This window comes from Lactuca serriola, chromosome 9 (genome assembly GCF_051521515.1).
Source record: "Lactuca serriola cultivar US96UC23 chromosome 9, Lser_US96UC23_V15, whole genome shotgun sequence".
In the NCBI taxonomy this organism is placed as follows: Eukaryota; Viridiplantae; Streptophyta; class Magnoliopsida; order Asterales; family Asteraceae; genus Lactuca; species Lactuca serriola.
This window is the reverse complement of record NC_136416.1, coordinates 172,159,503-172,231,591: the sequence shown is the minus strand read 5'-3', so window position 1 is coordinate 172,231,591 and position 72,089 is coordinate 172,159,503. Positions and strand designations below refer to the sequence as shown.

Here is a 72,089-nt window from a genome sequence, read left to right as displayed (position 1 = left end):
CTTACACTTATGTGTGAGAATTGTTTGCAAATTGGCCCATAATGGCATTTTCATAATTTCTGGGCGGAGCATGCATACGTGGAAAAATCCCAAACCCTAATTTTTAGGGTTTGGACCTTTTTAAAACATCCTTAACTCTCAAATGAAAAGGCACAAGTTGTTCGGTCCACCAAAAGAACATCGGCCTGACCACAACAGATCGGTTTATAAACGACAAGACACAAGTTGTTCGGCCCACCAAACCAACAACGACCCAGCCACATCAGATCAGTTTATTAACAAAAATGTGCAATTGTTCAAAGTATTCTACCCATAAGGCAACACCAATACACAACAAGCAAAAGATGGGAAACAGGACATATCCCAGAAGTCATGCAAGTACAAGATTATGGCAATAGTAAAATATAAAGTAGTACACATAACCTAGCTGTCTTTACTCGGGTAATGCAAGTTACCAGGTAAAACCATGTGCCAAGGAATGTAGAGATGCCTATAAAATCCCTAGAAGACACAAGAATAAGGTAATGTTTTTTCAGGACAATGAACTCTTGTAATTTTTGTTTATAGCTTCAAATGGCATCTAATTTAGTCATCGGAGAGCAATACTAGGGTCCAACCCTCGGTATGTCTTTCTAACTTAGCATTTGTCTTCCTGAATGCTCATTACGAAAGGTTGACGATTGTGACATCCCAAAATAGGTCAAAGACTGTGAACGATCAAGTTCACAGTAAGCTTCTTGGTAAATTGACTCATTGAGTTTTAATGCATCTAATGTAAAATAAATGAGTTATTTCAACTATTATAAGATACCAGATGGTATCTTACTTCCAAGAATGTAATCAGACAAACAAATCAAATAGCTCAAACTACAACCTTAGGAATGCGTCTAAAAAACTAAAATTTTGTATTAAGTAGTAGTTGTGAGCAATACAAACACTTTGATCTCATAGCACATGTTTCCCTGATTCCAAAAATATAAAGAACATCCAAAACAGATTTTGTATGCAAAAGATACGACCATTTAAGAACCCAAAACAAGTATAATAATGTTTTTCTTAAAACCACTAAAACCGTTTCTAACTGTTGAGGGACTTGCATAGCACAAATGGAAATTCCAAAAGCATTTTTGAACTCAGGCTATAGCCTAATATTTAATTTCATAGAAATATTTTTATAAAAATATTTATAAAAGTAAAAAATCGGTCGGTTTTCAGATTTATTAATCACGAAACTTTAAACTATTTATTTTGACATAATTTCTATTATTGATAATGTATCCCGGAATAATATGTATATCCAAATCCTGTTGATGTGGACTTTAATAATAGAATTAGCCCTATTTTTCTAAATGTGTGTAAAAGAATATATATATATATATATATATATATATATATATATATATATATATATATATATATACTTGTACACACATTTAGAAAAGTGTGTGTGTGTGTATGGAACACAAGTTATAATCAATTATAAAGTGTTGTGGTATAGTTTCTTTTATAATATATATACTTGTACAACTATGAACGAATATGGACATTTAGAATAAACTACTTATTCAAGGATTTAAACATTAATATAGAACACAACAATTATTTAATGAAAGTCTCATATCCAATATATCATTCATTACAATATATGTTTCTTTATTGTTCCAATATCCAAATACTAAATTTCAATCAAATACATCTATTTATATCAACAAGGCCCTATAGCACCAGCTTGACTTTCATGCTTTAGCTAATGAAGCAGCTTTCTTAAGTAGATTTGACGAACTTGATTTGTGTAAACTTTGCGAATACAATCATTTTCAATTTTATATATATTACTCATATATAAAGAAAAACTATTGAGAATGAATTAGATGCTTGAATATGACTTAGATACCAATACTTGCGTAATGGGATTACTAATAGTCATATTGAACTATACATTAAGCATATTTGTATGTGGTTCTCCAAACCACGAGGTACTCTAACTCTGATGTGTAACTGTAATTAAAATCTACATGGAACCACTATCCATGTAACTATATCTTCATTCATAATGAGGACACGCCCAATTGTGACTAAGAGTCATCTCAATCTATTTGAAAATTTAGCACATGTGTAAGAACTTTAAACATAGCTTTCTTTCAAATACGCCATAGACTTGGAATATTTCTCTAGTTCTCGCAAGTACTTTGGAATATTCCTATAAATCATATAATGACTTGTTCTCGAATTATACTGGTATCATTCGTCATGCTCTAAGCATACGACTTATTTGGCCTTTATGCATAATCATGACATATATGATTAATCCAATTACATCAGCATACAGAATACAATCATATTAGGTAGTTCAAAAACATTTTCACTAGGATTTTGCTCAAAATTATGTCATGTGGTTCTTGACAAGATGACTCTCTCATAGTCATTTATCTTAAGCTCCTTTAAGATCCTTGACAATTAATGCAATTTTACTTAATCATATAAGTTGACATGATCTATCTAGATCTTTATTCCATGAATTAATATGTCGACTACATATAACATTAGGAATGTTACTACGCTCCCACTAGCTTTGTAGAAAGCACAAGAATCATCTAGATTAAATCACACTGTGTAATTAACTTATAAGAAATAAGATTATTACTTTGAGATGTTAGCTCAAATCTTGGAAAGATTTTTATTCATGTATATTTTCTCCTTTGAAAACTCACTTACTCTTTATAGTCAAACTATATAGAGAAATATTAATCAATCCCATACTTGATAATCATACATGAATGTATCTCTATGTGTTTTATTATTTTCTGATCAACCATTGAGCAGATTCAACAACAGTTGAAAACTTGCTAGTTCCAAACTATGATGCATTTAGCTTATGGATCTTTAGCTCTTAAATCTCCAAATTGCTCCCACTTATAAAAAAACACTTTCTAATCACTTGTCTTATGGAATGATAATTAGTGGGATTAGTAAAAACTTCATCCTAAACAATCATTTAGGATAGTCTATATAAATCCAATTAGTAGATACTAGAGTGGTTAAGCTTATTGTCTAACATGAGCACAATGACTTCATATCTTTTAGATAAGGATAAACCATTTCATCCTTAGTCTAATATAAGTATCTAATCCACTTGTTTTGTTGGAAATATATATTTGTTGCAGTGAGCATAAATACAAAAATTTATAAAGTAAATAGTTCTTTTAAAACATTATATAACAGACTGCAAGGTCTATTTTTATACTCTTCAAAACTTGTACTATTGACATTCAGCTAGTGGATAGGTGACCCTATCCCACTAGAGAATACAAATGTAACTCGAATATCAAAATATAGATTCAAGTGACCAGGTGATCCTGTGCCACAAGAAACATACTAATGACAAGTGAGTGTTTTTGTCGGAATGAGTTGTGAATCAGTTCCACAACTCCTAAGATGTTCTAAGAAGACTTGGTTTACAAAACTCATTTTCTTTATCACAAAGAAAGGTTAATGATGATCTATTTAATTTGTATTTCAATCTTCACTAAGAAAAATTTGATCAAATCAAAAGGTTTCATCAACGACGAATAAAAGTCGTCAGTGAAATTGATTAAGTATCTATCACCGATTTTATTCATGGATTGAAAAAGATTACATAAATCACTTATGTATAACTCTTTGTCAAGCTTTTTGTTTTTTAACTACTAATAGACAAAAACACTTGTGAATCATCTTCCCATATAAATAAGATTCACATATATCAAATGAATCAAACTCATTTACCTTCAAAAATTCCATCATTTTGAAGTTGGTATATGTATTTATTATTTATATTGTCATAATGATTATGACATAGATAAGTTTCATTCAAATATCATTTGATTATATAGGTGTTATGATTAGAACTATCAATTTAATGAAAGATTATAGATTTACTTCATAAATAACATTATGAGAAAATATTCTTTAACACAGAATACATCGTTTCAGAACATGAATGTGAACATCCATTAAACGATAAGTAAATCTAGATTTATTCATAAATAACAACTATTACATGTCCCTATAAGAATAGGTACAAAACATCTATTGTTTAAATAAAAGACTATAACAACACTTGTTATATCTTCAACACGAAATACCATTCGTTTGTAATCAGTTGATTATTTCTTCCAGTCATCACTACATAATATCAATTATTAGTGTCACATGAAGTATTACATACTCAAGTGAATGATCGAAAAATAAATAGTTCTATCATATAGATATCTAAAGTCTTGTCCAAGTCAGACTTCTTCAGCTTGATGAGATGAGAGGAGTAATTCCTCCTTTAGTGTTTAGTTTCTTCCACAATAGAAACAACACTAATAATTTGGTCCTTTCTTGATTTATGGGTTTATGTTGTATTTTCCTTAACTGAACTATAAGTCTATATGAGTGCACAATCTGTTAGACTTCCTTTTATTCAATGCTTGAACAGACATGAAGCTATTTCTAGCGTTCTGATTGAATATCTACTTTACTTGATGAGACATCTGATATGTTTCTAAATTATCCAAGACTTTCTGCAAGTCATGGTTAATTTCTTCAGTATGATGTGAGACACATCAATATCATCACAATAATACTTGCATCAAAGTATATGATCAGACTAATTGGTTGCAGAGGTTACTCAGGTATAGGATCTTTCAGTATATATAACTTTTATTTATCTTAAAGGTAGAACTTCAAGATATTATACCATTTATAGAAATTGTAACCATCAAATGTTACTGTCTCTTGAAACTCAACAAGAGAGGGATTTTGCAGGGCGTAAAATTATTAACAGTTATCAACAAAATTTAAAAACGTTTCATTTAGTATTTTCAATATTCAGTCTTTAAAAATTAATACCTTATATTGTTTCTTAAAACATTAATTTATTAAAGTCTAGGATCCAAGTAACAAAACAAATAAATGGTTAGGCGACCTTTATCCCATAAACTTAATCAAACTCGGTAGGTAGGGATTACCAATTGGATACGATATGTAACTCCTAGATTATGGGATCCTAAACAATTTTTGTTTAGTTTGACATGTTTATCTCATCTATGCCTCAAAACTCTTATGCTTATGCGACCTTCTTCACATAACAAAATTAATCAAATCATCTATTTAAAAAAACATGTGAGTTTTATTTCATAAATGGTTAGGTGACCTTTTTCCCACAAGAAAATACGAAAACACCTTGCTATTTTTGACTACCCAAATGAATATGGTGACCCAAAAATCCATATGAACTGCACAAAAATTCAAGAGAATTTTAAATGGATTACATAGATTTGAAGTTTTGTAAATAAGGGTTTACATATGTTTTACAATTATAGTTTATAAAAACATGGTTTCATGAATATTGCATGCATCCAACAATTAATGTATTTTTTGTAAAAATCATATCACTTGTTATGAGGTTCGTCTATTGCCAAATAAAACTTGATTTATTTGCTATTAACCACGATCAATTATAAACTAAAATCTAGTATTTTAAAGTTTAGCCGTAGGTCGGTTTTAAGAACCGGTAACAGTCTTAATAAAACTTTATTTTATACTTAAGACTTGGAGTTTTGGATGAGTTATAAAATCACTATTTTAAATCTCTTTTTAACAATCAAAAACTTATGACTTCATGAATTTATAGAATAAACTCATTTTATTTTATAAATTCAATTTTATGCATCTTATGATAAAAGTTGTATTTTGATAAACCAAAACTTGGGTGATGATACTTATGTTTTAAATCTCATTTAGCATGCATAAAACATAATATCAACATGTTGCGTTATGTTTACAACACCAATATCATATATTAAGTTTCGACGCAAAAAATAATCACTAGTTTTATTATTTGCCGTTATAACGCTATAAACCGGTTTTAGTCTTTTTAATAAAAACTCCTTATTAATTATAAAGACATGGAGTTTATATAAAGTTTAAACGTCTTTTTTTCAAATATTTTAAAATTGAGTATTTATAAGTTTTACAATAAAACTATTTTCAACAAAATTGAGTTTTAACCGGTTTACCGGTAACCGGTAAAACATTTTTATAAATATTCATTTATAAACATCTTATGTTATCTTTTAAATATTTTTTACTCAAACTCCAATTGATATTATCTTATGAAAAAATGTTATTTGACATGTAAAAACTATTTTCATACATAAAACATAACATACATTTAACATAAAATAAACATCACAAACATGCATTATAATGTGTATAAACCAAGCACAACATAAAGGTCCAAATGGATTGTTTATACACAACAACATATCAAATATTACAACAAATAACTTTTTTTTTCTAAGGCAACTTTTATATAACCAAAATACATGAAAAATGGTTATATATAAAAATAAACAATTTCAATCAAAAAGTTGCCAAAAAAGACAAATATGGATTTTTTTAACCAAAAGAAATTTATGCTTGTTTTCCAAAAACCAAAGATTATCACACATAAAAAAAATCATTCCAACATATAAAAAGATGGCTCTGATACCACTGTTGGGTTTTGATACGAAATAAAAATTTGTTTTTCATAAAAGCCGGCAACGGAAGACTTTAAAAATAAGAAGTTTATTTTTGCTCATAACAAAACCACACCATCATGGATCCATTTATAGAGGTTATAATAAAATAAAAACAACCATAGGATGTTTTAGAGACAATCTTTGAAGCCTTTGAACCCACTTGGTTTTGGGGTGTTGATGAAGATAACAAAAGATCAAAGTGTATGATCTTCTCTACAAGTATCCACCACCAAGAGTAAGACACTTGAAATGCTAGTTCCTTCTTGTATTCTTGAGTGTATAAAGCCTTTAAGTGCTTAACTCAATTAAGCACTAAAGGGAACAACTCAAGAGGTCTTCTAAACACCAAAGTAAAGCACCAAACTTCAAAGGTTTGGTGCTTCTTCATAGTCGCGATTTTAGAGAGAAGAAGAAGGGAAGAAGAAGAGTTTAACACTTTAAAAAATTCAAGCCTCTAAAGTAATGGCTAGCCTTTAGAAGCATGGGAGACAAAGCATGGAGGTTGAAAAGCAACCTCCATATTTTAATATTTTAGGCCATAACTTTTAAAAAGGAAAAATTCTTTATTTTTTATAAACTCCAAGTTTATAAAATATAAACTTTGTCTTTAGGTAAAAGAAAAAAGAAACCAACTAGTCTAAAATATTGTGCATGACTTATTAATTCATACCATATAAAATAATAATTAGTTATATTCTCTTATAATTATTATTTTCATAAAACAATAATTATTCCCTAATTAAAATACAAGAATTGATATTATTTATTAATAATCATATTAATAATAAATATACAAAATGTGCCAACTTGATACAAGTGTGACTCTATAGGATGATATATTATTAACAATATCATTCAATAATGATTCTTGGGCATATAGATCCAACAATTGCAAATGTGTGTGTATAGTCGAATTGTAACATCCAGATTTCAGGGATATTATTGTAAAGGTTAATCTTGGGTTTCAAGGGGGGACTCGACGAGTTTATGGTCCAACTCGCCGAGTCGAGTCAGGATCCTTCGGGGGATTTAATGAGTGGACTCGACAAGTCAGAAGAAGGACTCGCCGAGTAGATATTGGTTTGAGAAAACCCTAAGTTTCGGGTTAGAAGCGTATTTAAAGGAACTTATGACCTTGGGTGCGCCTCATATCCTCTGTGAGAAACCCTAAATCACCATGGGAGCTTGGGGTGAGTTCTTATGATGAAATCAAGTGATTTAGTGAGTTATGTGGAAGGAAAGGTGCATAAATTAAGCAAGGAACGAGATGGAGGCTGTGGATCTAGCTTATCTTCTCATGGAGCTGCTGTGGAAGGTATGACCTTGCATCCTTTTCATCTAATTGTGATTAGACCTCTAGATCTTGGGAGTTTTAGGGCTTAACTCTAAGTGAGACATGCTCTGAGGTGGGAAACCTCCGATCTGAGCCATGAGAGGTCCTTAGAGGCTAGATGCCTCGGCTTTAGCGGCCCAAATGAAGGTTGTTGAGCAAAAACCTTCATGAAGAGTGTGTTTTGATGTTTTGGAGCTATAACACCGTGCATTAGCGTAAAGATCGAAACTTTATGAAAGTATTAAGCTTTGGAATGATAGATCTACAGATTAGAGTGTTAGATCTGGTTGAAATCGTCTGGATAAGGAAACGTCTGAATGGACTCGCCGAGTCAATGAGCCGACTCGACTAGTCGGCTAGGGTTTCATGTCTGGACTGAATTACGATATAGCCCGGCGAGTTGTGGGGTCGACTCGACGAGTTAAGCTGGATCTTCAAGAGACTTCGGGAAGGTGAGTGAACTCGACGAGTCAAAAAGGTGTACTCGCCGAGTCGGGCCAAGTGGGACTGCTGACTTGATTTGACTTCTGTTTACTGTGGGGTCTTAGTCAACATAAGTAATAGAGACCATGGAGGGGTAAAATGGTCTTTTATCCACTTCCCAATTAGAGAGGGAAAGAGTAATCGTCGGTTTAATTAGAGATATTTGCCTTATGTGTTAGGTGGTGGCGAGTTCGAGATGCGAGTGTGAGGATAGCTGTTTTCTGCTTACCAGGTGAGTCTTCTCACTATATCTTACCTAGAGTGGTAATTAGAGTTATGTGACAGTATTTTGTATGCTATTTATGTGATGTGATGCATTGCATTATTTCTATGTGATGTATGTTGTGTGTGTGTGTTCCAGAGTATACAGAGTTATAACCGAAAGGTCCACGAGTTAGGACCAGAGGGTCCACAGAGTTAGGACCAGAGGGTCCATAGAGTTATAGCCTCGAGTGGCTAATATCTGTTTTATGTGGTATTTTGGGGAACTCACTAAGCTTCGTGCTTACCGTGTTATGTGTTATGTGTTTCAGGTTTTCCTCTCGGAATCGCGGGACGACACCGGCTTGATTGTACACACCAGAGAAAGAGTTAAGAGGATCCTGGATTATTAATGAAGTTGTGCTTTGTAATTGAATAAAAGAGATTTTTATATGAGATCTTATGAAGAGTATGCATTTTAAAAATGAAAAATTGTTTTAAATTTTCACGTCGTTACACGAATTTGCTCTTCTTATGAACCAATGAAGTGCCTAAAAAATATTTATCAATAACTCACTTGGACAGTTACTCTGAAGATTAACAGTTATCCGGATGATCCCGTTGACGAGTAACGAGCGTAACAAGTATTAGCCTATAGTACTATAACTTATTTGATCCTAAGGGAATATGGTAACGTAGTTAGACCTATCACTAATAAAAAATCCCAATGAATGTCAGATCAGCCAGTCCGGACAGTTGGGACACAAGACCATTTCGGCGTATAGTCTTTCTAAAATCCAACAACCAAGCCAACGTGACCATTCTAGAAACCACTCTCGTAAGTAGATCAATCAGTATAACGAATTGGAATCACTGATAAATCTGAATAATATGTTCATAATAACGGCTATGACTATAATTATGAGTTACACTTTAAGTATAGTAAGTGTAGCCTAACTTATAGAGAGTTTCTAGCGAAAACCGGGAAATTGCACTGACAGAACTCCGACCTAATAGCTACTAATTATGGGCACTCAGGGACCTTCGGGCTTCATTAAAATACCCTAACTATTAAGAATTTTCGAGACTCTAACTCAGAAAATTAGAAGGAGGGTTTTGGAAAGGAGTGAAGAACAAATGGGGGCTTATAAAGGCATTTATAGCCATTTTTCGGGATGCACATTGTGCTCACCTACCAGGCGTGCTGCACACTTGGGTGGTTCCAAGGATGCCATGTGTCACTTTTCTGGTGGTGACACGTGTCGGCAAGATGGTGGTGTGTTAGAGCATGCCACGCCTCTTTTCGGGGCGTGTCGTGCACGCGTGTATTTTCTGTTTTTTTTAAAAAAAATCATATCTTCTACATACGAGCAACATTTTCGACGTTCTTTATATCCACACGTAACTATTAACGAGATCTAAAACTTTTCACTTAGACTTCGATGACTAATTCTCACTTTATTTTTAAATCTATATTTTTAACAGGCTTAGACTGTTAAAACTTGTATAAAAATCATAACCCACTCATACGAGATCCGTTTTTGGCTGTCTTTATATCGATGGACTCCTATTAACGATATCTTCAACTCTTATTTAGATTGTTTTTCTAACAATCAACCAATCTTGATTTCGGTTTCTATGTCGCATACTACTAAGTTGAAACTTATAAGAATCATAACTTCCTCATGTGAAGTTAGATTTGGATGTTCACTATATGCATGCTCTCGGTTTAACAAGTACTACAACTTTAGTTTAGATCACTAAGGCTAATAAGAAACCTATCCAAAATTCACTTTTTACGATACGCTGAGTTGTTAGGGTGCAAAGTCATGTTTGGATGTAGTTTAGGCTTTCCTCTTTGTATGTGTAAATGGGTTAAGTCTTTCCTATAAATAGGAAGTGAGTGACTCCCATTATGTAAGTGGAGCCATTTTGGAGTGTTAGACTAGAGAGAGAAAATTTGTACAAACCCATTTGTATATTCTTTCTAGATCTAATAAGAGCTTACAAAGATTTATTTATTCCTTGTGTTCTTGATTTTATATGATGATTCACTAGATCTTTCATATTCCGCACATGTCATCATAATCAACACCACTACAATTGGTATCAGAGTGGGTGTTCTTGATTTGATCAAGAATTGATCCTTGATGGCTTTCTTGATTTGGTGATTCATTTTATGATCTTGGATCTTCGTGTTTTAGAGACTTTTTGGATTCTAGAAATCGAATTCATCTTTGATTCTATTCATAATTCGATTTTCTTCACTAGAATTCAAGTGATTTTTACTTTCTCTCTCTAGAAAACCCATTCAAAATCACTTTCTCTCTCTATAAATCTTCAAGTTTTTGTAATCATGGTGAATTTTCCTTACAATTCTTGGATTTTGATCGTTGAAGGTATCAAATACAAAGTCAATAAAGATCAATATTATGGGTTGATGTTAAACCAGAAGATATATTGGGGAACTATGGTTTCTTATGGAGGATTGAAGGATGATCATGGAAGCTTGATATTTCAACCACTTTGTGAGATCAAATGGTTGGCTGATATTACATGTTCCATAATATCACGTAGTAGTGATAAGATTAGAGAAGAAAAATATTTGTTTGATAAGAAATATGTTTCTCTTGTTGAAGACCCAAATGATCTTCGTGCTCTTAAGGTTGTTGAAGTTCTTGACAATGGATTTCAATGTGATGTTCTTGATGTTCAAGAAAAAGGAGTTCAAGTTGATTCTCATGATGAAAAAGTTTTTTGCTCGATTGGAGTTCAAACCGATGATATTTTGTGTTCTTGTGATTCGTTTGAAGGAATGATTCCTTATCGGAAGCCGGTGATCCAAGAAAATCACAAGTATCAAACTCCAAAAGATTTGATTCAAACTCAAAATGTTCATGTTGTTGAAAGTGGGTTTGTTAATGAAATCAAGTCTTTAAGATGCAAAAGGATGAGAAAGAAAAAGAAGAAGAAGATCAATCGCAAAAACAAGCGGGTTTACTCACAAAAATCGTTAAATGGTATGAAGCCGAAATCCGTGAAACAAATTTGGGTTCCAAAGCAACAATATCCAAGTGTTGCATTGAATTTGAAGTCAAACCCCAAATGTGTTGGTGGTTCTTTTGAAGATGTTCTTGGATCGTTGAAGAACACGAAGAACACAAAGAACGAGTTGTACATCTCGCATGGTGGGTGGTACAATGTTCGATTTGGAGATTTTCTCATTCCAACAAAAGAACTAAGATCTTCCAAATTTGATTCGTTCGTTGAAAATGGATCTCGATTCGTCAAAAAGGTATCTCAAATTCTCAAATGGATTCCAAAACGTCCATGATTTCGATTCGAATTTTTCGTTTTTCATTTTTGATCGATTTGCCTCATTGGATCTAATCTGTTTCAACCTCATTGTTGATCCAATTATTCTTGTTAAGATCCAATTCAAACCAAAAACAAAATAAAATTTACTGTTCATCTTCCGTGATCCAAAGTCTCAATATTACTGTTCATGATTTGTTGAAGCCCAATCAATGATCGATATATGATTCATAACTTTGAGCCCAAAAATCTCGATCCATTACTGTTCATTCAAACATATTGAGCCCAAACTTGTAATCCAACTGATATGTTCGATGTATCTGATTCTTTTCATATGTCCGATATCTATTCTCTTGTTCTTGCAAATCGATAATCACGATCTTGTATGTTGAATCGAAAGTCGGTTGTATCAAATTAGTTTCGTTGATGGATATTAATCATTGTTCTTCTATTGATTCATCTAGTCTTGAATCGATCTGATTGCGTTTGATATTAATATCCGATTGCGTTTTATTGATCCTTCATAATCAATTGTTCTTCAGTTCTTAATCCCGACTTCTCATTATTTTTTTCGTTTCCGATCGATGTTGAATAAATATCTGAAAATGAGTGTCGATTTTTTATGATTTGGAATATGATGAACTCGATTTTATACAAGTTCCAGTGAAGAAGTCGGAGATTGATTTTTTGATTTTGATCAAATTGGTCAAGAACACTTGAAATCGATGAAGAAAAGTTGTTTGAACACCTTTTGATCTGAAATCGGACCTCAAAACCATTGATTTCATGTTTATGATTCGTTGACTTTAAAAAGTCAAACTGTGAAATATTCAAAATCGATTTTGGAGGTTGTTATAATCGATTGATAATGTGGAATCAAAATTGGATCGATGGTTGTAATAACGATTTTCGAAGATTTGATTGGAAAGAAATGATTTTGTGTCGACTGATTTTGGTAAATCGATTTATTTGGAGTCGATTTTGGAAAGAAATGGATTTTATCGTTAAAAATTTGAGATTGATGGATTATGTTTCAGGAAGATTTCGAACGGATGGTCACAGATTGTGGTTATTGGAGTCGATATCTCAAAGTCGATGGCATCACTTAATGAATGGATTCGCTTTTGGATGTCGAGTTGGAATGATCGAGATTGAAGAACTGATCAGAAAACTCGATTTTGGAATCAATATAAGAAGGGTTGATTTCAGCTTGTGTTGATTGGTATCGACTGCGAATTCGATTTTGAGTTTGATTTACTGGAAAGATTTTGGAGTTGTTGACGTTGATTTTGCGAAAATATAACAATCGAGTGTTCGCATCTATGGATTGTGTTTGATGTGTGCTGATTTTTTTTTGGGATCACATTTGAAATCAATTTGTGTTCGCATCTGGGTTTCTAACTTCACTTCGCATTTGAGTGTATAAAAATCGGTTTCGCATTTGGGTCTCAATCAATTTCGTATATTTGGTTACTTGGAATAAAGATGCGAAGTTTTCTTAAACATGGTTCGCATTCATGTTTCAGTCACATGCGAATGAAAATGTGAAGTAATTGACTGTATAAGTGAATTGGGGAAGAAGAAAGCAAATAGTTTCAAAATTGGTCCCTGATCTTTTCACGAAATGACAGTTTATACCCAACTTCACGAAATGGGTAATAAAAGCTGAGAAATTGCAGAATTTTCAGTTCTGGTCCTTGCAGTTTGTGTGAATTTACGCTTTATGCCTGGTTTCGCAAATGGGCTAGAGTTTCGCATATTAAGCTGTTTTTGGCGCAACGGGTCCCTGCAAGTTTCAGAAAGTGACAATATCTACCCGGTTTTTGAAAAATCTTGCAACTTTCACCCAAAAAGTCAAAAAATTTCATAAATTGGAAAAAAAAATTGTGGCTTTTTTGTGATTGTTTTTCCGTGCAAGATTTTTGGTGATTCATTTTTGGTACACATCAAGGGGGAGTATCGTGAAGACTATTCCTCGGGCGCTTCTCATCCTTAGTGGGTTTTATAATCATTTTTTGATTATAAAAATGGGGAGAATGATGGGTATTCGAAGCTTCTCGGGTTTGTCGAATATTCATTTGCGGATTTGAAGACCGGTGTTACTTCGAGGGGGAGTTTGGTCTTAATCGCGCTGGCTCGTTGGAGATTAAAGCCGGACATCTAATCCTAACTTTGAGGGGGAGAATGTTAGGGTGCAAAGTCATGCTTGGATGTAGTGTTTAGGCTTCCTCTTTGTATGTGTAAATGGGTTGAGTCTTTCCTATAAATAAGAAGTGAGTGACTCCCATTATGTAAGTGGAACCATTTTGGAGTGTTAGACTAGAGAGAGAAAATTTGTACAAACCCATTTGTATATTCTTTCTAGATCTAATAAGAGCTTACAAAGATTTATTTACTCCTTGTGTTCTTGATTTTACATGATGATTCACTAGATCTTTCATATTCCGCACATGCCATCATAATCAACACCACTATATGAGCCGTGTCAGTTTAATCGCAAAACTTCGAAGAAGCATAACTTCTTCATACGAAGTCTGATTTAAGCGTTCTACATATCTACGAAAATCATATTGACGTTTCCTACATGTTAATAACGATTACTTAATATATCTATACCTCTACTTTTATAAATGATGGTTTGTATTGAATTATATTGCAAATGCGAAAATGGGGTGTTACAAATGTTGTGTTTGAAAGTTAGCCAGGGTAATGACTAGGTACGATGGTATCCTATAAATTTGATCAGTGTAACAACTTGATATGATGTTGTGTTTGAAAGTTAACCAGGGTAAAAGCTAGGTATAATGTCTTCCTATAAAGTTTACCAACGTAATGACTAGGCATAATGTTATCTATAAAGATTTTGGCAGAGTATCTACCATGCATAATATTATCCTAACGTTATAGGCTAGTGTAGTATTATAACATATATCCACCCCCCCCCTAAAACATTTGAAATTTGTAAAAAAGGGACCGTGAACTCACCCTTCAAATGTGCTTTACTAGACCCTAGGACCGTGGCTGGTGGCGTCAGGGGCTCGAGGGTATAGCTTACTAATAGATAAAATATATAAATAAAGAAATTTCTTAATGTTTTATAAGAAATTTTGAAGGAGGAACGAGAGAAAAGCATAAAATTTTGGTGTGTCATGTGAGAGGGGTTTGCAGCCCTTTTATAGGTTGAAAATGGGAAGGCACGTCGCGCTTTCCTAAGGGCGTGTTGCGCCCTACTAACATCGCCTTAATAGCCTTTAGACTCGTGTCTACAAGTTTGTGGTCCGCGATGCCCCCTTCTAGAAACCTTGTGCGTCATGTCCTACATGCGCTGTAAATGCTAATTTTTGTAAATTACGTAACTTCTTCATACGAGTTCCATTTTTCAACGTTCTATATATCCCAAGGTTGTAGAACTCGCTACTCGGTACTTGCCCGACTGACTACCGAGTAGCGAGTACTCAGGGAGTACTCGGATTTGGTAATTCATGTAGAAATATTTTTAGGAAAATTATATATGTCAAAATCATAAGTTAAAATCATAATTTGATAGAAATATATAACAAAATTAGATACATGTGAATACATAAAAACTAAAATACACAATTATCTCATTTCGTAAATAATTACTGAAAACTTAAGATATATATATATATATATATATATATATATATATATATATATATAGAGAGAGAGAGAGAGAGAGAGAGAGAGTTAAGATCAAATAAGAAGGAAAATTTTGGTAGTAAGATAAGAAGTTTTTTTTCTACATATTTTTTTAGAGAACATACAAAATGAACCATTAAATGATTCAAAGGTAAGATGATTCACAAGAAAAAAATTCCCAAAAAAATATCTTCATGATTCGTTTTTAAGTAAATTAAGAAAAAATTCACTTTTATGACAATTTTGGTGAATAACAACGAAATCATTGTATAAATGAATCATCGGTGTGTTTTTTTGAGATTTTTTTTGATGAATCATGTAATTTTTGATTCATCTAGTGATTCATTTCTTTTGTTCGTCAGAAAAGTATGTAGAAAAAAAAAACTTCTTACCTTCCTATCAAAAAAATTTCTTACCGGATCTATATATATATATATATATATATATATATATATATATATATATATAGAGAGAGAGAGAGAGAGAGCTAGATTCAAGTATTTAAAGTAATTACTGTGTTATTGTATGCATAAATGTGGGCCAATCAAAAATTAAACTAAAAATAAATAATTAAATAAATAAATAAGGGTAAATAAGTAATTTGATAATTAGTTTCCACAAATAATATTCTATAATTATGGTAACTGTTGACTTCAGCTACTTAGGGTTTCTCTATCCATCAACTTTTTAAAACCACCATCTACCTAGGTCTGCCAAGTGCTGAAGCAAGAAGCGGGAAGGTGTTGTTGGAATAGTGTCTAAGGCTGCAACTATATTAGGCAAGTATTTGACCCGGTTGTGCATGGTCCTTTTGGGTTGCCTTCACCATAGCAACTTGATGGGATGATTTATTAAGAGAGAGTAAATATTATAAAGAATAACATATAGTTATTTGATTAATATAAGTTATAGAATTAATTGGAATTAATTTGGTGACTTAAAGAGATTAATTAAATAAAGGGGTATAAACTGTCAATTGTTTGAAAGTTAAGCTTTAGACTATAAATCCTTATAGATATACAAGGGACGGATTCTAGAAGCTAGGATAGCTTCAAAATCGTCCAGGACCTATCTAAGGAAAGGATTTGGATAGCCTTAAGAGAAGATTATCCAATTAGGGTTTAGACTGTAACCCTTAATGAGTCTACAAGTATAAATAGACCCCATGGGTAAGGGAAATCGGCATCTCACCAAAAGTAAGAGAACTCTGGCCGATTTCCTCCCCTCTCCTCTCTCCTAAATCATCTTCCTTGCTGTTGGTGTTTGTAAGCCATTAGAGGAGTGACATTTGTGACTCTAGAAGCTCCAAGACAACAAGATCAACAAGGAATTCAAAGGTATGGTTCTAGATCTGTTTCAATGTTGTTATTTAACCTAATTAGTCATTAGAAGTCTTGGATTCAAAGCATGTTTAATTAGAAAGCCTAGATCCAAGTATTAGGGTTTTGCATGCGCACATAGGAAAGTTCTTATGGCTAAAACCCATCAGTGGTATCAGAGACTAGCTTGGTTTTCTTTAAATTGTTGCTTGATTAACTGAAACAAACCTGCAAAATTCGATTTTTTGGTTTCTGAGTCATGGACTCGGCGAGTTCCAAAGTGGACTCGGCGAGTCCCTTTGTGCACTCGGCGAGTCCAGGCGTCAGGAATGGCCAGATTCGGGATTTTTCATAATTATCTTATGGAAACTTTCCTTAAACTAATTAGATCAACCCTAATCCGATTTTTTGATATATATGACTATAATCTTGATCTAATTAAAGATATTTATCATCTAATAAAATATTTATTTTCCTTATATGATAATTAATTAATTATTTTGATTATTTTGGTAATTATCTTTAAAGAAATCTTGAATAAATCAAATATAGTTAATTAGGATATTAATTGTTAATTGAAATTATTTGTTATTTGATCCTCCATGTTTTTAAATGTTTAAAACTTGTCCTCAAGTTTTGAAATTTATATTTGTGATTAAAAGTTTTAATTTAGACAACTTAAATTTCAAACCCTAGATTTTAAAAGTTTAAAATACAACCCTATACTAATATGATATTACTAGAATTATATATATATATATATATATATATATATATATATATATATATATATATATATATATATATATGTATGTATAACTAAATGCTAGTCTTACCGTTAGTAGGCCTCATTCATGAAGCCGATCTATAAGGTGGGTATAAGGTTGCGGCCTATAAAAAGGCGCTTAATGGGTGTACACTCACATCCACTGCTTGCTTGATTGGTGGAGGGTCGTTAGCCGAACGGGTAGGATAGGGCAACCTCATCCTCTCATTAAAAGTATAATAAGTAATACAAAGTAACTACACATTTTTTAAAATTTCCCAATCTTAGTTACTTTAGGAAAAGTGAATTGATGCAATCCCATGAAATTACACTTTGCACCCTTGCTAAGAAGTTAGTGGAGCGTGTGTGGTTTACCGGCACACTAATTGGTTCTAAGCATAGGTGGCAAAGGGTGATTCATTGTTTATCATAGTTCGATGGAGCATGTGTGGTTTACCGGCACATCGAATAGGCGATCGTTAAAATGAAGGCACCATGTGAATTTGCATGGTAATTCACACCCGCTTTGTGATCCTCGGTATCCCAATCACAAACAAGAGGGGCATTTCGAGATTTAAACATGTCATTGAATAGTTTCAATGAATCTCATCCGAACCTAGGAATTCTCAATACACTTTGGACTAATAGTTTAAGTTTTGTGATGGAGAATTAGTGAATCGTCATTCACTTACCTTCAATTTATTTGCATGTTAGATTACGGCATCCCTTTTCTAGTATGTAAATGTTATTGTTGGATCCTAGCCCTAATTTTTCTTATTGGGTGATAATTAGGGATTCTTATTCTAATCTATCTTTGTCCTTTCTATTTGAAGATGTCGAACGCTAACAACGCTGCTGCTAGTTCTTTCACGTTGATGAGCCTTTGCCAAAAGGTCACCTTCGATGGAACGAACTTTAGCGAATGGATAAGATACATTCGCACCATTGCTCGCTATGAGGATAAGGAGTATGTCCTCGATGAGAAGCTCGAGAAAATCAACCCCGAAATCGCTACTCCGGCCGAAATCACCGCTTTCGAAACTCACGAGCGTGATGCAACGAAAGTGCATTGCATCATGATCGCGACAATGAACTCCGAATTCCAAAAGTCCTACGAGGACATGTACCCGTACGAGATGCACCAAGACTTATTGGAGAGATACCACCAAAACGCGAGACAAGAGCGTTATGAGATTTTCACTAACATGATTTCCGCTAAGATGGGTCATGGAGAATCTCTTACCGTGCACCTGCAAAAGATGCAAAGGTATGTCGACCGCCTTCGCAAGTTAAATGTTGACTTTGGGGAAGACTTGGCGATTGACATGGTGCTTCACTCTTTGCCTCCGATGTACAACCAATTTAGGATGACCTACCACATGAACAAAGAGGAGGTCACCCTAAGCAAACTCCAAGGTCTCTTGAGGGTCGCTAAGAGCAACTTCAAAGACAAGTCTGTTGCACCTACTCCCAATCCGCCTGCTGCTCCTATCTTGGCAATTGGTCAAGGAAAGGGAAAGAAGAGGAAGGCCTCGTCCAAGAACCATCGCAAGGTTAAAGCCCGAGATGGTGCCTCTTCTAGTGGGACCAAAGTTGATCCCGCTAAGCCCTCCCCTAACCCGAAGGAGGCAGAGTGCCACCACTGCCACAAGATAGGACATTGGAAGAGAAGCTGCCCAGATTACCTACAAGCAATCAAAGAAGGAAAGATCAAGCCATCTTTCGCAGGTATATACACAATCAAATCTAACGATTCTAATCATGCTATTTCTTGGGTTCTTGATACCGGTTGTGGTTATCACATTTGTTCTAATGTGTAGAGACTAAGAAGAAGTAGGGATGTGGAGCAAGGAAGGATCAATCTAATCATGGGGAACAGAAGATCGTCGCTTGTGACCAAGATTGGAGTGTATTCTTTAGTGATTAGGAATAATTTAGTTTTAGATTTGAACAATTGTTGCTATTCGCCAGAAATGGCTAGAAACATCATTTCATTTCATGGTTTATATAGACAAGGATTTAGATTTTCTTTTAATAATGAGAATGGTTCTATTTTGGCTTATCTAAATGGTGTCTTTTACTTTGAAGCTATACCATGTAATGGAATATATGAAACTGTTATGATTGTTGATAACTTAGGAAATGATGTTTTGAATATTGATTCTTCCACTAGTATGGATAAAGCATCCTTGTGGCATTGTCGTCTTGGAGATGTCAACAAGAAACGCATAGCCCAACTCCAAAAGGATAGAGTGTTGGAGTCATTCGACCTTAGGGAAGATGACACATGCGAGTCTTGTCTACTTGGAAAGATGACTAAATCACCCTTCACGAGTACATGTGAAAGGAGTGAGGGTCTATTGGACCTAATACATACCGATGTATGTGGACCATTTAGATCAACCACGAAGGATGGGAACCGCTTCTACGTGACTTTTACCGATGATCATAGTAGATATGGGTATATCTACTTAATCAAGCAAAAGTCAGAAACCTTTGAAAAGTTCAAAGAGTTCAAGAATGAAGTGGAGAATCAATTGGGCAGGAAAATCAAGATGCTTCGATCCGATCGAGGAGGAGAGTACCTAAGTCTTGAATTCCACGATTATCTCAAGGAGTGTGGAATAGTTTCGCAATTGACGCCTCCTAGGACACTGCAGGTGAATGGTGTGGCAGAAAGGCGTAATCGAACCTTATTGGATATGGTTCGCTCTATGATGAGTCGTGATTCACTACCTATCTCTTTTTGGGGGTATGCCTTAGAGACTGCCGCCCATATCCTTAACCGAGTCCCTACTAAGAAGGTTGCCAAAACACCTCACGAAATGTGGACAGGGAAAGCTCCCTCGTTGGCACATATCAAGGTTTGGGGTTGCGAGGCTTTCGTAAGACGAGATACTCACGACAAGCTTGAACCTCGAAGTGAGCGATGTATTTTCATCGGCTACCCGCAGACATCCTTTGGATATCTCTTCTATAGACCGAAGGACAACGTTGTCTTCGTTGCGAGGAGAGGAGTTTTCCGAGAGCGACAACTCATAGGCCAAGGAGACAGTGGGAGGCAAATCGAACTTGAAGAGATTCAAGAGTCGATAGATGAAGGAACCTCTACCGCTGGCACTCAACCCGGGGAGGAAACTCCGGTTGAACCGATTGACGAGTCCTTACCTCTTAGACGATCCTAGAGAGTTAGAGTTCATCCCCAGTTTTATGGTTTTCATATTACTACCGAAGGGGACACGTATATTAGTGATGGTACACTAGTAAATCTTGATGAACCTAAGAGCTATAAGGAAGCCATGGCAGGCCCGGAGTCTGCGAAATGGAAAGAGGCAATGGATAGCGAGATACAATCCATGTATGATAACCAAGTTTGGAATTTGGTTGATTATGTGCCCGGACGTAAGACCGTTGGGTGCAAATGGATCTTCAAGAAGAAGACCGACGTGGATGGTAAAGTACACACATATAAAGCGCGATTGGTTGCGAAGGGCTTTACTCAAACTCCCGGAGTTGACTATGATGAGACCTTCTCACCAGTTGCGAAGATTAAATCTATTAGAGTGATGCTAGCTATTGCCGCGTTTTATGATTATGAGATTTGGCAAATGGATGTCAAGACCGCTTTCCTTAATGGAAAGTTGGCTGAGGATGTTTACATGGCTCAGCCAGAGGGGTTTGTGGATCCGAAACATCCGAATAGAGTGTGTAAGCTTGAGAAGTCCATTTATGGACTTAAGCAAGCGTCTCGCAGATGGAATCTTTGCTTCGATGAGAAAGTCAAAGAGTTTGGATTTGTACGAAGCGAAGACGAATCTTGTGTATATGTCAAAGCCAGTGGGAGTATAGTAAGCTTTCTCGTTCTATATGTCGATGACATATTACTCATAGGAAACGACATCCCGACTCTGCAGGAGGTTAAGTCCTAGCTCGGGAAGTGCTTCGCTATGAAGGACCTCGGGGAGGCTTCTTACATTTTGGGAATAAGGATAGTAAGAGAAAGAAGTAAGAGACTAATTGGACTTAGTCAGAATACTTACTTAGAGAAGGTACTAAAACGTTTTAGTATGGAAAACTCAAAGAAGGGAGAACTACCGATACAAAGTAATGCCAAGTTGAGTAAGACTCAAAGTCCGAGTACCGAAGCTGAAATAGCAGAAATGAGCCGAGTACCATACGCTTCCGCAGTTGGCTCAATCATGTACGCTATGACTTATACTCGCCCTGATGTAGCCTTCGCTTTGAGCATGGTTAGCAGATATCAAGGGAACCCTGGCAAAGCACATTGGATTGCAGTGAAGAACATCCTTAAGTACCTTCGGAGGACGAAGGAATGGTTCTTAGTCCTCGGAGGGAGTGATGACTTAAAGGTGCGAGGGTATAGTGACGCCAGTTTTCAGACCGACAGGGACAACTACCATTCGCATTCGGGCTGGGTCTTTACCCTAAATGGAGGAGCAGTGACATGGAAGAGTTCCAAGTAGGAGACTGTAGCTGATTCAACGTGCGAATCAGAGTACATTGCAGCGAGCGAAGCGTCAAAGGAGGCAATATGGCTGAAGAATTTCATCGGTGATCTTGGAGTTGTACCTGCCATAAAGGAGCCCATGGAGATTTTCTGTGATAACGAAGGTGCGGTTGCCTTGACCAAGGAACCGAGGGATCATGGTAGATCAAGACATATCGACAGAAAATATCATTTCATTAGACATCGTGTAGAAGAAGGACAACTCATAGTTAAGAGGATATCATCAGAAGATAACCCAACAGATCCGCTTACGAAGGGACTGAGTAGGGTTAAGCACTTGCAGCATGCTAGGAGCATTGGGCTAAAGGATGATATTAGCATAGATTAGATAGTATTAGAAACGTGTAATAGATAAATGTAATTAACATTTGATGATTAAATAAAGGAGTTTTATTTATGAGTAATGTTACTATCTTATGTTAATTGTTTAACTATTGTTTCACTTTGCATGTTTTGACTTCCAGAATAATTGAGTTTATTAGGAATAATCGAATTGTTCAAATTGTCCACAATCGTTCATATGTTGGAAGTAGATATGAATGAAGATTGTCATGAATTGGTGTGTAGATTGTCTAAATGGTGTTAGACATAGCAAAGGGTTGTTGCAACGTTCATGAGTGCTTATGAACTAGTTTTGAGCATTGGAACAAACCCGCGCTTGCTGGAATCACTTTATGGAATACGATATAAAAGGTGATCGCAAGACGATAATATCATATAGTCTTAAAACCTATATATATGGTTTGTTATCTATTAATTGATTGTACATTGATAATGCGAAAACGCATCAGTAACTCGGTGTTATAAAACGCATTGTTGTGTATAGTTGGTTAATGAATAAGTAAATGCATATAAGTCGAAGTTTATCTATAACTTTTATCAAAGAAGGTAAAAGCGATATTTCGGCCGCTCGATGATTTGATTTGACTTATGTGCCGGGCCCGGTCAGAACTGAATTGATGTGTTCGATTAAGTTCTATGTCAAATAAATCAGAGATCGAGAAACCTAAATGTTTGACTAACCATTCCATAGGATTGTCAGCATGATATCTAACAGAGGACTGTACGATCCCTTATCTAAAGGACAAGATTGATTAGATCAGAGTTTGACAGCGTCTTTGAGAGCTACGATTGCAAACCGAATTATACTTGTATAGTTACTAGACTTATCCGAGTGGGAGACTGTTGGAATAGTGTCTAAGGCTGCAACTATATTAGGCAAGTATTTGACCCGGTTGTGCATGGTCCTTTTGGGTTGCCTTCACCATAGCAACTTGATGGGATGATTTATTAAGAGAGAGTAAATATTATAAAGAATAATATATAGTTATTTGATTAATATAAGTTATAGAATTAATTGGAATTAATTTGGTGACTTAAAGAGATTAATTAAATAAAGGGGTATAAACTGTCAATTGTTTGAAAGTTAAGCTTTAGACTATAAATCCTTATAGATATACAAGGGACGGATTCTAGAAGCTAGGATAGCTTCAAAATCGTCCATGACCTATCTAAGGAAAGGATTTGGATAGCCTTAAGAGAAGATTATCCAATTAGGGTTTAGACTGTAACCCTTAACGAGTCTACAAGTATAGATAGACCCCATAGGTAAGGGAAATCGGCATCTCACCTAAAGTAAGAGAACTCTGGCCGATTTCCTCCCCTCTCCTCTCTCCTAAATCATCTTCCTTGCTGTTGGTGTTTGTAAGCCATTAGAGGAGTGACATTTGTGACTCTAGAAGCTCCAAGACAACAAAATCAACAAGGAATTCAAAGGTATGGTTCTAGATCTGTTTCAATGTTGTTATTTAACCTAATTAGTCATTAGAAGTCTTGGATTCAAAGCATGTTTAATTAGAAAGCCTAGATCCAAGCATTAGGGTTTTGCATGCGCACATAGGAAAGTTCTTATGGCTAAAACCCATCAGGTGTATCAATTGCATGTCACCGGCGGATCTTGTCGACACCAAAATCACGTCCCTTCTCTTCCAACCGTCATTGACTCATTCCTTCCATAATCAATAGAAAGCAACGACCAGCAAGGCAACAACCACCGTTTGGCCCGTCGCATATTCGCAAGTGCAGGTCAAAATCGACGAGAATAGGCACGCCTTCCTTCACCTCTTGCAAAATTGTCGACATGAGCCAAGGAAATAAGAAAAAAAATTACAGATCTCCTTGTGTTCCTTTTTCAGTTCTTCCTGTTCTTGTTTCAACAATCACGTCCCCAAAAATCGATATGGATCTTGTTCTCTCTCCACCTTTTATCGATGCCACACACACAAGAGTAAATCGTAGGTATCAATATTAAACTCGAAATTGGATCTCTTCTCTTCTTTAATCGATCACACCCTTCTTTCTCTTCTTGCTTTCTTGAAACCGATCGCAGGTTCCTGTTCATCTAGAGTGAAATAACAAGCCACTTGTTGACTCTTCACCCTTCAAATGCACTGTTGAAAACTGATTTTCTTATTTTCTGTTTTCTTATTGATCCATCCCAAACGAAATCCCCAATAAAAATGTACGAAATTAGGAATCTTCTGTTGGATGATTCAAAAATACAGTCTTGAATGATGACATTGAACGAAACCTGTGCAAAATTACTTACATTTACAAGCTACAAGGCATAGATTAACGATAATTTGATAGAAACGACTGTAAGGTACAATGGTTTTCTGATAGACTCGATGTGTTTAGGTTTATTGGGAATTTGTTCTGATTGTCTAATTTTTACAGGAAATTGAAAGTTGTTTTGATGCACACCAAGTGCTCGCTAAAATACTTCAACTGAATGGTATTTCTATAGTATTCTATCAAAAAAGAATGTTTTTTTATGATAATCATGAACATATTCTGTTAGAATGTCGCGAATTAATATAATTATTGGTAAATGAATTTCAATTCTATCAGAATGGAATCACGAATTCCAATTATGCTGGAATGGAATATGGATATTTTCTCACTAATTTATTCATTGGATTTGTTTCCACAGAAGGTGATGTTTGAAGAACGGACCACAAAATTTGAACGACGCCTCTTAGCAACATTATTCTTTTAGAATAAATTAGTGTATTTGTTAGATTTTTGATGTTTTTTTTCCCGAATTGAAAGTTTTTTAGTTTTATTCTTTAACAATAAATGTAATTCTTAGCAATTGTTACATGTATTCTATAAGAATTAATATAATTTTTGTTTTAATTCTTCAATTGCTAGTTCGAGAAATTGTTATTCTACAAAAAATATGTTCAAGAATATTTTTATTATTTTATGGTTCTAGAATATTTTTATTTTTGAACATACTCAAACATATTCTGTCAGAATGTCCGAATTAAAAATATTATAATTTGTAAAATCGGATTTTTAAAATCCTCTTTAATAAATGAAGATCTTATTGTCACATGTCCTCTTCTCCTTTAATTTGTCACATGTATTTTTCTCATAATTTTTGATTTATTTGTTTTCTACATGTAATTTGCTTATTGGTTCCATTTTATTTTTAATGAAAATCATTGATTTAGTTAATTCAATTCATTCTTAAAATAAATTATAATAAATTTGGGATATATACAGTAAAGTCCCAATTTTTTCATCGATTTGACAAGAAAGTCCTAAACTTTATTTTTTTGACAGTAAAGTCCAAATTACCGGCAATTTTTGACATTTTTACCCTTTTTTCCCGGTTAGCCGGTAATTAGGATTTTTTTGTCAAAAAAATAAAATTTAGGACTTTCTTGTCAAATCGTCAATTAGGACTTTATTGTCAAAAAAAATAAAGTTTTGGACTTTTTTGTCAAATCATTCAAAATATTGGGACTTTAGTGTATATATAATTTTTTGGGTTAGAAATTTAATGGTATGATACTCTTTAAGCATAAGAGTTATTGAAACCTTCACTAATCTGCTAGATCGTATTAAAATCCTTAACGTTTGCTTCTTGTTAAATCGTTTTTTTAATCTCAACAAACCGACATTGAAAAAAATTGAGATAATCAAGAAAGAAAGAAAGAAAAAACCAGGGTTGTGTTGACTTTTTGCAGGCCCAAAAATGGAGAAATAAGAAACAAAAAAAAAAAAAAAAAAAAAAAAACGAAATTGCCCTTCTTTCCACTCTCCACATTCACACCCTTTTGACTAGACATGTGTTGTTTGTATTTGTATAAAGCCAGGGCAATTTCGTTTTTTTAGGTTTCTAATTTCTCCATTTTTGAGACTGCAAAAAGCCAACACAACCCTGATTCTTTCTTTCTTGATTATCTCAATTTTTTTCAATGTCTGTTTGTTAAGATTAAAAAAACGATTTAACAATAAGCAAACGCAAAGGATTTCAATAGAATCTAGCTGATTAGAGAAGGTTTCAATAACTCTTATGCTTAAAGAGTATCATACCATTAAATTTCTAACCAAAAAAATTATGTATACACTAAAGTCTCAATATTTTCAACGATTTGACAAAAAAGTCCTAAACTTTATTTTTTTGACAGTAAAGTCCTAATTGACGATTTGACAAGAAAGTCCTAAACTTTATTTTGTTGACAAAAAAGTCCTAATTACCGGCTAACCGGGAAAAAAGGGTAAAAGTGTCAAAAACTGTCGGTAATTTGGATTTTTCTGTCAAAAAAATAAAGTTTAGGACTTTCTTGTCAAATCGATGAAAATATTGGGACTTTACTGTATATATCCCTAATAAATTCTACCAAATTTACGTCTCATCATATTTGTTTTCCTTTTTTATTTTCATTATTTACATAACAGTAAATTTTTTCAATTTGAACTTATTTTCACATAAATTTGTATTATTTTGCATTCATTTATATACTTATTCATCAAAGATTTTTTTATATATAAAATTATTACTTTTTAAATTGACTAAAGTTTATAAGTTTATATTTTTTTAATAAACCCGTGTAATACACGGGTCTCACACCTAGTTAATAGAATCAATGATCCCTTAAAATATGCAAATTTCCTTTACTAAATCTATATTAATTGACTAAAATATCATTCTAGTTAAATTAGACAGTATTTTTCGATTATTTTTAATTCAATAATATGTATTAATTACCTTCTTAAAATACGTAAAATGATTGACTCATATTTATGCATACAATAACACAATAATTACTTTGAATACAATAACCTAAGCCTATATATATATATATATATATATATATATATATATATATATATATATATATATATAGTAATAATCACATGTGTGTGTTAAATACTAACTTATTAAGTGTATTATACATATTAATCTTGAAATTCTTGATTATTTTTCTCTTTTTATGACAATTTTGACTATTTGATCTAGTTTAACTATGTTGAGCGAGTAGGCCCGAGTAAGACCAAGTAATACTTAGTAGGCTTGAGTTAGAGAGATGTGACCGAGGTTGACCGATTTTTGACTGAGTTTGACTTAATTCGAGTTTTTTTACGAGTTCACATAACTCGCCTTGGTGGAGGGCCGATTCCGAGTACTCGACCAAGTAGGCCGAGTTTTGCAACACTTGTATATCCACATGTAGCTATCGATGAGTACTATAATTTTCCTTTAGGTTGCATTGGCTGAATTTTGACTTTATATTCAACCTTTATTTTTATACGTTGAAATGATTTTGCGAAAATCATATCTCTCTCGTACGGAGTTCGTTTTTTGGCGTTCTTTGGTTCGTCGGTTTTATGTCGAGGAGTACTTCGATTCTCATTTTGGTGACTTTAGCTAAAGTCAACCGTTCTTTTCGTACCTTTTTGACGTTGTAACTTTTTGTTTGCGGTAGATTTTTATATTTTATTAAAATCATAATTAATTCATATAAAGTCGGATATTTACGAAATTTATATTTCTGGGATCGGGAAGATGTGTACTTTCGGAATATGTAACTATCTAGATGTGATGACACAATTTTTTATGCACCTTATTTTTAGTTTACGGAAGATTTCGCTAATAACAGAATGTGAAATCTTATATTTTCATCATAGATTGAATAATATTTAGTCTATTACATTTTGTCATGTTAACGATCGGTGACAATTTTCGGAATTGTCACACAAGATAAGTGAATGGGAAGATGTTGGGCTCACAACAAAGAATATTGGCAAGGCAGGAAAGCTCCGAATATTTTACTCCAACACCAAGGACCTTACTTTTATGAAGATTAATAAAGTTTGACTCCGACCAATCACCGATGAAAGCCACATCATCCGAATAAAAACATCTAAACTGAAGGCAATATAAAAACATCTAAGGATTCTATTAAGATTAATAAAGTTTGAATCCGACCAATCACCGGTGAAAGCCACATCATCCGAATAAAAAAGATGAGATACCATAGGCTACCCATTAGGAAGTGAAACACCTTGAAAGATATGTTGCTCACACGCCACTTTCAACATTACAAAATGCTAAGACTCTTCATGGTAATCACAAAAAAAAGGATAGGAGATCACTTTGTCTAAGCCCACGCTTGACTTCAACCTCTTTTGTGGCAGATCCGTTGATAAAAATGGGAACTTTACCAGGAAGATTGTTCCGGGCTAATCACCTTTCCAATAAATCTTTTAAGTCTAATGGAGAGAGTTTTTTGAAAGTATCTTATACATGCATCCAATTAAATTTAATGGCTTATAGTCTTTTAAACAAATATTATCTTTGCATTTTGGAATAAGATATATGAAGGAGACGCTACAAACTGCTGCTAACTGCCTAATCACCTCAAAGTTTTTGATAAAGGAAAATATATCAAGTTTAATAGCTTTCCAATAATACTTTAAGATTTTAAACATGAATCCATCTTGTCCGGTGCTTTTTCACTACCACTGAGTCCACAACTCCAAATAAGACTCTCTCTCTCTCTCTCTCTCTCTCTCTCTCTCTCTCTCTCTCTCTCTCTCTCTCTCTCTCTCTCTCTCTCTCTCTCTCTCTCTCTCTCTCTCTCTCTCTCTCTCTCTCTCTCTCTCTCTCTCTCTCTCTCTCTCTCTCTCTCTCTCTCTCTCTTCTCTCTCTCTCTCTCTCTCTCTCTCTCTCTCTCTCTCTCTCTCTCTCTCTCTCTCTCTCTCTCTCTCTCTCTCTCTCTCTCTCTCTCTCTCTCTCTCTCTCTCTCTCTCTCTCTCTCTCTCTCTCTCTCTCTCTCTCTCTCTCTCTCTCTCGTTAAGTAATCAAATCAATCTATTTTTGTTTAAACAAAGACCAAATAAAAAACAAAATTCAAAATGAAGCATCGAATAAGAATAAGGCTTTCATTATATTAAAGTTCATTAAAAAAAATCAAAATAAAGCATCGAATAAGGCTTTCATTAAATTAAAGTCCATCAAATTTAAACAGCATCAAAAAGTGACAAAGGCCTTCAAAATTTATAGATAAAATTATAAAATTCGTCCTTATAGTTTGTTATTTTCTTTAGTTAAAGTCCAAACTTTAAAAATTTGTGCATTGGATATTTTTTTGGTCTAGTTTAGCTGCGAAATAAATCAAAAAGACTAATTTATTTTATTTCTTTTCTTTTAATTATATTATCATTATATATAGAATGGCCCACAACCCCACCCCACAATATACATCTCTCTCTCTCATCTTTTTTAACTCCACTTTCTTTCAAGATTTTCCCATAAAAAGTTTTATTTTCTCGAGCTTCAACAAGGTACGGCAACATAAGGTTTTCCAAACACAAGTTGATGGTTGAAGTTTTAAGAAGACGAATCTTATCACAAATCCAGTTCTACAAATCCCTTTAGTATTTAGGGAGGGGGAGTCATTCTTTCCTAACACACTGAATTCACTGTCATATCAATTTTTTTTATTTTTTCCAACCCACAACACACAGAAATTCTATCTTTATCAACCTACTCAACTCACTCAATTAAAAAATATATACAAAACAACTAAGGTACAAGTTTTAAAACACATGGTATAAGAGAAAATGAGAGAGAAAAAGTAGAGAGAGGATGAAGTGGGTTAGTAAAATCAATTAAACAACCCGCTGAAAAAGGAGTGGTACCGGCGGTAACTCTATTGCTAATTAAGATCTTACCTTGATTGTTTTGTAATTTTTTTAATTGAATGGGTTGAGTGAGTTAAAAAAGATAGGGTTTTTGTGTGTAGTGGGTTGGGAAAGATGAAGAAAAATGAAAGAAAAAAAAATTGATGTGGCAGTGGGTTCAATGGGTTGGGAGGGAATGACTATCTCCTCCTTTAGAAGGCACATATGCATATCAATATCACTGGAACATTTTGCTTTGTTAGAAAAGAAAAGAACATAAAAACTAATATATTTCAAATTGGATAAGAGAGAGGGACATGGAGAAAGTAGAGGGATATATTTAGCTTTTAAGAAAACGTTAGTAAAAAAGAAAAAGTCTCGTTCGGCGCCAACAATGTTTAGCTTTTAACCTAAACAAAACGCTCCAAAATCAAACGCTACCCGCTACCTGCTAGGCGCTAGCAGCTACCCGCTACCTGCTAGTTTTGTCAAACACGCCCTAATAGTATTAAGGTAAATTACATCATTCGTCCTTCGTGCAGGTGCTAAAAGACACGTTTAGCCCTATTTTAAAAAAGTTAACTTATATCGTCCCTCGTTAGTTTAAAATTTACACGCTTCATCTCTCCGGACATAAAAATACCATTTTACCCTTATTTATTTCCCTTTTGATTTATTTGTTGATTATTAATTATTAATCCATTAAAAATTGTTTAATTTAATATATGGTCCCTTCACCATTTTCACCATTGCCATTGACCAACACCACCACCACTATCGTCAACCACTAGCTCCATTACTCCGGTGACCCCGAAACATCTCCAACGACTTTGGACGGAAAAAGGAAGAACACCATTTTTTCTCTAAGAACTTCACCATTATATCCCTTGTTCCCCTTTCTCTCTTTAAGAACTCCATTTTTCCAATGAATCTAGACGGAAAAGAAAGGACATATCGACGAAAACTGGTCGGAAATGGGATAAGGATCTTTTAGCTCTTACCATTCGTATCATGTTCGAATGGTCAGAGAAGAAGAAGAGACGGGTAGACCCAAACCCTAAATCATCGTCACCATATGAAGTGTCAAAACCCAAACCCAAGATTGTCGTAGTATCCCTTCCTTTTTCTGATGTGTATCTGGAAGAGTCACAATCACCACCATTGTAGATATAACATAACCATCAGCTTAAATCTAAAGTTTCGAATGAAGGTGACGATAGTTAGGGTTTCAGGCGACATTAGGTTTTAGCGGGATTGATGATGACGATGACGGATCACAACACAAATGGTTTAAGCATACATGTAGCGATGACGACTCTACGAGGTCACTTTCTTTAGTGAGACGTCGACTTCAAATGTCGATGGAAGTGGCTTCAACGTTGATGGTTGGGATGTGAGCGGGGGTGACAAAGTTTGCTCGAGATGGTGATAAATGAAGAGAAAATGTTTGTTAGAGGTGGAGACGATGGTGGTGGTCAGTGACTAGCTGGCGATTGGGGCCTCTTCTTTGTGTTTGTTTATGATTCAGGTCTTATCGAGTCTGTGTGTTTGTCTCTGATTATTGACAAATGGGAGGGTGGTGAAAGTGAAGGGCTTCTATTTTTTTAAATTGATAATAATAATAAATGCCTTAAATTAATTGAAAAATTAAAACACAAGGGTATTATCATCATTTCAGTTTTGGAATGGACTCGATAAAATCATGTTTGAGGGATGAAGCATGCAGGATTAAACCAAACGAGGGACGGTTCGAGTTAATTTTTGAAAATTGAGACTAAACGTGTATTTTGGCACGTACTCGAATAACGAATGGTGTGATTTACTCATAATACTAAAATATTAAAAGAAAATTTTGGAAATAAAATATATAAAAGGGTAAGACAAACTTTTTAATTTTGATATGTTCGGCAAGTAAACTAGGGCAAGGACCAAACTTACAACTATTCCAAAGTTCGGACCTTAGCAAAAAGAAATGATAAACCATAAAAACCATTTTTGCAATTTTGACAAATTCAAATTATATATGATGATATTTTTGCAATTTCGTCATATTTAAGTTAAATATGATAAGACACTCTTTTTTGAGTTTTCTCGCAGTTATAAAAAGGAACAGAGATGATCATTGCAATGTTGACTTATCTGGAATTGATTTTCCAATAAAGATTTTATTTACCATAACTTTAATTTTAATGGTGCCTCTTTTCCTTTATTGTTTATTAAATAAAAAAGCAATTATTCCAAAATATAATAAAAAATCAAACTGCTTTAGAATATATTACAAAGTAAAATAATTTGATAATGTCAAAGCGCATGTCATTTTCCTTTTATGGAAACGCTAATTTTTTGTTTACAATGTTTTATTTTCCTTTTTATTAATTCAGTACGATTTCAATCTCTAGCTTTATGACCCAGTCATATACTTTCGATCCTAAAACTGTATGACTTTTCGTAAATTGTAGACTAAATTACAGATTTGATCCCTATGATATACGACAACCGGCAAGTTTGACCACAGTTTTGGAAATTTGATAGCAGTGATTCTAATGCTTTATAAATCACTCAGCTTTGTCTCTATCATAGCTACTACTGTCAATGTCTTATTGTTAAGTGCATATGAAGTGATTAAAATACTTCTATATTGATTTTATTTTTTCTTGTTTTTAATAATTAGTATTAAAATAAATTACAGTATATAACCGTCATCACGTATACTACTAACACCATTGTATACCACCACCAACACCATCATCATTTTCACTGCCATCACTTAAGTGTGAGCTCGGTTTCGGAACCGATAAAACAAAAATCGAATTTATGGATATGGTAGAACCAAGAACTAAGTTGAATTACATTTTTGGTTCCTAATCGGTTCCGGTTTAGGTCAGGTTTGAATCCAACAAGTATTTTGCTTATTCCTAGTTGTCAGGGTTCGCAATCGGACTGAGCTAAACAAAATTGAAAAACTAAAAACCAAATTTATGAATATAAATGAAATGTAAACCGAACGGAATTATATATTCGACTCTCAATTGATTTCTGTTCCATTTTGGTTCAGTTCCAGTGGGTATTTTGCTCACCGTACGACCGCCATCATTTATAACCACATGCAACCCAAATTTGAAATAAACAAATTGAAATCATGAATTTATCCTAAAACAAGCAAATCAAACATGTGAAATTAAACACAAATCTGAATTTGATCCTAAATTGAACCTGAATCGAAACCCTTGATGGTTACCAGCTAGTCCAGCCGTGATCGTTTCCATCTTCCACCACCCTACTTTTGAGAGAGAGAGATCCATGTAGCGACCGATGTTGCATCAATGGCGGTTTTGTTTGGTGTCCCGATGTGGCACCGGAAACACCTATTTTTCCTATACGCAGTCGAAAAACTTTCGTTTTTCTTTTACCTATTTTTCCTACACTAGCAACACCGACTTCAACATCGACAACACATAGTATGTATTCCTACGTCCACCCCTGTGTTGCATGCGACAGAGAAAGAGAGATCAGTGATGTCGGCTGGCTGAGGTATGAACGATGTATAAACATATATGTCGACCGATAATGTGGGTGGCGATGAAGCTGCCAACGACATTATTTTACATTAAAGTTAATATAAAAGTTTAACAATGTTAGTCTAGAGGACCAAAAATGATAGATTTACCAACATTTTACATTAAAGTTAATATAAAAGTTTGACAATGTTAGGCTAGAGGACCAAAAATGATAGATTTACCAATTATAAAGATCAGTAATGTTTAATTTCAAAAACTAAAAGCATTTATACAAAAAGATATATACCACATGGACCAAAGTTGTAAATTCGTATAAAAAATGGATAAATATAGATTAATTACAAAGAGTATGTTGGATCTGGGTTTGTTTGGTTCACAAGTAGCTATTATTTATAGAATAATAATACATACAACCTTTTATGCACGTGGTTCAAGTCCTTGATGCATCACATTGTACAATCGTTGATACATATGGTACAAGTGTTTACTGCATTGTAGCAGCATGATGACATCTTGGCACAATCGTCGACAATCAAATATCTTAAAAATTTATATCCTTTTAAGAGAAGCACCCCACCATCATCGCTGTCGACTGTCGGCAATAATAAACAACCCTCCATACTTCGCCTTCAATCCTTCTTTCTTTCTTTCTTCTATAAACCCTTTCTCAATCTATCAAGATTTCCAGGTGATTAGTTTCGATTTTAGGTTTACACGGTTAGTATTTCAACTTTCCTTTGCGGGCTCTGTTGATTGCAAGAAAAGATCGATCGTTAATTAGGGTTCTTGTAATTCATCATCATTTCGGAGTCGTAGAAGGTTGAATTTGATTGGGTGTTATCCCTTTCGCTAATATCTGTTGATCCGTGTTTAATTTTTTTCTGGGTTTTTATCAATTTCTGTTGTTGACGATGAATTTCGTTGTGTTCTTCCGTTAGGGCTTACTAGTTCTGATAAAAATGGGGTTTTTTAGTTTTTTATGGCGTTTGTTAAATTAGGGTTGGTTAATCGATCTTATCCGAAATGGGTTCTCTTTAGCATTGATTTAATCGAAGATTTGCGAGCTAAAGTAGTCAAATTTTGTGTTATTTAATATGGGATCATCAGGCTTTTGCTCGATATGCTTAATCTACTCTGTAGTGGCTTTAAGTTGTGGAACCCTAATGATGTTCTATAGCCATGAGGTTTTTGCATTCAGTCATGGCAATGAAACTGCAATTAAGCTATTGGGATCAACACCCCATGACCAATTGTTGATCAAAACCTCTGATTCGTTCTCGGGTCTGCTTTTATTTGCTGTTGGAATTCTCCTATTCATGGTGGCATTTGTGAAAGATAGGGATTTTCAGAGCTTTTTTGCTAAAGGGTGTGTTCTTCTTCATATTGCGATGGCAGTTTGGAGGATATATTTTGAGAGGAAGCTTGAAGAGCTTGGTCGTGATTGGCTCAGGCTTGTTCTAGGTGATTTTGTTTTGGCACTTTCTTGGGTGTTGTTTCTTGTGTACAGTTGGAGAGAAAAATATGATTAGGCAAATACATAATCGTGTTCAAAACCTGTTCTTGAATTCATTCTTGAATTTGTTCATGAATCGATACTGCAGCTTGGACCATCGTTTTTGGTGATGTTTGAAGAATGGCTACCATTAATGGAGGTTGGTGAAGGTCGTTTTTGTTCTTGTTTGATTTGTAGGAGCACATATTTGTTGATTGTGATTAGAGTAAATCATGGGTGACTTCTAATTTGCTTTTTTTTTTTTAATGTTTAAACAGCAAAGATTGATCTTGTTGCGTTCATATGCTCATCTTCAATGTAAAATTTTCGATTTCTAGATATAAGTATATGAAATTTCTTTCATTGATGATTTGTTTTTGTTTAAATTCTTTTGTGTTCTTTTGCTTTTGACCCTATAAGTCACATGATCAGTTGACTATCTTGAGGGTTGAATCTTGATATTGCATTGTTTTTGCATTTGGATGATAACGTGTGGGATTCTACTGAACAAATTCATATTATATTCTAATTTTTTGAAACAATTCAAAAGGTGTGTTAGTAATGAAAATACATTTTAAAAGATCTCCACTCATTCATCCTATTTGTTATTGGCAAATTGCAAAAAACTATTTGTTATTGGCAAATTGCAAAAAACTATTTGTTATCGGCAAGTTGCAAAAAAGTCACTATATTACTATAAATTTTGATTTTTACACCGAGTTATTTTTTTTCAATTATATCATTATATTTACAATTTTGTTGTAATATCAACCAAATGGCTGGTTCTATTTGTTTTCCGGTAATTACTTTTTTCAATTGCAATAAAGTCATTAAGTTTACCAAAGTTTCGATTTTGACTCCGAGTTTCAAATTTTAAGAAAATCACTATATTACCACACAATTTTGATTTTGACACCAAGTTTTTTTTTTTTCAATTATGTTAATATATTTACAAATTTTTTCTTTTTAATATCAACCAATTGACCAATCCAGAAAATATTATTGTGGTTTAGAACCTCGATTTGTACAACAAATAAACGAAGGTCGATCCAATTGTTCAAACTCACTTACAAGTCAACAAAAAAAAGATATAGCCACCCTTTCAGGAAATGTTATTGTGGTTTAGAAACCTCATTTGTACAACAAGTACTTGATGACCCTTACAAAGTCGATTTATACAACAAATAAATGAATACCCTCACAAGGTAAATTTATACAACAAATAAACGAATACCCCTACACGGTCGATTTATTTGTATAACAAATATATGAAGACCCCTATAAATGAAGATCCTTACAAACTCGTGTCTAAATCAATTGACCGGTTATCATCAATATAGCAGGTTACCAAATAAATGACATTATAATATTGTGATGTGGAAGCCACGTAAAATCTTATGTGATAGGATTGATTTCAAATATAGGGTTTGCATCAAACCCAATTCCATATATTTTTTCTGGTCAATCAAGTGATTCAAACTCACTTAAAAGTCAGTGGAAAGGGCGTACTCACCCTTTTAGGTGACATGTGACATCCATTTCCCAGTACGTAATTTAATCTGGTTTTTAATTTGATCAATTTGCTAAAATCTGAAAACTAAAAAACTAGATTTATTCGTAAGGGGCGCGGGGAGCCTATTAAGTGTGTGACGCGCCCGAGCCATGGGCTGACATGTTTTTTAGGGTTTTGGAGGCTATTTAAGCACCATTAAGCTCTAGGGTTAGCTCATTCTCAGCTTCCATTACTCCTTAACGAGATCCCAACGAAACCATAGCCTCCTCTAACTTGATTTAAGATTCTCTTCACCTTTGGAGCTTATTTTCCCATGTTTTGCACTTAAAGCTTGAAGATCAAGGTTTCTTTTGGGTGCTTTGGAAGAGAAAAACAAGTTTAAATCCAAAAAGTTTATGCATCTCCTGTATTTTTGTGAGTATAAAGCTTCAAGCTTTCCTTGCCATTTGTTGTCTTGCTTAATTAAAATTTGGGATATGGATAATGTTAATTTATTAAAACTTATTGATGTTGTGGGTGGTTTACCATGGAATTATCCGATTCTTTCTTTTAAATATAATAATGTGTTACTTTATGCTACTAAGGTTATAAGCATTTCAAACTTTGTGTGTGGAAGCATAATATCTCGATGATCAGCTACCACAATTATGCTTTGGACAAATATTTGTTTATTTTAATTTGAGTTTTAATCATTTCAAACTTCTTTATGTCTTAATGATTTATATAACTTTAAACATATAGCCTTGTAGTTTTGTAGTTGATTATTGAATTAATTGGATTAGTGTTCTTTAGTTTTTATATATAAACAACTTAAACAACAATCATTTAGGTTAAAACTTTGTTGCCTTCACAGTTTTCATGTCAGGACTCGGGAGAGATTTGAATCCTAGGCTATGTTTGGTTCTGCCATTTAGATTTGAAAATGATTATTACTTCTTGAATGATTTAAACCTAGGGATAGAAAGTTACTCACACATTTATCTCAATGATGAAGCTTAGGAAAGTAAATGTTGTCAATTCGTTTATTCTTGGCAGATATTGATACCGCTGACTTAAACTTACATGTAGGAGTGTTTCACAATGCAACATTCTTCACAATAATAACAATGAGAATGATTTTCAATCTTTATAAGGAAATGATTTTCTAGAAGAACTTGAAGACCACGCAATTGAAGCTTGTTACCAGAAGAAGATGAGCTTCTAGCAGGTTTAATTAATTATGATCTATTCAGAAGATCATGTAGGAGTATTCAAACCTTAATACTTTTCCTAGTCGCACATATGAGTTACAAGAGTATGATCTATTTAGAAGTGGAGGAGGTATGGAACTTGAATCTGACATGGATACATTAAATGTGAGCATGTCAAAGTTAGGTTTGACTGAGGGATGGTCCACTACTGTAACACCCCGTTTTGAAAAGTACTTCGGTTGTGGTTTCGGAGGCCTAGGGTATAAGTGATTCGGTCTTTTATGGGTCTCGGGTTTTATTTTAAAGGTTTTAAGGATTGTGTGTGTAGTTAGGAGCGTAGGGCTTCTCGCCACCTTTTCGTGGGTATAAAGTTTGTCGGAAAACGAACTTAGAATGAAGGAATTATAACACTTTGAAGTTATTAGAAATATTGGTCCTTAATGGAGAAAGATGGCAAGAAAGGACCACGCATGCAAGGTGGCCAGCGCAAGAGTACGCCCAGCGTAGAAGGGTTAAGTGATCGCGGGTGCGGAGGGGCGTACGCCCAGCGTACAAGAAGTACGCCCAACGTACGCTCAGAGTTCCCAAACCCTAATTTTAGGGTTGAGCCCTATATAAAGAACCTTATGTCTCGAAGGCTAGCCTCCATTTCCACCCTAAAGGAGCTACTAGAAAACCCTAATCCATATTTGAGTGTTCTTGGAGCTTAGAAGGTCACTACAGAAACATCTTGGTGTTGTGGATCCATTTTCCAAACAAGAAAGGAGCAAGGCAAGGTGGTGGTTCAAAGGAGAGGTTGCAGATCTGGGATTGTTGCTTCATTTCTAACCATTTCAAGGTATAAGGATCTAAACTTTGTGATTACCTCCTTAGATCTCTTAGATTGATTTTTTGGACCATTTTGGTCCAAAGGTTGAAGCTTTGAGGTTCAATCCGATTTCTAGGACTTGGAGTTGCTACTCTTAGTTTAAATGAGTCCCTAAGGCAGAAAGTTGCCATCTTGGATGTCCTAATGGGTTCATGCATGAGTTAAGACCATTTCCATGGAAGTTAGTTATCACATTTCAAGTTTGGGATCTATTGGTGGGTTGCAAGCCACCAAGTGAAGGACTTTATGGTTTAAGACGTTGAAAAGGACTTAGATCTGTGTTTGTAGCTTCTGGAGTAGAGTATTAACAACTTAATGGGAAGGTAACATAACAAGGGAGTATGTCACACCCCAAAACCATGAACGGCGGAAACGTTCTGGGGCGGAGGACGTCATGTACAGTATCACAACAATGAAAAGTAGTAAACAAGCAACAACATCATCCATTGCATTAATAATATAATTTTAATACATGTGTGTTCTGTCAAGTTATGAATAACACTAAAGTATAAATCAAAATGAAAGATGAGTCTTGAACAAGCTCCATCTTCTCTAAACCTTGCATCGGTACCTGTCTACTGTTGACCTGAGGATACAAGTTATTTTGAAAGAGAGTATCAGCTTTAAAGCTGGTGAGATCATAAGTATTTTAGTGTCTTAATTTGCATGTAAGTATTTGTATGTATATGAATTGTAAGTATTTGTATGTATGTGACATGTAAGTATTTGTATGTATTTGAAATGTAAGTATGAAAACGTTTTGAACATCCTAGAAAACCATATGTTTCCTACTAAAAGTATCCTTCTACCAAGGCATCTAGTATCTGTGTGTGTGTGTCTCTTGTAAGAGTGTGTATTTTCCCGAATCTGACTATCATTAACCAAAAATATAGTTTCTACATTACCGTGCATCGTGTGAATGTTCACGAAGTGAATGTAATGGGAAAATGAAATAGTACTATGGTGTAGTGTCGAACTACAACCGTACTAATTACCTTAAGTCTATGGTAATTTTGTAAGTACTGTAGTATTTGTAATAAGTGACTACTTCTGTACTAATATTGCCTTATTTGAGGGATAAGGCATAATGTGATGGCTAGATCCCAGGCTAGACGCTCCCCTGTCAAAGGGATTTTGGGACCCATACACGACCCCTGCATATTTGCAAGCCGTGAACATCCACATTACTATGATCACTTATACCCAATATAACTATCACAATGCGTTGTGATTCATTGGTATAGTTAGATCCTGAAATCGTTCCATGCTATAGCACCTAGTGATGGCTGTTCTATTATCGTATATGTAAACGCACTCATGTAAACGTATCTATGTAAACGTACTCATGTAAGCGTAATCATGTAATAGTATAGTAGTGTACTGTAATGTTCTGCGTGTGCTAGCTGTACCGTGTGTTCTCTCTCTATCTAGCATGTATGTTTGTTTCTCATCACTATGTATTATGTTTGTTTCTCATCACTATGTATTACGTTTGTTTCTCTTCATTATGTATTATGTTTGTTTCTCATCACTATGTATTATGTTTGTTTCTCTTCACTATGTATTATGTTTGTTTCTCATCACTATGTATTATGTTTGTTTCTCTTCACTATGTACTATGTTTGTTTCTCTTCACTATGTATTATGACTCATGTAGGAACTGACTCTTTGTATGATTCATTGTTCTAGTATTAGTATTAGTAAAACCCTAAACTACACCTATTGTAGTTTACTAATAATATAACTTGTACGTATGAACATGGAAGTATGCCCTTGCTACCCAAGGGTATTGAATTGACTGGAAGGACCTTTTATGACTATATATGTACACATGATATATAACTAATTTTTAAACAACCTTCAGACGGACACCCGATACTCACCAGACCACATCCCAATGGTTAAAAGGAAATAAAGCGGATAGCCTTCCTAAGTCCTTTAAACATTTCTTATATAACTATACATATATAGGCATGCAATTGACAATATAAAAGCATAAAATAAGTTTTGTAACACCTTTGAACATGATTACTATCTAAGAAAAGGTCGACTTGATGTCAGCCTATAAAACGGTTTGGAAGTATTTGTTAGATAAAACAGTTTAAGTATAAAGAAACATTTGTTTGAAACACAATTGTAAATGAGTTTGAAAATGAAACATACAGTGTATAATGAACAGTTTAATAAGGAGTTTTAAACATATAAAACATTTATGAAAATCATTTGAAGAAAATTGTTTGGTAAAACAGCTAATGAGTAGTAAATCATTTGAAGAAAACTGTTTGGTAAAACAGCTAATGAGTAGTAAATCATTTGAAGAAAACTGTTTGGTAAAACAGCTAATGAGTAGTAAATCATTTGAATACTGCTTATTAATCACATGTTATTGATATAATAACTAGCATGAGTCAACTTGTATCCCCCCCCATAAAAACATTTAAAACATTGATTAAGGGTATGAACTCACCTGTAGTGAGTGGTATGGATGAACTGAAGATGTAGGACTGCTAGGTGTCAAGTGAAGTCTTGAACACACTCTATGATCCTAGTTAACATATAATGTCACATATATGTATCCAATTAGTCTTTAAACAACTAATAAACAAGTCAAGACATCCTAAGGCATGATAAACACTTTGTATAAGTGTTATAAGTGCTAAGGATTGCATCTAAGAGTTGTAGGGAAGGGCTAGTGTGTTTGGGGTTCAAGGAACACTCAATTGGGGAGTTTATGGTTTTGTGGTCACTAGCAAAATGGTTTACGGTCGTAAACCCTTGGGTTTACGGTCGTAAGCTCATCCCTTTTGTGACCATTTGTTGTTTGAAGCTTTCTAAGCCAATCCAAGCATTCCTACTTCATGTTTAAGCCTTAGGAAGTGTTGTGTGGCATCAAAACACTCCTAAATGGAGTTTACGGTCTATGGACCATTTCTCCATGAGTTTACTACCGTAAACTCTCATGGACTTAGGTATTTTGATGTTTTCAAGTCCTAAACACTTCAAGGTAATAGCATAGGTTAGATTCTAGGCATAAGGAGTAAATATGGGACATTTATACACCCTTTTGGGGTGTTTACGGTTTTGGGAGATCCCCAAACCGTAAAAACATACAAATGTGATATTTTTGTGCTTTTTGGGTGATAAACTCATCAATGATGGATCTAGACAAGTCCCTAAGGCATTGTGAAGTACCAAGGCACCATAAGGCACCCTTTAGCACCTTAACTTGGTGTTTACGATTCAAGAACTTCTTGAACCGTGAACACCTAGTTCTTGGTGTTCTTGGGACATTTATTTGTTGTAAGTATGTATAGCAAGCTTTAAAAGACTCTAGGATAGAAGCACTTACAAGTTAGAAGCTCGAAAAGGTCCAAAAGGCCAAGAACACAAGTGTGTGTTCTTGGTGTTCTTGGTGTAAATTGAAGATTGACCCTTTTGGAATGATTTCACGGTTAGAAGTGTTTTAAAACACTAGATCTAAGCATATAATCACTTAAGGAAACTAGAAACACTTACTAGATTGAAGATCTTGAAAATCTTTTTGGATGATACTTGAGAGAGAATGGGTTTTGGATCTTGAGTTTTTGGAAAAATGGAAATAATGACTAGATCTTCTATATATACTCTTAGATTTAGGGTTTTTGTCAGAAAATATTTTATTCAAGCAGTAAACTCTAATTTCTTAGAGTTTTGGAATAACTGCATTGTAGCACCTGGTTCCTGGTACGTAAAAATTTATCTAAGTATTTTGCATTTTGGCCTTAGACTCGGTGAGTTGTAGGCCCGACTCGCCGAGTAGAGACGGGTTTGGGAGCACGTTTAAGTTGGCGACTCGGCGAGTCCACATTCGGGACTCGGCGAGTCCCCGCTGTTTGATGAAACCCTAAATTTCAAGGGCTTGCACCCTATTTAAACCCTCTTATCTGCCCCCAAGCTTGCCCCCTTCACCCTCAGAGCTCTATACTTCGTTCAAGCCTTGTTCCTTGTGATATTGAAGCATTTTGGTGTGTTTTCTTGAAGATTTGGAGAGATAAGGAGAGTAGATCAAGAAGAGAAGTGTAACACCGAGATTTTCAAAACAAAATTTTCATTTAAAATCGTTTATCTCTTTAACACTTTTCACAAAAATATCCTTTTTGTTTAATATTTCAATACATGACTCTTTTGTTCAATCAATTAATAAACCAGGATCCTCAAAATAAACGCTTCCTCTGGTGTGTACAATCGAGCCGGTGTCGTCCCGTGATCCTGTGATTACCTGAAACACATAACACAAAACACTGTAAGCACGAAGCTTAGTGAGTTCCCCAAAATACCACTCTAACACATATTAGCCACTCGAGGCTATAATCTCTGTTGACCCTCCGGTCAGTGTGTCTCAGTGGGACCCTCCAGTCCCAGCTCTCTGTGGGCCCTCTGGCCCTAACTCTATGGACCCAAAGGTCCTAACTCTGATAACTCTGAATTATGCATATCACATATCACAATAAATCTCAACACGTAAATAGCATACAAGTACACTGGAACATAATACTAAAAATACCACATATAGCACATATTAGCCACTCAAGGCTATAACTCTGTGGGCCCTTGGGCCCTAACTCTGCGGACCCTCTGGTCCTAGCTCTGTGGACCTTCTGGTCCTATCTCTGATATACACACAACATAAATCACGTAGAAATAATGCGGTGCCACACATCACATAGATAGCATACAATAACTCTGTCACATAACTCTGTTACCACTCTAGGTAAAGTATAGTGAGAAGACTCACCTGGCAATCAGAAAGCAGATATCCCCACACTTGAATCTCAAACTCGCCACCGCCTAACACATAAGGCAATTACTCTCATGAATATAACTCTCGAGACTAGAATCAACCCTCTCTTGGCACCCTCTTAAGGGTAAAAGAACATTTTACCCTCTCTTGGCCCAAAGGCCACATCGCTGACCAAACCCTAAAAGTCAACAAAAGTCAACGGTCACACTTTGACCCTACTCGCCGAGTGCACCCTGGTGACTCGACGAGTTCCCACATGTCCTTTAACTCTTGTCCCGCTTGACACGCCGAGTCCCTCCCTATGCTCGACGAGTCATACCGGTCATGAATCGCGGGGCCACCCCGACTCAACTCGCCGAGTCTCAAGAACAACTCGGCGAGTACCACCTTGAACTCCAGTCCTCTAACCCCCTCCTGACTCACTGAGTCATCCCCCAACTCGGTAAGTCTACTCACTGAGCAATTTACGTGAAACCCTAACCCTACTCGCCGAGTCTCAAGAACAACTCGACGAGTTCATGCCATGCACAAACTCTACTGGCCTCCTGAGGTCAGATCTGTTTCCCCAAACCATAGATCTGGCCTCCCCAAGCATGAATTGATGGGTTTTGAGCATTCTAACACTTCCTAAGTGTACATGCAACCCTAATAACCTTGGATCTATGTTTGTCTAATTATCATGCAAAGTTGAATTCCAAGGTTATATTCCTATCTAGCATACATGGGGAACAATTTCTAACTTGAATGAAAGATAGAATAACTTACCTTGTTGTTGCTTATGTTCCTTGAAACCTTGTGAGCCTAGCACCCCAAGTGTGATGCCTCAAATGCTTCACACAACACCAAATGCTCTTGGAAAGACTTTTGAGAGAATACACACTTCTTAAAATTGGCCTAGCCCTCTTGTTTCTTATGTGTAGCCGGTTTTGGTGGAGAATGGGATCCTTATATAGTGTTGACACATCTAGGGTTACACCATGTAAACCCTAATGTGTCATGACTCTTCATTTCCATGACCCATGGGTTTGTAACTCCCATGGAGCATCCTATGGGTAGAACCCAACTTGATAATCCATGGAGCCTCTTAGCCCACTATACAAGATATGAACGATTTACATAATCAACCCATATCTTTAATTAGTTATCTTTTTGATCACTTAATTAATTCCAAATTAATTCTTTGATCAAATTAATCAAATAATATTATTAATATATTAGAACTTATAATATATTAATAATCTTCAAGTGTTATTCCTCTCATTTAGTCTATCCAATTGCATGGTGCCATGCAACCCAAATGGACCATGTCGGGTCAGGTCAAGTACTAACCAACAATAGTTATGGACTTAGACACCTTATCCAACAGTCTCCCACTTGGATAAGTCTAATAACTATAACTCCAGTACTTCAGGAACCGATCGGCAATCGTAGCTCTTTCAAGGTCTCTCAGAACTGAGAAGATGTTGATACGCCATTTAAGATAAGTGATCATATAATCCTTTGTTCTAGATATCAGCTGGACAAATACATGGAACAATGTCTTACTTATTGTCCAGCAGTTTGTTTCCCGATTTCCGATTTGTTTGACAAAGAACTTAATTGAACACATCAACTTAGTTCTGACCGGGCCCGGTACATAGGTCAAAACAAAATCATCGAGGGGCCCAGATATCAGCTTCTAATCCAAGAAGGAACAAATAAACTTCAACTCATATGTTTGTTCTACCACTCATTGAATTATACACAAAAGCACGTTTTATAACATCGAGTTACCAATGCGTTTTCGTACAATCAATGCATAACCAACTTGTAAGTAACAAATCATATCTCTAGGTTTGAAGACTTATATGATATTACCGTCTCACGATCACTCGAGATAGAATTCCATGAAGTGATTCCAGTGAGCGTGGGTTGTTTCCAATGCTCAGAACTTATGAGCACTCATGATTGTTGTAGCCTTGTCCAACACCTTAGACCTCTGCAACCAATCATGACAGTCTTGATTCATACCTACTTCCGACATATGACCGACTGTGGAGGTTTGAATAATATGTTATACCAAACAAAATTATTCTGGAAGTCAAAACATGCAAAAGAAATATAGTAAACGATCGACAAGAGATAGCAACACTTTACTCATAAATAAAACACCTTTTATTCATCATCTAATGTCAATTACACTTTACAAATTTCTAGGTTATCTAACTACTAAATCTAATATCATCCTTCAGCCCTATGCTCCAAGCATGCTGGAGATGCTTAACCCGAGTCAGTCCCTTCATGAGGGGATCTGCTGGGTTCTCATCTGATGATACCCTCTTTGCCACGAGGAGTCCTTCTTCTATTCGATGTCTGATAAAATGGTATTTTCTATCGATGTGTCTGGATCTCCCGTGATCCCTTGGTTCCTTGGCTAAGGCAACAACACTTTCACTATCACAGAAAATTTCCATTGGCTCTTTAATAGCTGGTACAACTCCAAGGTCTCCAATGAAGTTCTTCAGCCATATTGCCTCATTTGCCTCCTCGCTAGCTGCAATATACTCTGATTCACAAGTTGAATCAGCCACTGTCTCTTGCTTGGAACTCTTCCAAGAAATTGCTCCTCCATTTAGGGTAAAGACCCAGCCCGACTGAGAGCGGAAATTATCCCTATCAGTCTGAAAGCTAGCATCACTATACCCTACAACTCTCAAGTCATCACTCCCACCGAGGGTAAGGACCCAGTCCTTAGTCCTCCGTAGGTACTTGAGGATATTCTTTACCGCAGTCCAGTGTGCCTTGCCACGGTTCGCCTGATACCTGCTAACCATGCTCAGGGAAAAGGCTACATCAGGTCGAGTACACGTCATAGCATACATGATCGATCCTACAGCCGAAGCATAAGGTATTCGAGAATTTCTGCTATCTCAGCCTCAGTGCTAGGGCTTTGTGTCTTACTCAATCTGGCGTTACTCTGGATGGGTAACTCTCCTTTCTTGGAGTCCTGCATGCTGAATCTCTTCAGCACCTTATCCAAGTAGGTACTCTGACTAAGTCCAATTAGTCTTTTACTCCGATCTCTCAAGATCCTTATCCCTAGAATATAGGTAGCTTCTCTTAGGTCCGTCATAGAGAAACACTTCCCAAGCCAGGACTTAACTTCCTGCAGGGTTGGGATGTCATTTCCTATGAGTAGTATGTCATCCACATACAATACCAAAAAGCTAACTATACTCCCACTAGCCTTGACATACACACAAGACTCATCTTCACTCCTAGAAAAGCCAAATTCCTTGACCTTTTCATCAAAGCAAAGATTCCATCTGCGAGGTGCTTGCTTCAATCCATAAATGGATTTCTCAAGCTTACACACTCTATTAGGGTACTCGTTGCTGACAAAACCCTCTGGCTGACTCATGTAATCATCTTCAGCCAACTTTCCATTAAGGAAAGCGGTTTTGACATCCATTTGCCATATTTCATAGTCATGAAATGCAGCTATGGCCAACAGAACCCAAATAGACTTAATCTTGGCTACTGGAGAAAAGGTCTCATCATAGTCCACTCCAGGAATTTGAGAGAAGCCCTTTGCAACTAGTCTAGACTTATAAGTGTGTACTTTACCATCCATGTCGGTCTTCTTCTTGAAGACCCATTTGCACCCAACTGTCTTACGACCTGGTACATTTTCAACCAAGTTCCAAACTTGATTGTCATACATGGACTGTATTTCGTTGTCCATTGCCTCTTTCCACTTGGCTGACTCAGGGCCTGCCATGGCTTCCGCGTAACTGTTAGGTTCATCCAGACCTATCAGTGTCTCATCACTGATAAGTGTATCTCCTTCTGCAGTAATATGGAATCCATAGTAATGCTCAGGAGCATTCCTAACCCTTGTGGAACGCCTCAGAGGTACAAACTTGTCAATTGGCTCAACAGGAGTTTCCTCCTCAAGTTGAGTGCTAGGGTTTGAAGTTCCTTCACCGCTTGACTCTTGAATTTCTTCAACATCAAATTGCCTCCCACTGTTTCCTTGGCTTATGAACTCTCTCTCTCTAAAGAAAGCCCTCCTAGCTACAAAGACCACATTTTCACTAGGTCTGTAGAAGAGGTAACCAAAGGATTGCTGTGGGTAGCCAATGAAAATACACCTCTCGCTTCGGGGTTCGAGCTTATCATGAGTCTCGCGTCTCACGAAAGCCTCGCAACCCCAAATCTTGATGTGGTCTAGTTTGGGTACTTTACCAGTCCACATCTCGTGAGGAGTTTTGGCAACTTTCTTTGTAGGGACTAGATTAAGGATATGGGCGGCAGTCTCTAAGGCATACCCCCAAAATGATATTGATAGCGAAGCTCGACTCATCATGGAACGAACCATATCCAACAAGGTTCGATTACGCCTCTCAGCCACACCATTCAACTGTGGTGTCCTGGGAGGTGTCAATTGTGAGGCTATCCCACATTCCCTTAGATAGTCAAGGAACTCTGAACTAAGATACTCACCACCACGATCGGATCGAAGCATCTTAATGTTCCTGCCCAATTGATTCTCGACTTCCTGTTTAAATTCCTTAAACCTTTCGAAAGTCTCTGACTTATGCTTGATCAAGTAGACATATCCATATCTATTGTAATCATCAGTAAAAGTCAAATAATAACGATTAGCATCCCTTGTGGCATGTTTGAATGGTCCACACACATCCGTGTGTACAAGGTCCAACAAACCTTCACCCCTCTCACAAGAACCTGTGAAGGGTGACTTTGTCATTTTTCCAAGTAAGCATGATTCGCAACTATCATCTGACTTTAGGTCAAATGACTTCAAGACTCCATCCTTTTGGAGTTGGCCTATGCGTTTCTTGCTTATATATCCAAGGCGACAATGCCATAATGATGCTTTATTGGTGTGCACAAAAGTAATCACTAATTTTAATATTTATAACCTAACAAACTTAACTAACTATGCACTTATAGGCAGTGTACCTAGTCAGATTACAGTATAGCTTGGGTAAGTCGGGTGTCGATCACAGGGAACAGTGTTACTAATTAATTTACTTACTATTAAATTAACCTAATTTATTAACAAATTTAATAAGGGGTTTTATCTGATTTTGCAAGATCAGATGAACTTAAATCAAATTCAATAAATAAAAACGCACTCTTGTTTAGTTTGAATCCACTTCTCCCTTATGGCTAGCTAATGATTACGGATTATTAAGTTAGTTTTTAGTTGTATCAGTAATTTAGTTCTATCTTACCAATAATTAACTAATTCATGTCAAACCATGTATGTTCACACATAATTAAACACATAACTAATTATGAATGTAAATATGCTATGTAAGATTTGTTGTATAAACGCAATTATGGTCACAATACACGTTCTCTAGCACAGCTAAGCTTTATTTATTCTAATTACTAACTAATATTGGTCAATCCTAGCTCTAACAATTCAATGTTCACTAAATTATTAGGTAAACAGGTTCATGCAGTTTAATGGTCACTAGGCTACACTGAACATGCAATCAAGCAATTAGATAAACAAACAGTAGCATGCTAGGTTATACAAATCAAACACAAGCAATTTTTACCAACTAAACTTAATCCATAAGCATATAACTATTCATAAGTTCAAAGCTTCATCTAGCTAAACAAGAGTAGCTAGATTCAGCTGCTCATCATAGCAACTAAATCAAAACAGCTAAAACTAATGAAAGACATGTTCTTATTTAACTAAAATATAGACCTTTATTCTTTTTGATGTTGAAAACCTTCCTCCAGAACCTTTCTTTCGCTTCAAACCGTCTTCTGGAACTCCTTCCTTCTGCCCAAAGGTGTCTCTATTCGTAAAGGTCAAGGATTTATATAGTTGCTGATATCCATAAATTCACGTCGTGAATAATAATAAATTCACGTCGTGAGTTGTAGATAACCGTGCCCGTCAAGGATTCCTTCACCCGCATACATATCTTCTAGAACCAACGATTCACGTCGTGAATTCGTTAAGTCTCACGTCGTGAATAATCTTTTTTCAGATTTACTTCACTTTTACTCTTTTAATTCCCAAAGTTTCTTTCTTTAACGTTTTCAGTCCCCTTTTCTTCAAAATGTCTTCTTTTTTGGCTGTAAACAACATTTAAGCTCATAAGTACCATTATTCTAAACGAATTACCGACTTTTTAATAAAAATGTACTTAAATATTGCCTAAAAATAAGTATAAATATGGCAATATCATTTATCCAAGTTATTATTATTAACAGAATCAATACACAATACATTATTTCCTAAGTTATCAACCACAGATACTGTTTCATACACGCCATCACAAGGTAATGCTTTAAAATAAAGAACATTATTAAAGAAAGCATTAATCGAACCAACTTCATTATCAAACGAAAAAGTGAAACCTTGTTTATACAATGCATGAAAGGAAATAATATTTCTTGCCATTTCTGGCGAATAACCACACTTATTCAAATCTAAACTAAACCCACTACTTAGCGATAAAGTATAAACTCCAATCTTGGTGACAGGTAAAGCTTTCCTATTCCCCATGATTAAGTTTATTCTTCCTTGCTCCACATTCTCACTTCTTCTTAGTCCCTGCAAGTCACAACAAATATGAATACCACAATCGGTATCAAGGACCCAAGATTTAGAATGGGGTGAGTTATTAGAAATGATAGTGTAAATACCTGCATGGTTGGGTTTAACTTTCCCATCCTTCACATCTTGCTGGTATTTTGGGCAGTTCCGCTTCCAATGTGACTTTTCATGGCAATAGAAGCATTCAGCCTCTTTTGGGTCAGAAGAAGGAGTGACGAAACCTTTCTTGGTTCCACTTGAAGAAGAGCCATCAAGGGTCCGAGCCTTGTTACCCTTAGAAGAGCTCTTTCTCTTCTTCCCTCGACTTTTCCCGATTGCCAAAACCGGAGTAGAGTTTGGACTTTGGAGTAGGAGTGTTAACAACCGACTTCCCCTTAAGACCTGTTTCTGCGGTCTTGAGAAGTCCCTGAAGTTTGCTGAGTGTGACCTCTTCCTTATTCATGTGATATGTCACGCGGAATTGATCATAGCACGATGGTAAGGAGTGCAAAATGATATCTATTGCAAGCTCCTCAGGGAAGTTCACATTAAGCTTCAGCAAACGATCCATATACCTTTGCATTTTCTGCATGTGGCTCGTGACGGATTCCCCGTCCTTCATCATGGCTGTTATCATGGAGCAGATGATTTCATACCTCTCTTGTCGTGCAATTTGATGGTATCTTTCCATCAGATCTTGGTGCATTTCATAAGGGTAGAAATCCTCATAAGACTTTTGGAGTTCCGCTGTCATCGTGGCCATCATGATGCATGCCACTTTTGTAGCATCCCTTTCATGTGCCTGAAAGTCAGCGATCTCCTGAGGAGTTCCAGTGGTCTCATCCATCTCCTTAAGCTCCTTGTCAAGGACATATTCTTTGTCCTCGTAGCGAGTAATCATCCTGATGTTTCTGATCCACTCATTGAAGTTGGATCCATCAAAGGTGACTTTCCCACACAAGTTCATAAGGGTAAAGGAGCCATTAGGGTTAGAGCCAGAAGCAGCATTGTTTGAAGACATCTGAATGAAAAAGACAAGATTAGTTTAGATATTAAGAGAGTCCTTAATAAAACACCCAAATGTAATATTAAGGCTAGGACCCAATCACAATATATTATAACTTAGAAGAGGTATGCCGTAATCCAAGCTATAACATATTTGAAAGGTAGGTGAATGACGATTCACCAATTTCCACCACGAAAACCGAAATATTAAATATTAGGTTTTTGATTGGTTCTTAGAAATTCCTAGATTCTTTGAGATTCAATGAACTTTTCAAAGGCATGTTTCAATCTCGAGTGTGCCCTCCAAGTTTTGTGACTGGGATACCGAGGATCACAAAACGAGGTGTGAAGTAACCATGCAAATCACTTGGTACCCTTAAAGTTTATCACTCAATCGATGTGTCGGTAAACCACACATGCTCCACCGATACTATAATAAACCTTAAGTCACCCTTTACCTACCTTGTTAAGTCCAAGTTAGTGTGCCGGTTAACCACACACGCTCCACCAACGACTTAAACAAAGTGTAAAGTGTAATTTCATGGATTAGCACCTTATTCACATTTTTCCTAAAGTAACTAAGATTGGGAATTTAATAAAACATTTAGTTACTTTATAATATTCATCATACTTTTAATGAAAATTTATAAGTCCTTGTCTTACCCGTTCGGTTAACGACCCTCCATCGGTCAAACAAACGGTGGGTGAGAGTGGACACCCATTAAGTTGCCATTTTATAGGCAACAACCTTATACCCACCTTATAGACTGGCTTCGTGAATGAGGCGTACTAGCGGTAAGACGACTTTGTTCTTATACATATATATATATATATATATATATATATATATATATATATATATATATATTAAATCATAATAATATAAGTATAAGGGTTGGATTTTAACTTTTAAAATTCTAAGGGTTAGAACTAAAGTTTTTTAGCATGACTTTACTTGTTCCAAAACTTGAGGGCAAGTTTTGTAAACTTTCAAAACTTTTCATTTCTTGTAACTTATGAGTTTAATAGAGTAATAAAATGAAGACTCTTAATTTTTCTAACTCTTGTGTTCTTTTAATGGTTTTAACTTAAGTGACTTTTGGTTTTCCATAACTTGAAGACAAGTTATGGACTCCATTAAAACACATTATGATCAAGAATTAAACTACCACATAGGTTACAAATAATTCCTATGATCATCTAAACATCATAAGATCAAGAACATGAACATGAACACTTTCATGAATCAAAACTACACTTAAAACTTTGTAATTTTGATAACTAGTTGTTTTAAATGGATTAGCAAAGACATTACACCATCTAAAACAAGTTTTCAAGTACCAAAATAGTTTAGGGTAATGTTTCTAGTCCATTTCCAGCAACTAAAGTCGAAAATCTGCACTCTGTGGCTCCTACTCGCCGAGTGCATGAACCTACTCGGCGAGTAGGTTGAACATACAAGTGAACTCGGCGAGTCTCCCCATGGACTCGGTGAGTTCATCAGGCAGACAACAAGTTTTTCGACTTTTTTCAACTTTTAAGCACAAATAACAAACAAACAAGCCTAGGCTCTGATACCACTGATGGGTTTTGAGCATTCTAACACTTCCTAAGTGTACATGCAACCCTAATAACCTTGGATCTATGTTTGTCTAATTATCATGAAAAGTTGAATTCCAAGGTTATATTCCTATCTAGCATACATGGGGAACAATTTCTAACTTGAATGAAAGATAGAATAACTTACCTTGTTGTTGCTTATGTTCCTTGAAACCTTGTGAGCCTAGCACCCCAAGTGTGATGCCTCAAATGCTTTACACAACACCAAATGCTCTTGGAAAGACTTTTGAGAGAATACACACTTCTTAAAATCGGCCTAACCCTCTTGTTTCTTATGTGTAGCCGATTTTGGTGGAGATGGGATCCTTATATAGTGTTGACACATCTAGGGTTACACCATGTAAACCCTAATGTGTCATGACTCTTCATTTCCATGACCCATGGGTTTGTAACTCTCATGGAGCATCCATGGAGCATCTTATGGGTAGAACCCAACTTGATAATCCATGGAGCCTCTTAGCCCACTATACAAGATATGAATGATTTACATAATCAACCCATATATTTAATTAGTTATCTTTTTGATCACTTAATTAATTCCAAATTAATTCTTTGATCAAACTAATAAAATAATATTATTAATATATTAGAACTTATAATATATTAATAATCTCCAAGTGTTATTCCTCTCATTTAGTCTATCCAATTGCATGGTGCCATGCAACCCAAATGGACCATGCCGGGTCGGGTCAAGTACTAACCAGAAATAGTTATGGACTTAGACACCTTATCCAACATGAATGTCACGTAAAGTTCGAAACTTGATGCTTGTATAACCACAACAAGGCATCAAAAGGAGATTTAGTCCCAAAAATGGCAACCTAAGTCCAATAACCCCAAACTGACCCATACAGCTCCAAGGGTTAAGGTCTCTGGACCTCTTTGAGCCCAGATCCAAGGCACAAACACGAAGAGGGACCATTTGCTCCACATAATCACTCTCCAAAGGGGTTAGAAAACCCTAACTCTAATGATCAACACCAAAACTGAAGGAGGTTCGAACTATTACCTCAAAATGAAGTCTCTGAACTCTGGAACTTCTTGAATCGCACCTCCTCTTTGCTCTTGTCACCTTCTTCTTGCTAAACCAAAGGTACAAGGATCAAAAAGTGACTTCTTCTCCCTCACAGCGATTTGGCTCACTTAGGGTTCTCTCAAGGGACTGGTAGCCACAATGGGAGGCTATAAGTGCCCTTAGATAGGCTCCCAACCCGGGGAATTAGGGTTTCATTAAACATCATGGACTCGCCGAGTCCACTAATGGACTCGCCGAGTCCGGACGTGAACCCAGATGAACATCCGCGACCCTACTCGGCGAGTCTTGGCTCCAACTCGCCGAGTTCCTCCACAAACTCCAAAATAATTAAATATAATAATATACCTGGGAAATCAGGATGTTACAATTCTCCCCCACTTAAATTAGGCTTCGTCCTCGAAGCCTGCGACACACAACTCTAGAACTACTCTCGCAATGCACCTCCTGGCATTAACTAGACCAGGTTCCTTCAAACATTGTTACCAAACCCCGATAAGGTCTGACTCCTTCTCACAGAGTCGCGACAATCGAATCAAGTCGGCCATCGGCTTCTTTCTCTGATTACAACCCTTATCCGCCAAATGATCACCCGATGATACTTTCATCACTTCAAATCACAACAATCATTAAGCCTTACCAAGCTAGATATCACCTTGAACCACCGGATCCTGACCCGGTGCTGACTGTTGGGACTTATCCCGCTTCCTTTCGGAATCTAACTGTTTTCCTTCCGTGCTGACAGGATAACACACCCTGTAGCCCTTGAGCAACTCCTATGAGCTTTCCATCGAAATCGCATACACATGCTGAGCCTACTCTACATCCTCGGTTTGGAAAAAACCCGACAAACTGACGATACCATCAGACATCCCCAGGATGAATTACCACTATAAACATAACCTCCAGATCACAACCATACTTAAATCCAAGGCTTTATCCTTGCATCTCCTTCCGAACTCCTCTGGTTCTAAACCACCGGATACTCTTCCGCAACCTCAACAGACACCCAACCCGGATGTGCTTCCATACCACTGGCACAGACACAGTGTTCAACCACCATACTCCAAATCATCCATTCTCACTACTGCTTTCACTTCCGTGAACCAACACTCCCTCCCGGGGTACATACCTTTCTCTTTCCTTACCCAAGGAAATCCACTTGTCAACCTTGCCACTACTCCATGTATCACACATGTTCTGGATCTGCACGCAAGGACTCTCGGGTCCATGCGCTACCTCTCCCCAGCAAATGGGGGGGGGGCGACACCTCCTCCTATACAACAGCTCAAAAGGTGGCATACCAATGCTCGAAAGATGACTGTTGTATAGAAAACTCAGCCAGGAGTAAATACGTGTCCCAACTCCCCCGAATCTATTACACATGCCCGAAGCATGTCCTTGAGCGTCTGAATCGTCCGCTCACTCTAAAGTGTCCTCAGATATCACCATGACAAACTCTAGCTCATTTCTCATATCCCACTTCGATACTGAGCACCAGTTCAGCTTTTGACTCCACAGCTGAACCCCCAAAGATCACCTATAACATGATCCAAAATATCTCACTAGCTTCCTCCCCATGACCACAATCCCGGCCCAGTGACTCACAAGTCACGAAATTCTCTTTTCCTCATACGAAAAATACAATCCAACCGAGGATCGACTCAACTCTGACCCCTAGTTCCGCCCTTGGTTCAACCACCAGGCTCCAAAACTCTATACTAAGGCTGCTCAAGCCTAAAACTCTTCTGCATCAAACACTGATAGGGGAACACCCCAACATCACACTCTCTTGCCGTCTAGTGAGTATTACGGCTCCCCGCAATAACACGACGGCCTCTGACTAGTGAGTACTACGGCTCCCCGTAGCACCACAACACCAACTGTCAAGTGGGTACTACGGCTCCCCGTAGTACCACGACTCCCTCTCTCTGACTTGTGAATGCTACGGCTCCCCATAGCATCACAACACCCTCTGTCAAGTGAATACTACGGCTCCCCGTAGCTTCGCCCCATACTCTCAACTCATCCCAACACCACACTATGTCCACTCACTCATGCTCGTAGACTATCATAGATAGCAACACACACTTGTCCCACATATGCATCACAGACTCTGGCGGCAACCACTATAACAAAATTACTTACCTCTGTGGAGATCCATCTTCTAAAATAATCCCTCTTGCTGTCAATACTCGAAGGGCTCCCAATGGAACCGTAGATACATGATATACCACTGGTCATCTCAAACTCAAGGCTCTAAATAACTCCGAAATCGGGACATTATTCTCGGTCACCATGGATCACCATTACGGACATCACGATATCCTGCCTCAAACACTGCTCTCCTACTCCCAGCACCATACAGATACAACAATTCATTTCCTCTGAACTCCATAAATAATTCTCCTTTACCCAATGTGCAACCTCAGTGTAACCAAACACTCAATTGGAAACAAAGAAAGCGCTAACGCTTCAGAATATGTTGGTGATCCTCCGAAACCCTTTTCCCCTACTGCTCAAAATCCACGCAAGAAATACACACACCGGCCTGGAAATTGGCAGCTCGATAATCCCGTATCCATCCAAAAAGGGACATATGCAATCCATACTCCGACCCAGAAGTTCTTAACTGCCCTAACCACCATTACGAGTTTTCCCTTTGAAATGGCCCTGGCCAACACCAAACTCCCGACCAATTGCCAACTGCCGAGGAGACATCCATCCTTTCTCAGACACATACCACATGCATTAACTCGCTCTGCTCCTTTCCTGGATCATCAATGACCCGGGCCTCATGAATTCGAGCTGCAGATTCCTGTATCCAACCCCTAACCTCTCTTGCACAAATCTTTGGTTCCCTTAATAAAATAATCGGTTCTCCCCCACTTAGGGTTCGAACCAACACCAATTGACGCACATACCATCCCACAAATTGTTTCTACTAGCAATATTGCACCTGCCCTTGGGAAGTGCTATGCAACGTCCGATAATCTCCATTAAAGAGATCAAGCAACCTCAAATACCCTGAATCTCAGAAGAAATCCTCAGGAACTTCTCATCACGACTGACCCTAGTCGTTCAAAGTCTCATACCATCCCAATACCGAATACCTCAACTGTCCAGTAATATCACTGACTCTTAGACTGAAACAATAAATCAGCGTACTCCTCAACCTCGATTTCTCAACTCAAGTTCCATCACCTGAATCATCACAAGAACAGGGACTTCACTCCCATACTTAATATCCATCATAGACAGAAGAGCTGCCGCCCTGATATACTCATCTGGATTGCCCACTGATACCGCTACCACACACCCTACTATACTCAGATAGGGTGCAACATGGTCCTTGACCACCTCAGTCCCAACCGACTACATGCTCATGATATATCCTTACCTCGCGGCGAACATGCCGCTTAATACTCTGGTGGAACATCGACATAATTGTCATTCCGCAGGGTTTTACTCCTAAACCCCAAAACCGAAATCTCACACTTCTCCTACTTCCCAAAGGAAACGTAAATAACACCCAACAAGTCGCAGAAGGTGACATCTCCTCCATCGGCTGATTGATCACTCAGACCGCAATCCTCCATAAATGCCTTCTCTACTAACCCCAGAGTCTTGCGACTACCTCTGACATCTTACCAAGGTACTCTGAAATGCTCTCGACCTCCCTCTCAAGAGATGCCTTTTCGAAATCAATCATGGCCCTCAGGCCTAAAACCCCACCGCGTCTATACTCCACCAATCAATCCTGATCGGATAACCGGAGAATCACAAGCATCAATAGCTAAGAACCATGGTACTCAGCCCCTGACATCTCTCCTCAATCTGCTCCGACGTATGGTACCCGAACCATAACATCACTCCTCAATCTGCTATGATGTATGGTACTCGTACCATAACATCACTCCTCAATCTGCTACGATGTATGGTACTTGAACCATGACATCACTCCTTAATCTGCTATGATGTATGGTACTCGAACCATAACATCACTCCTCAATCTGCTATGATGTATGGTACTCGATCCATAACATCACTCCTCAATCTGCTACGATGTATGGTACTCGAACCATAACATCACTCCACAATATGCTACGATGTATGGTACTCAGACCATAACATCACTCCTCAATCTGCTACTTAGAACCTTCAGAATACTCCCTGTATCGAGTATGGGTCCTCTGCTTTCGGTAGTACGGGCCCATACTACCTGCCACATCTACCCATACTTTCCACACGGACCATTCCAGAGTCCCTAAGTAGCTGCTCAACCTTCTCGTTCACGAATTCTGCCTCGCGTGCTTACTCCTTAGCGAAATGCTCTACTCCGCCAGCGTACTCATCTGGCTAAGGTCACTCCCACTTCTCCGCCATCAGCTGCTAAAGAGCCCCTAATGATGCTAGCCATCTACCTCCTGAATATCGTCATATTCACTTGGTAGATGACTCCCATCATCGAGAGTTCCACAAAGCACGAAACAAGCAGCATTCGGGCATCGAAGAATACATAGAACTCACCCTGGGTGATAACTCCGACTGCTCTGCTCATTCTCAAAAGTACCACTGAACTCTGCAACTCTACCCCTCGCGGGTTCTAACTATTCTTTCGATAAGCACCACAATACTCATCTAGGCGTCTCTCCTAGGTTACTCCTCTACTTAAATCCCCTAAGAGGATTCCAACTAAATACTCTCACTCATACTCAAAAGCACAACACATATAACAGTAACTCCTAGGCTAAGGCATCACAAATAGGCCACTCTAGTCCTAAGATATGAAATACCTAGCCTGCCTCTAGCATGCATAATATCTCATAAAATGTATCATAAATATCTCATAACACAAAAGTAAGGGTATTTTGGGAAATCACGTTCAGGCTCTGGCTGATTGTACACACTGCTCTTTCTCGCTTTCTCTTTGAACTCTTATTCACTTTTAGAAGTTCATTTCTTTGAAAACTTTTCTTACTTCCTCAGTTTGAGTTCAGATTTACCCGAAGGTGCATCCGAATCCCTCAAACCAAGGCTCTGATACCAACTTGTAACACCGAGATTTTCAAAACAAAATTTTCATTTAAAATCGTTTATCTCTTTAACACTTTTCACAAAAATCTCCTTTTTGTTTAATATTTCAATACATGGCTCTTTTGTTCAATCAATTAATAAACCAGGATCCTCAAAATAAACGCTTCCTCTGGTGTGTACAATCGAGCCAGTGCCGTCCCGTGATCCTGTGATAACCTGAAACACATAACACAAAACACTGTAAGCACGAAGCTTAGTGAGTTCCCCAAAATACCACTCTAACACATATTAGCCACTCGAGGCTATAATGGCTGTTGACCCTCCGGTCAGTGTGTCTCAATGGGACCCTCCAATCCCAGCTCTCTGTGGGCCCTCTGGCCCTAACTCTATGGACCCAAAGGTCCTAACTATGATAACTCTGAATCATGCATATCACATATCACAATAAATCTCAACACATAAATAGCATACAAGTACACTGGAACATAATACTAAAAATACCACATATAGCACATATTAGCCACTCGAGGCTATAACTCTGTGGGCCCTTGGGCCCTAACTCTGCGGACCCTCTGGTCCTAGCTCTGTGGACCTTCTGGTCCTATCTCTGATATACACACAGCATAAATCACGTAGAAATAATGCGGTGCCACACATCACATAGATAGCATACAATAACTCTGTCACATAACTCTGTTACCACTCTAGGTAAAGTATAGTGAGAAGACTCACCTGGCAAGCAGAAAGCAGATATCCCCACACTTGAATCTCAAACTCGCCACCGCCTAACACATAAGGCAAATACTCTCATGAATATAACTCTTGAGACTAGAATCAACCCTCTCTTGGCACCCTCTTAAGGGTAAAAGACCATTTTACCCCTCTCTTGGCCCAAAGGCCACATTGCTGACCAAACCCTAAAAGTCAACAAAAGTCAACGGTCACACTTTGACCCTACTTGCCGAGTGCACCCTGGTGACTCGACGAGTTCCCACATGTCCTCTAACTCTTGTCCCGCTTGACACGCCGACTCCCTCCCTATGCTCGACGAGTCATACCGGTCATGAATCGCGGGGCCACCCCGAATCAACTCGTCGAGTCTCAAGAAAACTCGACGAGTATCGCCTTGAACTCTAGTCCTCTAACCCCCTCCTGACTCACTGAGTCATCCCCCAACTCGGAAAGTCTACTCACTAAGCAATTTACGTGAAACCCTAACCCCACTCGCCGAGTCTCAAGAACAATTCGGCGAGTTCATGCCATGCACAAACTCTACTGACCTCCTGAGGTCAGATCTGTTTCCCCAAACCATAGATCTGGCCTCCCCAAGCATGAATGTCACGTAAAGTTCGAAACTTGATGCTTGTATAACCACAACAAGGCATCAAAAGGAGATTTAGTCCCAAAAATGGCAACCTAAGTCCAATAACCCCAAACTGACCCATAAAGCTCCAAGGGTTAAGGTCTTTGGACCTCTTTGAGCCCAGATCCAAGGCACAAACTCGAAGAGGGACCATTTGCTCCACATAATCACTCTCCAAAGGGGTTAGAAAACCCTAACTCTAATGATCAACACCAAAACTGAAGGAGGTTCGAACTATTACCTCAAAATGAAGTCTCTGAACTCTGCAACTGCTTGAATCACACCTCCTCTTTGCTCTTGTCACCTTCTTCTTGCTAAACCAAAGGTACAAGGATCAAAAAGTGACTTCTTCTCCCTCACATCGATTTGGCTCACTTAGGGTTCTCTCAAGGGACTGGTAGCCGCAATGGGAGGCTATAAGTGCCCTTAAATAGGCTCCCAACCTGGGGAATTAGGGTTTCATTAAACAGCGTGGACTCGCCGAGTCCGGACGTGAACCCGGATGAACATCCGCGACCCTACTCGGCGAGTCTTGGCTCCAACTCGCCGAGTTCCTACACAAACTCCAAAATAATTAAATAAAATAATATACCTGGGAAATCAGGATGTTACAAGAAGAAGGAAGCCAGGCATATTCGTGTTATCTCAATGATTTCCTTGAGGTATAACTCAGTTTCCCTCTGTTTTCATGCTTATTGTCCCTTGTAGCTCCATGAAAGTCCTTCTTGAGCCTTTTCTCAAGCTTGTTTGTGCATTAGGGTTCATAATAAGTTGTTTAGCCTCTAGATCTAGGCATGATTGAGCTCCAGGAGCTTGGATCTACTGCCTTTATGGAGCCATATTGCATGAAAGCCCTAGATCTACTCTTTTAGTGCATTTTGAGCCCTAAAACCTTCATTGGTGTTTATTTACATGTAAAGTTGGAAACTTTATGTGTTAATCAGGCCCTAGAAACCCATATCTATGAATGGCATGAGCTGGATTCAAGTAGAACCGCTTGTATAGTATTTGCATGTGGCCGACTCGGCGAGTCGTTCATCGGACTCGGCGAGTCGAGTCACGAGTCCCTAAGTTTTCCCCTTTTCGTGGTTGCAGGGTGGAGTAGTGAGTCATGGGGTGTGACTCAGTGGGTCGGAAGCCAGACTCACCCATGAAGAAACTCGGCGAGTCAATTCCCTGACTCGGCGAGTCTAAGGCAATCTTCTTGCCTCAAGAACAAACTCGGCGAGTCGCAGCATAGCATGTTCTTCATATGAAGATGAACTCGGCGAGTTGTTCATACAACTCGGCGAGTAGGATGAATGACTATTGGCCCTTAGTTTAGAAGGAGAACTCATCGAGTCAATGCTTAACTCGACGAGTAGAGACGGGTTTATGGTCGGACAAAGGGATAGGGACTCGGCGAGTTGGCAAGTCAACTCGGCGAGTCGGGCCAACTGACAGTTGACTTTGACTTTGACTTTGGCTCTTGATTGGTAAGGGGTAAATGGTCATTTTACCCTGAGGTTGATTAGCAGTATTTGACTAAGTGTTTGTGGGGATTTTTTTTAGCCGAAGGACTTCTGGGTCAGCAGCAGCAGAAGACCGTCAGTTCCCATGCAGATTAGCAGCTACTTTGAGGTGAGTTACCTTCCAGTAGCGGTGGGTCTAAGGCCACAATGCCGGCCCACCAGTAGGAGACGTATGATAGATGATTGTCTCTGTGATATCATCTAGGTTTGCTACTACCTGATATGTTATATGCTAGCATGATATGTTATAGGTGATAGTAGTAGAGTCCTGTTGTTAGGACAGGAGGGTAGTCAGACACCCCAGATACGTCTGACAATATGTGATGTTATGTTTATATGCTAGCATGATCTGTTATATGAGTTAGAGGTAGGAGGAGGGGAGCAGTCCCCGAGTTCGGTTGTTAGGACCGAAAGGTAGTTCAGACACCCCAGATATGTCTGATAATCTATTATGTTATGATATGTGATAGTAGTAGTAGTAGGGGTGAAATAGTCCCTGAGGTTCGGTCGTTAGGACCGAAGGGTAGTCAGCACCCCAGAATGGCTTAACATGGGTAGTCAGCACCCCAGAATGGCTTGACACGGGTAGGTCGGCACCCCAGAAAGGCCGTACCGGATAGGTCGGGCACCCTAGAAATGCCTGACAATATGTATGTTATGTGATTGTGTGGTATGTGGTAAGATGGGGGAACTCACTAAGCTTCGTGCTTACAGTTTTCAGTTTTGGTTTCAGGTACCTCTTCGTCGAAGGGGGAAAGAGTCGGCACGGTAGCGGTACATCACACACACGCTTTGTATTCCGCGCTATGGGATCCTCCTGGGGTTTTGTACTCTGATAGTATTATGTTTATGAAATGGTTTCCAGACAAGCAACATCTTTTATGAAATGACATGATCCGTGAATGATTTATTTCTATTGTTTTGCAAATTGTATGTTTTGAAAATGAAATTTTTGGCTTCTAATTTTGGTATGTTACATGCATTGCATAATTTCCCTAGAGCATCCTCTCTCCTGTTATCACTAAGGTGTGAAATCCTGAAATACTCAAACTTACTCTAAAAAGTCTGAAAACTGACAGCAACTGTTCTGACTTCTATTGACTTGATATGTTTGTACAGAATAGAAATTTCGGGTTGTCACAGAGTACGCTGAGCGTACGCACCATGTAGCTTGTACGCTTAGCGTACATAGGAGTATGCCTAACGTACTCATTAGATTTGGGTTTGGCTTGTTTTGGGCCTCGGTTTAAGCCATGCAAGGGATTTTGGTTCTTTGGGCATTAGTGGGCCATCAGAAGTCATATAATGTGGGCCAAGAAGATGTTTGGGCTTAGGGTAAGGCCCATTAGAGGGTTTGGACCCAATTTGGCAAATTGGGCCATTAGTGGGCCACTAGTGGGCTTGGGAAGCCTACCTAGTGTTGGGTCATTTTTAGAACATGGATTGGACCTTAGATATAGACCAAGTTGGACTAGGGGGTAAAATGATCATTTTACCCTAAGAAGGATTATTGATTCGGTCTAAGTGATATTTGTTGGATTAGTGTCTAAGTCCATAACTATTGCGGTATGTACTTGACCCAATGGTGCATGGTCCTTTTGGGTTGCCTTCACCAAAGCAACTTGATAGGATGAATTATGGAGAGAGAGGAGTAATTATGATTTATTAATATATTATAAGAATAATATATTAATGGAGAAATCATATTGTTTAATTAATATTAGTCAATAATTAATAAGAATTGATTTTGTGGCTAAAAGACATTAATTAAATAAAGGGGACTAGAACTGTCAATTGTGTGATAGTTGAATATTGGGCTAATGGACTCCATAGAGGATGGAGTGGACGAATTCTATGGGGAAACCCATTAGAAATCGTCCAAGGCCTCTAAGGAGGGAGTCCATGGGTTACTTAGGGCCTAAGCAATCAAATTAGGGTTTCCTTGTTAGATAACCCTAATAGCCTCACTATTTAAGGACCCCTGGGGCACCAAAAACGTGGCCAACTAATTCCTTAGGGTTTCTACACGTTTTTGGGTGCCTCCTCTCTTATCATTCTTCATCCTCTTGCTCTTGGTGTTTGTGAGCCATTAAAGGAGTGACACTTGTGACTCTAAGCTTTCTAAAGCCATTACAAGGAGGATTTGAGATTGTTATTGATACATAACAATCAAGGTAAGATCTAAACCCCATTCTTATATTAATATGATTAATTGTATGCTAGAACTAGGGTTTATAGCTTTGGATATTCAATTGCATGTTCATTAGACAAACTAGATCCAAAAGCTATTAGGGTTTGCATGTACACCATAGGAATGATGTTTTGCTCAAAACCCATCAATATTTTGGTATTGGTAGCTCGGGGAGCCAAAGGATCAGCAGTTTGGGGAATTGCCAGATAGCAACCAGAGGGATATCAGCAGGACTCCAGCAGTGTAAGGTGAGTCTCCTCACTGTGTGCAAGGGTCTAAGGCCACAATGCCGGCCCATTATGTTTGTGTATAGTAGGAATATCGGGGGTTAGCCTTAGGTATTGTATGTTATATGTTTCGAATCACGATCTAATGTCGGGCGAGGCCCGAGGAATGTTAGTATGCTAGAGGTCTTTGTGATTCTTGCATGTGTCGGTACGATAGGTTCCGGACCAAGGTCCGATGCCGGGGCAAGCCCGAAGAACGTTTATATGGTAGTATGTTCCAGACTAGGTTCGGATGCCGGGGCGAGCCCGAGGAAGATTTATATGTGAATGTTAGATTATACTTGTTGTCTTTGTGATACTTGTATGTGCCTGGTTGGGAGGTGAGTGTAGGCAAGGTCTCGTATCTCATTACTAGCTGAGTATGGATGGGGTTCCATATCTTAATAACAGCAGAGTAGGGGAGAGGCCTGAGAGTAGTGAGTGTGGGCGGGGGCCCGTATCTCACTGACAGCAGGAGTGTGGACGGGGTTCCATAGCTCATCAGAAGTGGACCAGGGTCGGGGCCCAAGTTATGCGAGGCCTTAGAACAGGAGTACAATAGAGTATGTTTCTTTATGTGCTAGTATGTTATATGTTTGTATGTGTACAACGGGCGAGGCCCAGAGACAGGTGGGGCCTATGAGAGACAGATCTGTATACCGAGCGGGGCTCAATGCGAGGCGGGGCCCGATGCCGGAGCGAGTCCAATGTCGGGTAAGTCCCGATGCAATGGGCGGGGGCCCAGTATGTGGTTATATGTATGGTATGTGGTAGTATGGGAACTCACTAAGCTTCGTGCTTACGGTTTTCAGTTTTGGTTTCAGGTACTTCCGGTAGCAGCGGGAGGAGCTCGGGATGACTGCATCGCATACACCATGATATTTAGCCTGAGATGTTTTACTCTGATGTAATAAACAAGTGTTTTGAGAAGATAATATGATTTGATAACTATGTTTTATTAATGAACTAAAATGAAATTTTAGTCTTAATTTTTGGGATGTTACAACTACACTCTTGCAAATGGTGTGGTAACTGTTGCTGGTGAGCATCCCATATGGAGAACATGCTTCTAGAACATTATTCATGCATAACATAAATAGTAATGTTGAGGATTCATAATTCAAAACTTTGTTTGAGGCACCTAATTTTATCCAAATTTATCCCAACACACCCAAGAGTGTGCCTGAATCCCTCAAACCAAGGCCTTGATACCAACTTGTAACAACCCAAAAATTTAGGTAAAAGTTTTCATTTATTAACTAGAAATAATATCCATAGTTGTTTCCCACAATTTCCATTAAATAACATATTGTTCAGAAGATCAGATTAATCAAAACAACTAGTGTGGAATACTGGAGAGTGCACGCTACGCCATCAAGCCGGGCCCTAGCCCTTAGAGCCAAAAGTACCTGAAACACCCAACAAACTGTAAGCAAATGCCTAGTGAGTTTCCCAAACTACACAACACATACAGTCACAAAAAACATGAAATAGAAAGGCATACATGAATGTTGGATAAGGTGTCTAAGTCCGTAACTATATTTGGTATGTACTTGACCCGACCCAGCGTGGTCCATTTGGGTTACACTTCACCGAAACAATTTATATGGATAATGTAACACCCCGTTTATTTATTAGATAAATAAATAAATTAATGAACGAATAGTAGCCCTAAAATAAGTAATTATATATCAAAGGATGGTCTCGAAGAGCTAATTGTCACAATTTTAGAAGTCGAGGGTTAAAAGTGTAAGTTTCAGATTGGTTTCATGAATATTTATGAAGGCATGGATTATGGGGTAATTATTGGAACTTAGGTTGAAAAGAATGAGAAGAGGAGGGACTAAAAAGGTTAACATGGCTGAATTTTGATCATTGGACTTAAACTGAAAAGAATTTGGAATGTTGAGGGCTAAAGAATAAATTCTGGACTAAATATAAAAAGGATTTGTTGAGGGAGGGGTTGTTTTGTTAAATTTGGACTTAATTTGTAAAGGTTTCAGGAGGCAGGGTACAAATGGTAAATGTTGGACTTTAATTGGAAAGAGTAATAGAAGGAGGAACAATTATGTGATTATGGGATAAATCTTAAGGATCAAAGTATATAACCCTAACCCCACCGGTTATCATACCCTAACCCTAACAAAACATCATAGCCGCCATCCTTTCCCCCCCCCCCCCAACCGGCCGCTACCCTCCTTCTTCGTCACCGGTTTCCACCCTGTCCGTTCTGCCGGTCAGCCGTGGTTGCCAAAGTGGATGTCGTCCGTGGTCGAAGGCATTGCCACCGATGAGACCTGTCAACTATCCAACACTGTCGCCGCTCCAATGGTCGGCGAGGATCGCGAATGTCTCGTCGCCGCTGCTATTTTTCCATCGCCATCGTCGGTGAACAGTGGTTGTTCGTTCCGATGCTTGCTGCTGCGGTTCCGATGTCAACTCCAACCGCTTCTTTCCGATCAACTGCCACCCTATCCATTTGTCGCATCGTCCGCTGCCAACCTCAGCCATCGTTAACCGCTACATCTGTCCACTATTGCCGCTACAGCTCGCGTCGCTGCCCCTTCCTCCATCTTTGTTTGTTGCGTCTCATGCCACTGCCACCGTGTGTGGGTGGCTGTGGGTGTACTGTTGGTGGGTGCGTTTTGTGTTCAACTCGAGTTCGTGTTTCACGTGGGTTCAAGGGTGCTGCAACTTCTAATTTTTGTGGTGTGAGTGTTAGTTCATGAATGGGGCGTTTATTTGGCCAAGAAAGTCACTGCCACCATCTACCACCGTCGGCCACCACAAGGTGGTTGTGTGTGTGTGTGTATTTAGAATTAGTGTGTGTGTTTATTTTGGAGACTGGCATTGTAAATTGTAACAAAAATGGAATAATGGAAAGAAAGTCAAAACCACCACCGTAAGTTAGTGGTTGCCGCCTCCTACCGCCACTGGCCGCCGTGCCGGGTGGCGGTGTGCCTTGTTTGGATTGTGACTTGTTTGGAATGTTTAGATAAAGGGACTATAACCCTAATGGGCCCAATAAAACCCTAATTGACCTAAAAGCCCAAACATGTAACTAAGGGGCCTAATGAACCCTAATTGATCAAAAGACCTAACTATTGGGCCAATGGGGTTGGAAACCCTAATTAGGGTTTAGAAAACCCTAATATTGGATTTATGGGCTTGGACTTATGGGGACCCACATTTGGGCCATTGGAATGGAATTGTGTACTAATCCCAATCACACCATATGATTTATTTAGAAGAGCAATGGACTTAATGGATTAAGTCCTTAATGGGTTAAGTGAGAAACACTTAATCCTAATCGTCATTTTATGTGAAACCCTAATTTCACTTGGCTTTATGTTGGGCCTTTCTATTGGGCTTTGGTGTTTGGACTAATAATGGGCCATCCAAGATCAATCAATGGACTAGAATATTTAGATGGGCTTTAGGGTAAGGCCCATATAAGGGTGTGGGCCTAATTTGGAAAATTGGTCCATAGATGGGCCATAGTTTGGGCCTTAATGGTTATATGATATTGGGCCATTAGAAATGCCAAATTTTTGGACTGGAATAAGTAGTTGGGCCTTTAATTATGACTATGTAAAGGTTTGGGCTGGGCCATATGTTGGGCTTTGACTCATAGTTGACTGTTGGGCCTTGGGATTTGATCAAGCTGAGATTGGGGTAAAGCAGTCTTTTACCCCAAGAATGGATTTATGGTTATGTATTGGAACCCAATTATTAATTGGGTGTTATTTGATGTTGACAGTTCGGGTCCAACAGCTGGGATTATGTCTACGGGACTTCAGCAGTGTGAGGTAAGTTAACTTCCAGTAGAAGTGGGTCTAAGGACACAATGTCGGCCCACTAGTAAGAGTTATAGTAGAGATAATTGTCTTTGTGATAATTATATGGTATGTTGGTATTTGTTATGATTATGTGCTAGTATGATATGGTGTTATGTGTTATGTGCTATGAGGGGGTAGGTTAGACCCCAGTACCGGTCGAAAGGACCGAAACGGTAGTTAGTACCCAGTTATGTTAGACAGTTTGTGATATATGTGTTATGTTATTATGTGTTAGTGGTAGGGGTGAAACAGTCCCCAATTACCGGTTGAAAGATACCGAATGGGAGGCCAACACCCAGATATGCTAGGCAGTTACCGGTTGAAAGATACCAAAGGGGAGGCCAGCACCCAGATATGCTAGGCAGTTACCGGTTGAAATATACCGAAGGGGAGACCAGCACCCAGGTATGCTAGGCAGTTACCGGTTGAAAGATACCGAAGGGAAGGCCAACACCCAGATATGCTAGGCATTATGTGTTTATATGGTATGTGACTATGTGGTATGATGGGGGAACTCACTAAGATTTGTGCTTACGGTTTTCAGTTTTGGTTTCAGGTACTTCGTTTTCAAAGGAAAGGAGTCGGCTCGATCACAGCCTATCACACTATATTTTCCGCACATGAGATCTTGGAGATTACACTATGATATTGTTTTATGACAACATGTTTTGATTAATTCTACTTTGGTTTTTGACATGAGATGTTATTATGGATGTTTTATTACTTATGGTTTTATAATAACTTATTTAAAAATGAAATTTTCAGCCTTGAATTTTAGGATATTATGTTACAGATAATCTTTTGAGAATAGTATATTTATGATTTATTAATATATTATTAGTTATAAATTATAATATATTAATATGAAATCATATTATTTAATTAGTATTGATCAATAATTAATTTAGAATTAATTTAAGTGATCAAAATGAACTAATTAAATATGGACTCGTATATATATATATATATATATATATATATATATATATATATATAATGGGCTAAGTTCATTTAGGATGGGCTAAGCTTGCATGGATAGTCCATGGAGTTTTTAACCCATGGATCCTATGAAAATGAAAGGTCACGGGTATTAGGTTTTACATGAATGTAACCCTAATCCTCCATAGTATATAAAGAGGTCTTTGGCACATGAAATGACACTAGTGTATGAGTAATTGAGTATAAAGGGTGGGCCGATTTCTACTTGGTGCATATTATTCTCTCAAATCTTCCAAGGTGTTTTGGTGATTTGTGATTCCACTTGAGGCATCCACATTATTGGTGCTAGACTCTCAAGACTCCAAGCAATCAACCACAAGAAAAGGTATGTTATTCTACTAAGTTTTTATGTTACAAGTACCCCATAACATGCTAGTTAGGTTGAGAACCTTGGAAAATCAAATTTGCATGTATAATAGAGAAAACATAGATCCAAGGTTTCTAGGGTTGCATGTACACCATAGGAGTGTTAGAATGCTCAATACCCTTCAATGAATTGCCATGGAATCCTTCCATGGTCTTTACTTGGAATGCGATAGGCTCCCCCATGGTCTAATAACCACGATATGGGCTCCCCCATGGTCTTTACCTGGAATGCCAAGGGCTCCCCCATGGTCTGATATCCAGGTGCCATGGGCTCCCCCATGGTCTTCACATAAAACAATCCATACCACAAAGCATACAATTGCATATCAACTAATTACTACATATCAGATAATGGTCCGACATTGGTGCCTTCGATCCATGGGTATGATGAGAGGACTCACCTCAAAGATAGCCAAATCCTACGAATGTTGCAGCTGCTGCGAATCGGTTCCTAACACTGAGCCAAACCCAAAGCTAAACTCAGTAAATAACTATGGCTAAATTCAAACACTAGGCCCATAAATGGCCTAACTAACCAGACCCACCAATGGTCCAAGCCCATTGGACCCACTAAGGCCAAAAATACAATCTTAGGCCCAATAGGGAAAGCCCAAAAAGACAAGCCCAAATAAGAAGTCCAACACTAAAAGGGAAACCTTCAGTCCAAACTAAGCCTAACAAACAACGCCCAAACCAAGCCCAAAACTCAGGAGTCCAAAAGATGACCTAAGGAAAAAGCCCACTGATAGACTGAACGTTGGGCGTTCCCCTATGGAACGTTGGGCATTCGTCACTAGCCAACAGATCGTGAGCCTTAGTCGGAACGATGGGCGTTCGCACATTGACTCCCAAAAACGATCATTAAGCACTTAATGCTTAAAGCCACACGACCAAAACATAGATCCAAGTCCTAAAGAACATCTCGGACCATAAAGTCACTGACTTGGTGACTTTGCATGCCCCAAAAGGTCCCAACTTCAAGATATAGCATTTCACTTCCATAAAAAGAGGTAAAACTCATGCATAGGCTTATACAATTCTAAAGATGCAAACTTTATGAATCTAAAACCTCAGAAACACCAAGAGGTGCAACTCAAAGCTTTTGGAGTGATCACAAACTACTACACCTCAACTATGGGACCAAAAAGGGACTAAAATCCATTAAGACTTAGATATAAGCTTCTAATTAGCAAGGTTAGAGCTTTATACCTCAAATGGGCTGGAGACGGAGCAGAGAACCAAGATCTATAAGCTCATGCTTAAACTAACACCTTGCACTAAACTTTTCTTCCTTGAATGAGCTTCAAAAACACACCAAAACACACACAATGAGCTCACAACACTCTTGGAGGCTCTAGGGTTTCGAGATTAGGGTTTTGGGAGTTATGGAGGCTGGAAATGAGACCAACACCTAGGACTTAAGGTGTTTAAATACATCTCAAACCCTTAAAATTAGGTTTTGAGCTCCATGCATAAACGCCCTGCGTTCCCCAAGGGAACGCCCCGTGTTCGAGCTCTGCCTCCAAAAGTCCAAACTTGGCAGAAAGGGTCCCTCCTCCCCCCTCAAGCTTGCAAAACAAGGCCAAAAAGCACAAACCTAACATATAAGGGACCAAAATTGAATAATACCTGGATCGAGCGTTACAGGACCCCACTTAACCCAAAACCTCAATTAGGGAAATGTGAATTCACGATTAGGATTTTCCAATCTCCATTCGCGCACATGAGCTATAGAAACCAAACCATTCGGCAGAAACGAGAAACCAATGTCCATTGAATGAAACTCAACGATTTTTCTTCAATTCTTCTTTTTTCTCTAGCCACTGAATCTAATTAACTGATTTCAATCTTCAATCTTCAATCTTCATTCTCCTCAGAACCGCATAAGCCATTACCAGTGATTCTCTTATTCCCGATTCTTCTTCCTTGCTCTGAATTCTGATCGATTCTATTTCTGGATTGTTCAAAAATCAAAAAAGTGGTTAGCTCCAGCCTTCGTTGTTGATTCTTCTTTCTGAAAGGCTGTCAAGTGTCAAGAACTCAACTGATTTGGTGATTCCTGAATCCCGGAAGGCTAAATTCTGAAAAGTATGTTCTTCTTCCCTTCTTGTTCTTCTCTGATTCTTCCTCTGGTTATCTATGATTGTGAATTTGTGATAAGTTGATAATTATCTATGGTAAATTTTGTTATTTTGATGAAGTTAAATTTGCTTGATGTAGAAAACTAGAAATACGTTTTTTATTTTCTTCACAAAAGAAAGGCATAAATCTGTTTTTTTGAACTTTGATGTAGAATAGTCTCAATTAGACTATCTATTAGGGTTAATAGGGTTTTTTTTTAATATTGATGGTGTCAATTTGGATTTGGGAATCAGGTTTTGTATATGTTCAATTATCTGATTTTTTATTCCATTGTTCATTGATTACAACAGATTACAGAATATCAGGTTGGAACGAATTTTAGTTTTCAGTTTTCCATATTTGAGCTTTCCATTATCTCAGGGGCGGTATAATCCTAATCCATATCTTCTATACTTATAATAGTCGTCTTGGTGATTGTTCATTGTTATAATTAATAAAATACTTAATAATCATGTCAAAGAGAAAATATGAATCAGGGGCTTTAAAAAGGAAGAGGAAAATGCAACAAGAAGCTTTTATAAAATCACAAAAAAGATCATTTTTAAATTTTTAACTACAAAAGAATGTTGATAATGAACAAGAACAAACTAATGTTGATAATAATGCTCATGAACAAACTAATATCGAAAATGATAATGAACAAACTAATATT

The 72,089-nt window shown here is 37.3% G+C and overlaps 1 protein-coding gene across 1 annotated transcript; it reads left to right on the top strand.

The window, feature by feature from the left end:
• The first annotated feature begins 34,219 nt into the window (after positions 1 to 34,219).
• On the top strand, positions 34,220 to 35,509 carry LOC145075085 (uncharacterized). Its single transcript, XM_079021396.1, has one exon. It carries the CDS (start codon positions 34,749 to 34,751, stop codon positions 35,181 to 35,183), a length of 435 nt encoding a protein of 144 aa, XP_078877522.1. The 5' UTR covers positions 34,220 to 34,748; the 3' UTR covers positions 35,184 to 35,509.
• Positions 35,510 to 72,089: the final 36,580 nt, after the last annotated feature.

Bases quoted from the DNA above. Each gene is read 5' to 3' on its own strand.
- LOC145075085 (XM_079021396.1), top strand. From the start codon at position 34,749: ATGGGATCATCAGGCTTTTGCTCGATATGCTTAATCTACTCTGTAGTG.